This window comes from Oryx dammah, unplaced genomic scaffold (genome assembly GCF_014754425.2).
Source record: "Oryx dammah isolate SB20612 unplaced genomic scaffold, SCBI_Odam_1.1 HiC_scaffold_11, whole genome shotgun sequence".
Taxonomy (NCBI): Eukaryota; Metazoa; Chordata; class Mammalia; order Artiodactyla; family Bovidae; genus Oryx; species Oryx dammah.
In genome coordinates this window covers 24,716,864-24,778,363 of record NW_024070195.1, presented here as the reverse complement: position 1 = coordinate 24,778,363, position 61,500 = coordinate 24,716,864, and the positions used below count along the sequence as shown (strand labels likewise).

The 61,500-nt window shown below is 37.2% G+C and overlaps 1 protein-coding gene and 2 long non-coding RNA genes across 3 annotated transcripts; all 3 read left to right on the top strand.

Moving 5' to 3' along the window:
- The first annotated feature begins 19,302 nt into the window (after window positions 1-19,302).
- Window positions 19,303-21,865, top strand: LOC120870606. Its single transcript, XR_005722824.1, has 3 exons — window positions 19,303-19,327; window positions 20,707-20,727; window positions 21,724-21,865. It is a non-coding gene; the product is annotated as an uncharacterized LOC120870606 (long non-coding RNA).
- Window positions 21,866-27,687: 5,822 nt separating this feature from the next.
- LOC120869763 (butyrophilin subfamily 1 member A1-like) lies at window positions 27,688-37,960 on the top strand. The gene is made up of 5 exons (XM_040249039.1): window positions 27,688-27,815; window positions 33,286-33,350; window positions 33,850-33,876; window positions 36,694-36,720; window positions 36,893-37,960. Exons 1-5 carry the CDS (start codon window positions 27,688-27,690, stop codon window positions 37,414-37,416), a joined length of 771 nt encoding a protein of 256 aa, XP_040104973.1. The 3' UTR covers window positions 37,417-37,960.
- A 9,985-nt stretch (window positions 37,961-47,945) lies between these two features.
- Window positions 47,946-56,302, top strand: LOC120870605. The gene is made up of 3 exons (XR_005722823.1): window positions 47,946-48,087; window positions 48,886-49,009; window positions 56,259-56,302. It is a non-coding gene; the product is annotated as an uncharacterized LOC120870605 (long non-coding RNA).
- Window positions 56,303-61,500: the final 5,198 nt, after the last annotated feature.

Below are 61,500 nucleotides of genomic sequence, written 5' to 3'. Positions count from 1 at the left end.
CTCACCTGAAGGTGGTAATGTATCCACTGCTTGATGAAAATGTAAACGCAGGCTCCTAAGAACCAAGCCCAGTATTTTCTCTAGAAGTGGTGGGTCAGTATCCTCCAGGTCACTGTTTGTGTGCACGTCATACCACAGAGCGACAAAAATGAGGGAACTGATCACTTCTTTTCAGTACTAGCTAAAGAACTGATTAATCAAGACCAACAGAATAATAGTAGCCCCTGCCATAGCCAAAGAGATTAAGAGCATTTTAAAAACAATACCACAGATACAAATATTCCTGAAATGTTTGCTCACATCAATAAGCTCATTCCTTTTTCTTCTTTAATATTTGACCGACATTTTTAGATTGAAATGAAGCTTGCAGCCACTGTTGGTACACATCTGTGTGCTTGCATATATGTGTTTGTGTGTTTACACCCTGATATTTTTAATGTTGTTCAGTCACTATGTCCTGTCTGACTCTTTGTGACCCCTTGAACTGCAGCATCCCCAGCCTCCCTGTCCTTCACTATCTCCTGGATTGCTCAAACTCATGTCCATTGAGTCTGTGATGCCACCCAACCATCTCATCCTCTGTCGTCTCCTTCTCCTGCCTTCAGTCTTTCCCAGCATCAGGGTCTTTTCCAATGAGTTGGCTCTTCACATCTGGTGGCCAAAGTATTGGAGGTTCAGCTTCAGCACCAGTGCTTCCATGGAATATTCAGGGTTGATTTCCTTTAGGAATGACTGGTTTGATCTCCTTGCTGTCCAAGGGAGTCTCAAAATTCCTCTCCATCACCACAGGTTGAAAGCATAAGTTCTTTGGTGCTCAGCCTTCTTTATGATCCAATTCTGACATCTGTATATTACTACTGAAAAAACAGTTTTGACTATATGGACCTTTGTCGACAAAGAGATATCTCTGCTTTTTAGTACACTGTCTAGATTTGTCATAACTTTTCTTCCAAGGAGCAATCGTTTTTTAGTTTTGTGCAGCCACAATCCGCAGTGATTTAGGAGCCCAAGAAAATAAAATCTGTCACTGTTTCCTCATTCCGCATCATGTACTCTGCATATAAGTTAAACAAGCAAGGTGTCGATATGCAGCCTTGGCGTACACCTTTCCCAATTTTTGACCAGTCTCTTGTTCCATGTCTAGTTCACTGTTGCTTCTTGACCTGCATACAGGTTCCTCAGGAGACAGGTAAGGTGGTCTGATAGTCCCATCTCTTTAAGAATTTTCCAGTTTGTTGTGATCCACACAAAATCTTTAGCATAATCAATGAAGCAGAAGTACATGCTTTTCTGGAACTCTCTTGCTTTTTCAATGATCCAACAGATGTTAGCAATTTGATCTCTGGTTCCTCTGCCTCTTCTAAACCTGGCTTGTTCATATGGAAGATCTCAGTTCATGTACTGCTATAGCCTAGCTTGAAGGATTTTGAGCATTACCTTGCTAGCAGCAAATGAAATGAGCACAATTGTATGGTAGTTTGAACATTCTTTGGCATTGCCTGTTTGCCCTGTTTTTCTGTACCATGACAGTGACAGGGATCTTTCCATCTTATTTTTCAGATGATATTTTGAAGAAATGAGGTAGATTTCTCTGAAAAATTTTATACTCCAAACCCTTTAAGTAACCCCCTTTTTTTTGTGCTTTTAATATTCCGTCTTTTTATCTGCATGTCAGCTATTGGTTCAACTCTTCTCTTAGATATTGACACTTTCCTTCCCAATGCTTTGTTCATAAACTTCACTCATAGGAAGTTTTCTCCTCTTTTGTTTTCCTACATTGAAATCTTTCTAGTCCTACTTTCTTTCATTTCACATATAGCCTCCCTAAAACATTGTTTACTTTGGAATGATATTCCGACTTTTCTAGAGTTTAATTTTGAATTTTTGAGGTGAAGGGGATGAGTCTGTGGGTATCTGCAGTATATATATATATATATTTCTGGAAAATCTCCTTTAAGTTAAAATCTTTGTCAAGTATTTCAAGTTCAAGGGAGCATCATATGCAATTGATGCCTCCCCAAGTCATCTAAGGTGTGCTAAGTCTGCAAAGTTGCTGAGTGAGTCCAATGTTCAAATTGAGTGATATTTTTTGAGAACTAGATTTTGTCCATCCACTGTCCTTTCAAAGACTGTGTAAATTCAGATATAATTCATTGGTTCAAATTTTTCTGGGAATAGCATGAGAGGCTATATACTAGGATATTCATAAAAGATTTTTATAATATATAATTATATTATGGATTATAATATATCCCTTAATATTTTAAATCATTTTCTTATGTTTTTCTGTGATATTTTTGTTTACAATTTTAGTGAAATTAAGGAATATATGTTTTCATAGCAGGCTTTATATAACTACTGCTACAAATACAGATTATCTATATATAAAACACTCTCACTGTAGGCTTCTCCATAGTTCCTTAAGTACATGACTCATGGGTGGGTGCAGGGTTTTATTGTATTCTTAAAAATGAAGAAGACCCAATTAAATATGCATGATTAATGTTGTTTATAACAGAAGAATTCCTATCCTACTTCCTCTAGTTGTGTCATTTCTTAACTTGTTCCCTTTGCACAAGGAGATCAGAGGATTTAATACAACATTACCTCTGATTTACTAAATGTCTCTATAAGTTAGTGCTTCTAGTTCTCAAAAAATATCACTCAATTTGAACATTGGACTAAACTAAGAATGGACTTTCTGTTTCTGAACTCCCCCAACTGGAAAGTAGCCAGAGGTATTTTGGGGTTTTTTAATACCACACTAATCTTTCAGGTTTAACACCCTTCTTCTGTAATGGTATTTTTCAGTTATAGTTTTCTTTCAAAGGGAATGATGGTTAGGAATTTATTTCTTTAATGTGTGTAACCAGCTTCATTTGGCTACTACTGCCCCAATGTTTCTGAACAAATGGGTGCTTTTTTTTCTTTGCTCTGATCTCTTTCTCAAACAGTTCTTTTGTGTATGGGTGCTTGTTTGTATTTTAATCTGAAAAGTGATTAAGATAAGATAAGCTTCATTTTGGCATGAGCTCTTTGGGATTCCCTGGTGGCTCACTGGTAAAAATATCTGCCTGCCAAGGCAGGAGATGTGGATTCAACCCCTGGGTCAGGAAGATCTCCTCAAGGAGAAAATGGCAATCTACTCTTGTATCCTTGCCTGAGAAATCCCATGGATAGAAGAGACTGGTGGATTGCAGTCCATGGGGTCACAAAAAAATTGGACACAACTTAGGGACTAAGGGCTTCTCTGATACCTCAGCTGGTAAAGAATCCACCGGCAATACAGGAGACCCCAGTTCAATTCCTGGATGGGGGAGATCCACTGAAGAGGGGAAAGCCTAGCCACTCCAGTATTTTGGTCTGGAGGATTGCAAAGAGTCGGACACGACTGAGCGACTTTCACATTCACTTCTCACTTTTAGGGACTCAGTTCAGTTCAGTTGCTCAGTCGTTTCAGACTCTTTGCGACCCCATGAATTGCAGCACGCCAGGCCTCCCTGTCCATCACCAACTCCCGGAGTTCACCCAGACTCACGTCCATCGAGGCAGTGTTGCCATCCAGCCATTTGATCTTCTGTCGTCCCCTTCTCCTCCTGCCCTCAATCCCTCCCAGCATCAGAGTCTTTTCCAATGAATCAACTCTTTGCATGACATGGCCAAAGTACTGGAGTTTCAGCTTCAGCATCATTCCCTCCGAAGAAATCCCAGGGCTGATCTCCTTCAGAATGGACTGGTTGGATCTCCTTGCAGTCCAAGGGACTCTCTAGAGTCTTCTCCAACACCACAGTTCAAAAGCATCAATTCTTCTGCACTCAGGTTTCTTCACAGTCCAACTCACATCCATACATGATCACTGGAAAAACCATAGCCTTTGACTAGATGGACCTTTGTTGGCAAACTAATGTCTCTGCTTTTGAATATGCTATCTAGGTTGGTCATAACTTTTCTTCCAAGGAGTAAGCATCTTTCAATTTCATGGCTGCAGTCACAATCTGAAGTGATTTTGGAGCCCCCAAAAATAAAGTCTGACACTGTTTCCACTGTTTCCCCATCTATTTCCCATGAAGTGATGGGACCAGATGCCATGATCTTCGTTTACTGAATGTTGAGCTTTAAGCCAACTTTTTCACCCTCCTCTTTCACTTTCATCAAGAGGCTTTTTCGTTCCTCTTCACTTTCTGCCATAAGGGTGGTGTCATCTGCATATCTGAGGTTATTGATATTTCTTCCAACAATCTTGATTCCAGCTTGTGTTTCTTCCAGTCCAGCATTTCTCATGATGTACTCTGCATATAAGTTAAATAAGCAGGGTGACAATATACAGCCTTGACATACTCCTTTTCCTATTGGGAACCAGACTGTTGTTCCATGTCCAGTTCGAACTTTTGCTTCCTGACCTGCATATAGGTTTCTCAAGGGGCAGGTCAGGTGATCTGGTATTCCCATCTCTTTTAGAATTTTCCACAGTTTATTGTGATCCACACAGTCAAAGGCTTTGGCATAGTCAATAAAGCAGAAATCCGTGTTTTTCTGGAACTCTCTTGCTTTTTCGATGATCCAGCAGATGTTGGAAATTTGATCTCTGGTTCCTCTGCCTTTTCTAAAACCAGCTTGAACATCAGGAAGTTCACGATTCACATATTGCTGAAGCCTGGCTTGGAGAATTTTGAGCATTACTTTACTAGCGTGTGAGATGAGTGCAATTGTGCGGTAGTTTGAGCATTTTTTGGCATTGCCTTTCTATGGAATTGGAATGAAAACTGACCTTTTCCAGTCCTGTGGCCACTGCTGAGTTTTCCAAATTTGTTGGCATATTGAGTGCAGCACTTTCACAGCATGATCTTTCAGGATTTGAAACAGCTCCACTGGAATGCCATCACCTCCACTAGCTTTGTTCATAGTGATGCTTTCTAAGGCCCACTTGACTTCACATTTCAGGAGTCTGGCTCTAGGTGAGTGATCACACCATCGTGATTATCTTGGTCATGAAGATCTTTTTTGTATAGTTCTTCCATGTATTGTTTCCACCTCTTAATATCTTCTGCTTCTGTTAGGTCCATACCATTTCTGTCTTTTATCGAGCCCATCTTTGCATGAAATGTTCCCTTGGTATCTAATTTTCTTGAAGAGATCTCTATTCTTTCCCATTCTGTTCTTTTCCTCTATTTCTTTGCATTGATCACTGAGGAAGGCTTTCTTCTCTCTTCTTGCTATTCTTCGGAACTCTGCATTCAGATGCTTGTATCTTTCTTTTTCTCCTTTCTCTTCTCTTCTTTTCACAGCTATTTGTAAGGCCTCCTCAGACAGCCATTTTGCTTTTTTTGCATTTCTTTTCCATGGGGATGGTCTTGATCCCTGTCTCCTGTACAAGGTCATGAACCTCTGTCCATAGTTCATCAGGCACTCTATCAGATCTAGTCCCTTAAATCTATTTCTCATTTCCACTGTATAATCATAAGGGATTTGATTTAGGTCATACCTGAGTGGTCTAGTGGTTTTCCCTGCTTTCTTCAATTTAAGTCTGAATTTGGCAATAAGGAGTTCATGATCTGAGCCACAGTCAGCTCCTGGTCTTGTTTTTGTTGACTGTATAGAGCTTCTCCATCTTTGGCTGCAAAGATTATAATCAATCTGATTAGGGACTAAACAATAACAAATCACTACTTGATGAAAATGTAAATACAAGTTCCTATGGCAGAAAGCAAAGAGGAACTAAAAGCCTCCTGATGAAAGTGAAAGGGGAGAGTGAAAATGTTTACCTAAAGCTCAAAATTCAGAAAACGAAGATCATGGCATCTGGTCCCATCACTTCATGGGAAATAGGTGGGGAAACAGTGGAAACAGTGTCAGATTTTATTTTGGGGGGGCTCCAGAATCACTGCAGATGGTGATTGCAGCCATGAAATTATAAGACACTTACTCCTTGGAAGAAAAGTTATGACCAACCTAGATAGCATATTCAAAAGCAGAGACATTACTTTGCCGACTAAGGTCCGTCTAGTCAAGGCTATGGTTTTTCCTGTGGTCAAGTATGGATGTGAGATTTGGACTGTGAAGAAGGCAGAGCGCCGAAGAATTGATGCTTTTGAATTGTGGTGTTGGAGAAGACTCTAGAGAGTCCCTTGGACTGCAAGGAGATCCAACCAGTCCATTCTGAAGGAGATCAGCCCTGGGATTTCTTTGGAAGGAATGATGCTGAAGCTGAAGCTCCAGTACTTTGGCCACCTCATGCAAAGAATTGACTCATTGGAAAAGACTCTGATGCTGGGAGGGATTGGGGGCAGGAGGAGAAGGGGACGACAGAGGATGAGATGTCTGGATGGCATCACTGACTCGATGGACATGAGTTGAGTGAACTCTGGGAGTTGGTGATTGACAGGGAGGCCTGGCGTGCTGCAATTCATGGGGTTGCAAAGAGTTGTACATGAGGGAGCAACTGAACTGAACTGAAGAACTAAACCCTGTATTTTATAGTATCCTGTTTATCATAAGTAGTGTTAAATATAGTCATTATTTATTACATTGCATTGTTGATATTTATTTATCTTAAAATAGGAGGTTTGTACCTTCCTCCAATTAACTCATCCTCACCCTGCATCTCATGAGAAATCTGATGTCCTATAAGATATCTTCATGTGTGTTGTGTGTCTTTGTGTGTGTGTTAGTCACTCAGTCCCATCTGACTCTGGGACTGTAGCCTGCCAGACTCCTCTGTCCATGGGATTCTCCAGGCAAGAATAATGGAGTGAGTTGTCATTTCTTTCTCCATATTTTCCATTCCACATGTAATTAAGATCATAGAGTATTTGTATTTCTCTGACTTATTTAGCATAGTATTTTAACATCTATCCATATTGATGGAAATGGTACTAATCCTCATTTTTTATGGCTGCATATTTCATTGTGTATGTATATCACAACTTATTTATCATTTATCTATTCAAGGATACTTAGGTTGCTTACATGGCATGACTATCATAAATGATGCTGCTATAGATATAGTGGAAAACATTTTCAGGTTAACAGGGTTTTGTCCCCCTTGGATGTATTCCCAGAATTGAAATTGCTGGATACTATGTGGAATGAATTCTCAGTTATGTCTGATTCTTTGCAACCCCATGGACTATATAGCCCATGAGGCTCCTCTGTCCACTGGATTTCCTAGGTAAGAATACTGGAGTGTGACCCAGGGATTGAACTCATGCCTCCTGTGTCTCCCACATTGTAGGCAGATTCTTTAACCACTGAGTCATAGGAATTGAGAGCTCTATTTTTAATCTTTTGAGGACCTCCATAGTGTTTTCCATAGGGATAGTACCAATTTACTATTGCACCAACAATGTACGATGCTTCTTTTCTCTCCACAGTTACATCAATATTTGCTATCATTTATCTGTTTGATGATTGTCATTCTAACAGGCATGAGATGAACTCTCATTGTGATTCTAATATGTTTGTGTTTCCCTGATAACTAGTGATATTGAGCGTATTTCCATGTTCTCAATTTTAATTTGGCTATTTTGTATATCTTCTTCAGAGAAACATCTGGTATGTCTTTCGCCCAGTTTTTAATTGTTTGTTTTTTTCTCTTAATTTGTATGAAAACTTCATATATTTAGATATTAAACCCTGCTAAATATATGGTTTGCAAATATTTTTCCCATTTCATAGGTTGTCTTTTCATTTTGTTGATACTTTCTATTTGTAAAAGATTTTTAGTTTGATGTAGTTGCACTTGTTTATTTTATTACTTATGCATTAGGTGTGCTTCCAAAAAATAATTACCAAGACCCATGTTAAGGAATTTTTCATATGTTGTCTTCTAGGAGTTCCATGGCTTTAAGTCTTACATTAAGTTTTTAATCCATTTTGAGTTACTTTTTGTGAGTGATATAAAATAGGATCAAGTTTCTTTCTTTCACTGTGACTATCCTGTTTTTCCAGCACTATTTCTTTTTTTCTTTTTTTTTTTTAATTTTATTTGGAGGCTAATTACAATATTGTGGTGGGTTTTGCCATACATTCACATGAATCAGCCATGGATGTACATGTGTTCTCCATCTTGGCCCTCCCACCACTTCCCTCCCCATACCATCCCTCAGGGTCATCCCAGTGCACCAGCCCTGAGCACCCTGTCTCATGCATCAAACCTGGACTGGCGATCTGTTTCACATATGATAATATACATGTTTCAATGCTACTCTCTCAAATCATCCCACCCTCGCCTTCTCCCACAGAGTCCAAAAGTCTGTTCTTTACATCTGTGTCTCTTTTGCTGTCTCACATATAGAGTCATCGTTACCATCTTTCTAAATTCCATATATATATTAATATACAGTATTGGTGTTATTCTTTCTGACTTACTTCACTCTGTATAATTGGCTCCAGTTTCATCCACCTCATTAGAACTGATTCAAATGCATTCTTCTTAATAGATGAGTAATATTCAGCACTATTTATTGAATAGACTGTCTTTTCCCCACTGATTCTTCCTGACTTCTTTGTCAAATACTAGTTAGCCGTATATACTTGGTTTTATTTCTGGGTTCTCAATTCTTTTCCATTGGTCTATTTGTAAGTTTTTCTCCAGTATGGTACTGTTTCAATTACTATAGGTCTATATTGTTACAAGATAGCTTAAATCAGAATTGAGATACTTGTTATTCCTTGTCAGAATTTCTTTGGCTATATGGAGTCATTTGTGGTTTCGTAAGATTTTTAAGGAAGAGTGTATTTTCTATTTCTGTAAAAAAATTCCTACTAGGAATTGCTTTGAATATATAGATGGCTTTTGGTTGTATCAATATTTTAATAACATTAATTCTTTCAAGCATGTAGATGAGATAAATTTGCATTTTTTGGTGTATGCTTTATTTTTTTTCACCAAAGTATGTAGTTTTCATAGTAGAGATCCTTCACTGCCTTAGCTAAATTTATTCCTAAGTATTTTAATTTTTTGATATTGTCACACAATACGTGGGATCAATTTTTAAATTTCTTTTTCAGAAAGTTTGTGGTCAGTATGTTGAAGTGTTACTGATTTTTATGTGTTGATTTTGTACCCTGCAACTTTATTGAATTCCTTATTTGGTTATGAACAGTTTTAATCAAGTCCTTAGAGTTTACTGTGTATAAAATCATATCATCAGCAAATAAAGATGGCTTTACATCTTCCTTTCTAATTCTGATGCCGTTTATTACGCTTCCTGCCTGACTGCTCTGTTGAAGACTTCCAGTATTATGTTGAGTAAGAATGGTAAGAGTGAGCACCCCTGTCTTATTTCTGATCTTAGAGGAAAACTTTCCAGCTTTCGCCATTGAGTATTTAGCTATGGGCTTCTCATAAATGGTCTTCATTATGTTAAAATATGTCCTTTCTGCACCTAATTTGCTATATGTTTGTATCATAAAAGATGCTGAATTTTTGCCATATTTTGAATTATTGAGATAATATGATTCTTTTCTTTCATTCTATTAATGTGATGTATCACATTGCATTGTATATGTTAAGCCATCTTTGGATCACACAGATAAATATCACTTGATCATGATGAATGTTCCTTTTAATGTGCTGCCTAATCAGATTTAAGAGTATTTTGTTGAGCATTTTTGCATCCATATTCAGCAGGGACATTGGCCTGTAGTTTTCTTTTCTGATAATGTTCTTACCTGGCTTTGTTATCAGGATAATGCTGGCCTTGTAAAATGAGTTTGGGATTATTTGATATTTTGGAAACTTTTGTTCAAGATTGGTGTTAATTCTTCTTTAAGTGATTTGTAAAACTGACCAGTGAAGCCATCAAATCCTGGACTTTGCTTCACTGAGGAATTTTTATTACTGATTCAATCTCCTTACTAGATTTCTATTTCTCCCAGTCTTGGGTAGGTTGTATATTTCTAAGAGTGTTTGTTTTCCTTCTAAGTTGTCCAGTTTGTTGGCATATAGATGTTCATATAACCTCTTACTGCCTTTTGCATTTCTGTAATAATAATTGTAATGTCTACTTTTTTCATCTATAATTTTATTGATTTGCAGTCTTGCTTTTCTCACTGATTATTCTAGATAAAAGTTTGTCAAATTTAATTTCCAAAACACTAACTCAATTTGGTTTATCCTTTCAATTGTTTTTCTATTCTTTATTGCTTTGGCTTTAATTATTATTATTTCCTTCCTTCTTTTAACTTTTAGCTCAATTTGCTTTTTCTCGTTGCATAAGACATAGAGTTTGGTTTTTATTTTGGGATTTTTTTTCATTTTTTTAATATATAATGGGTTATTACTGCAATGAACTTCCCTCTTAAATCTGCTTTTGTTGCATTCCATGAGTTCTGATATGTTGTGTTTTCATGTACTTTGTCTCAAGAAAATGTATACCCCCTTAAATTCTTCTTTGATCTATTAGATTTTAATGAGTGTTGTTTAATTTCATGCATTTGTAAATTTTCCAGTTCTCCATTTCTTATTGATTTTTCGACTCATCTTATTGATAGTTCCCATGCCATTGTGAGCAGACAAAATATTTATTAGGATTTCAGTCTTCTTGAATTTGCTAAGACTTTGTTTTGTGGCCCAATATATGATCTAAATATAAAATATCCTATGTGTGCTTCTGAAGAATATGTATTCTTCTGTTGTTGGATATGTGTTCTTGATATATTTGCTAGGTATATTTGGCTTATAGTGTTGTTCAGATCCACTGTTTCCTTAATGTTTGCCTACATGATCTATTCATTGTTGGGAGTGAGGTATTCAAGTACCCCACTACTATTGAATTGCTATTTATTTCTCATTTTATCTCTGTGAATATGTGTCTTGTATATTTAGGTGCTCCAAATTTAGACACATAGACATTTATAATTGTTATATCTTCAGAATTAACCCCCTTTTCACTATGTAATGAAATATATATGTCTCATTTTCCTCTTTTTGGCTTGAAATGTCTTTTTCCATCCCTTCACCCTCAATCTATGTGTGTCTTTAAGATGAAAGTGAGTCTCTTGTAGGTAACATAAAATTGAATCTGTCTTTTTTTAAATTATTTTTTCCATTCAGCCACTCTATGTCTTTTGATTGGAGTATTTGTTTATATTTAACATAACTATTGATAGGTAAAAACTTACTAGTGCCATTTTGTTAATTGTTTTTCAGTTATTCTGTGGGTCTGTCGTTCCCTATTTCTTACTTTGTTTTGTGTGTGTATATGTGTGTTGATGTTTTTATCAGTATGTTTTAATTTCTTTATCATATTCTTTTGCATAATTATTACAGATTTTTCCCCCTTTGGGTTACTATGAAGTTTACATAAAACACCTTAAATTATAACACCCTATTTCAAGCTGATAATAACATAACTTCAGAAGAATTCCTAAACCTTACATTTTTTGCTTCTCCTCCACCTCACATTTTAGGTTATTGCTATTACAAGTTACATATTTTTTTAATATTTGTAACTAGTAACAATTTGTTGTAGTTATGGCTATTTTACTACATTCATTATTTTAACTTTGAGCTCTGAGTGAATTATGCATCACAATTATATTATCAAATTTAACTTTGACTATTTAGCAATAATGATCAGTGAGCGTTCTGCTACCTTTTTATGCTATTGTCCCAAGATATTCCTAAAATGTTTTCAGTAACACTAATACAATTACTAGTTTTAGTATTTTTCTTTTCTCAGTGATATTTTTCCATTACATTTTCGTTTTCAGGAGTGGAATTTAGGAACATATATCTTTAATGAATGGAGCAGACTTCTTATGGGCTTCCCAAGTGGTTCAGTAGTAAAGAGCCAGCTTGCAAATTCAAGAGACGCAGGGCACTCAGGTTCAATCCCTGGATTGGGACATTCCCCTGGAGAAGGAAATGGCAACCCACTCCAATATTCCTGCCTGGAAAATTTTCAGAGACAGAGGAGCCTGACAAGCTATAGTCCAGGGGTCACAAAAGAATCAGACACGACTGAGTGACTGAGCACACACAGGCTTCTTGTGACTACATGTACTAGTACAGTTATGGACACAAAGGTGTTTTAGTGTATATTTTCTCATCACTTTTTATGTACCTATCTTATGTATGTGTACTTGTTTGCATTTTATTCTGAAAAAAAAGGAAAAGTTCTAATGAAAAACAAAATATTTATACTAGTTCCAGAAGAATCCCTAGTCAATCTCCTCTCATTATGTAATTTTCTATCTTATTTCCTTTTGCATAAGAGGTAGGGGAATATAACACAGTACTGCCTCTGATTGATCATCCATAAGGTTCCTATTCTCATAAATAAGAGTCAATTTGAACCATAAACTATTAAACTTTAAGAGATTTTTATCCTTTTCCTTCCTGACATTGAGCCCTCACTTTGAACAAACTGGTTGTCTTTCTTTTATTTTTCAGATAAGAGTAAGCAAGAAAAAGGCAAGTCCAATTAAACTATTTCATTGTATAGCTAGTCACGTTTCATCTGTTTCTACCTAGTTATATTTCATCTGTTTCTTCTACCTTTGTCTTAAGTGTTCAATGATTATACTCCTCAGTTCCAACAAACATATTTTTCATGACTTAGTCTTGTTATCTTTCCAACTACAGTTTGCCATCATCATTTGTTATTAAATTTCCCCAATATTATCTCTTTCATTTGTCTTAACCATTGAAATCAATATAAACAGGTTCATTCTGTTGTACAAATTTTGTGAATAATATATCTGAAAAGTTTTGTACTTTTAAAGTTTATGGTGCAAAAATTTTCTCTAAAAAAGGTTCAAGCTGTTGACTGAGGACCACTTCTACCAACGTTTAGTATCTTATTCCACTTCCTATCAAATAATTTATTTGTTAGCTCATTCAGGTATGAATTAAAATAGAAGTTTGGTTCATGTTTGGGAACGCATGTACACCTGTGGTGGATTCATGTCAATCTATGCCAAAACCAATACAGAATTGTAAAGTAAAAATTAAAAATAAATAAATAAATAAATAAATAAAAGAAGTTAAACTACAGCCAGATTTCATTAAATAGGTGAACAGAAAGTGAATAGAGGTGCCCAGGAACATAACCCTGCATTTTTCTCTAGGACCAGTGATTCAGTATTATCTACTTCAGTGTTTTAAGCCACTTTATACAACATGTGTGTGTTTAGTCAGTCAGTCATGTCCTACATGTTCTTCGTGACCCCGTGGGCTATAGCCCACAAGGCTCCTCTGTCCATGGGATTCTCCAGGCAAGAATACTGGAGTGGGTTGCCATTTCCTTCCCAGGGGATCTTCCCGACCCAGAGATAGAATCCACATCTCCTGCATTGGCAGGCAGATTCTTTACCACTAGCGCCACCTGGTTATACAACATAGATCTCACAAAAACAAGAATTGACTATATCATTATTGATAGCAGCCACAGATCTTATTAAAGCTAACATATCAAATAATAAAAGTCTAAACAATGTCAAAAGGGATTAAGAATAGTTTTTAAAGGTAGTTATTTTATCAAATAGGAATTTCCAGGTGACTCAGTGGTAAAGAATTTGCCTGCCAGTGCAAAGACTCCAGTATGATCGTTGGGTAGGGAAGATCCCCTGGAGGAGGAAATGTTAGCCTGCTCCAGTATTCTTGCCTACATAGTCCCATGGATAGAGGGGCCTGGCAGGCTACAGTTCATGTGGTTGCAAAGAGTCAGACATGACTGAGCAACTGAGCACAGCATACATATTTTATCTAACGTTTCTAAATTTTTCTCAGTTCAGTAAATTCTCTCTTCCACTCCTGTTTTCATTTTTGTAGACAATTCTCTGATAAATATGAACTCTTAGACAGTGTTTGTGTGTATATGTGCATCTTTGCATGGAAAATATTTGTGTGTGTGTGTTTATCTGCAAACTAATGGGTTTACTTTTAAATTTAAAAATTGTAATATTTGATTTTTTGTGTTTCTTTCCAAAAATATTTTCACTAATCTTTTCATTTCATTTTTCAGAAAGACCACAGAAAATATTCGGTAAATTTTCTGACAACTCATTACTCCCAAATCCTTTTATAATTATTCCTTTCTTGGTGTCTTTGAGATTATCTATCTTTTATCTCTAGGTCATCCATTGGCTGACTCTTCTCCTGGGTGTCTACACTTCCCTCCCCAAGCTTTTGGTTACCTCTCCTCTATTAACTTGTCTCCATTTCTTGTCCCTTCCTTCCATTTGTGCTCACTTCTTTCATTCCACACTGTTTCTTCTCTGTAAATACTGCCCTTTTTTTTGGTATACAGAGACCTTCCACAGTTTCACTGAGAAGTTATGAGACAAATGGCATATGATTTTTATTCTATGTATTTTTCTGGAAAACATTCAAACTTTGGACCTCTGTCACATGCTCCAAATATTAGGGCTCATTTCTTTGCAATAGACACTTTTGAAAGTTTATTACTTATGAGACAATAAACATGTGATTAAATATCTCCACCGATTGTTCTATCAAAAGTCTGTAAATTCTGATTTTATTTAATGGTCAGTTGTAAGCATGAAGCTGTCTTCCACTGCAATCAATCTTTTTACCCAAGTGTTCACAAGTATACAGATATTTTACACAATTTTTACTCATATTTTTTCTACCAGCTATAGTCATTCTCCTTATATTTTTGTATTTTGTTGGCATAGAAGTTAACTATACAAAATAAAATTCTTTTATGGATGTAGAAGCAATTTATATCTTTAATACAGTTCTTGATAATATAGACCTCAAATCTGAAGTTTTTGTATAAATTACTCAAAAAGCTATTATCCTAGAATACTTCTGTAAGGTTATTACCCTCCTTAATTTTAAAATTGCTTTTATGTTTCCAGGTTGAATGGAATTTAGGAATATACTTCTTTCATGTATGTGGCAGGCTTCGTATAACTACTGCTACAGATACAGTTTTGGTCAGATGAATGTTTATATTATATGCTTCCTCATCACTTTTTAAGTATCTGTCTTGTATGTAAACATGCTTGCAATTTATTCTGAAAAAGAAGGTCTATTGAAAGAATAATGATGCATTATATGTGTGTGTGTGTGTATATATATATATATATATATATATATATATATATATATATATATCTCCCAGAGGAAGTCATATCTACTTTCTCTCAAGGTGTCCTCTCCTATCTTAACTGCTTTGCACAGTGGGTGAAAGTTGTACAACAACACTGCCTTTGACTGGTTTGATGGCTTTAGGAAACTTGTGGTTCCAATTCCCAGAAATATTAGTGAGCTTAAACTACAGAGTAAACTCAATACTTCTAAAAATTTTATACTCATCTCTTCCTGACACTGTACTTTCATTTTGAATGTTAATTCTTTCTTATTTTTATTTTTCAGACAAGAAAGAACAGGGGAAAGGCAAGTTCCAATGATGCATTATTATTTCATGTGTACATATATATCTGTTTCACTGAATAAGTCTGGATACTATGATCAGCTTCCCAGAAATTCCTGTTCCCATTTCCAAGATTGTGATTTCTATAAACAATTTCTCCCTAAGAGAATATAAAGTGTCTTGAAAAAAAAAATAGCCATTTCCAGATCAGTTAGAAAATGTCAAAATTACTTTGGAATATCTTGTTAAATGAACAGCAAGGAAGCTGCATTAGGCTTCTGGGGTCCTTTGAAGAGGACACAGGTTTCAACTTAATAAGATCCCACTTCACAATGATTTTAGAGATTGAGCATCAAAGAAATACTGACTGGAAAATCTTAAACTCATCAAATATGTTAAATATCTACATGTTGCTAATAATACACAGCTACATTGGTTAAGGTAGCAGGATATTAGTGAATTTATTCGTTATTCTGTGTGTATGTGTTATTCGCTCAGTCATGTCTGACTCTTTGCAACCCCATGGACTGTAGCCCACCAGGCTCCTCTGTCCATGGAATTCTCCAGGCAAGAATACTGGAGTGGGTTGCCATTTCCTTTACTAGGGGATCTTCCTGACCCAGGGACTGAACCTGGGCCTCCTACATTAAAATATATGTCTGTATTTTTAAACTTTCTGATATTAAACTTTATTCAAGATAACTTGAGGCCATCTGATTTGGAACTGCCATTACTACCACTTGATATTTCAATTTCCTTCCTTTCATGTAACAAGGCTATATATCCATGGGTTGTGGCTTTTCAGGTGGCACTACTGGTAAAGAATTCACCTGCCAGTGCAGGAGACACAAGAGACTCTGGTTTGATCCCTGGGCCAGGAAGATCCCCTGGAGAAGGAAATGGCAAAACCACTCCAGTATTCTTGCCTGGGAAATTCTATGAACAAAGGAGCCTGGGAGTCCCTGGGGTTGCAAAGGGTGGAATGAAACTGAGTACAGCACAATACAAGAACTTACCAAAGCTAACAAATCAAATAATAAAAGCCTCAGTTCAGTTCAGTTCAGTTCAGTCGCTCAGTCGTGTCCGACTCTTTGCGACCCCGTGAATTGCAGCATGCCAGGCCTCCCTGTCCATCAATAAAAGCCTAAATAATGCCAAAAGAAGTCAATAGCATATTTTAAGAGGTAACCACCACAACTAATATTTCTAAAAAGTTTTCTCTTTCAGTAATTTCATTCCATCTTTACTTTGATTTTTTTTGTAAAATATTCTGTGGACAGAAGTGGGATTTCCTCCTCTGTTGGTACTATGTGTTAGGGAGTGTGTATGTGAGTTACTGTGTGTGTGTGAGCTTTTGCATGTTAATAGGTTTAATTTTGGGCTTACATTTAGAATTTTCAATACATTTAATTTTCTTCACATCTACTTCCCATGATATTTACGTTGACCTTTGCATTTTATTTTTCAGAAGATCTTCCCCAAAAAATAGGTAAATTTTCTCTGACATTTCCCATAACCATTTAAATGACTGTTTTTTTTGGTGTCTTTAGAGTTCCATTTCACCTGTATGGCTTCCAGTGGCTCATCCTTCTGGATGTCTACATGCCCCATTCACTGATTTCTGCTCATGATCTTCTCTCACATTATGTTCTCTTCATTTCAGTTTCTATACTTTTCATTCATTCTCAGTCCCTCTTTTTCATTCAGTATCTGTACCTCCCTGTAAACATTGATCTTGTGTTCTTCCAGAGACTTGTCACACTTATTACATTATTAAGTTGGAGAGATGAAAGAAAGTAGGCTGATATGCACATGGTTTCTACTCTCTATATATTTTATGGACACTGCCCACTAATTTAAGACTTCTGTTTTATATAAGAAATATGAGAGCCCATTAAGATGCAATTAATTATTCACCAAACTTTTACAAGAACCCTTATTAGCTAAATATAGTTTTATTCCCATTCGTTGGTCAAATGTGAACTGGAGGCTTACTCTTACACAGCCTGTGAATGTTACTCAAATGTTCTCAGGTATACAAATATTTTACATAATCTTCCCTATCTTTTTTCTTTTAAATCAAAATGAATTTTGCTTATACTTTTATTAACACAATTATGAATTCTGAAAATTTCAATTTCTTTTAAATGTTAAGAGAAAGACTTTCATATATTAAGGAAAGTTCTTTGATTAATCTCTCAATTGAGAATGGTGTAGGTCAATGACACAAAGACACTGGAATTTTTCCAAAAATTTTTATAATATAATACAAATATAATCATTTAAAGTTTAACATTCTCCATTTCTAATGGTATTTTTCAATTTTTTTTGTCAGACTGAATAGATTTGAAATACATCTACTAGATAAACAGATTTGGTCAGATGGATGCTTTTACTATTTTCTTCCTCATCTCTCTTAACAACCTATCTTTGTGTTTTGTGTATTTGTACTCTGTTTTAAAATGGAAGAAGTGCCTCTAAAAGACCACAGATTGGTACTGTTTATCCAACAAAGTTTTATCAACTTCCTCTCATGATCAGTTTTCTGTTTAGCTCTTGTGCACCAAGCTCCATATGGAAGTAAAAGAATATTGCCTCTGATTGGTGAGGAGGCTTTGGAATCTTCTGATTCCAGTTCTTTAGATTTATTGGTCAGCTTGAACTATAGAGAAAATTATGGAAGTGTTTCAAATTTTTATCCTCCTCACTTACTGATATGTACCCTCATTCTGAATGCAGATTGATTGTTTTTCTTTTTATATCAGTATAAGTGCAAACAGGAAAAAGACAAGTCCTATTCATGTGTGCCTACTCACGCTTTCATGTGTCTCTTGCACCTCTCTTTATCAATGATCATCACCTTCTATTCCTGTATCTGTATATTTTGACATGATTTTGTGTCATTATTTTGAGTATGCCATTTCTGTTTTTAATTTACTTTCCTGTATTATTATTGCTCTGAATTGTCCTGCATTTCAACACGTGTAGACAAATACTTTTGTCAAGTAAATTTTTTTAATATGTCTCTGATGTTTTGTCATTTTTAGAATGGCTAATGTATAGGTGTATCCCAATTTAATTCAAGAACCCCTTTCACTGTCATCTAACAAACACAGTATTCACCTTCTATTAATGTGATTTAGCTAAGATAAGCTTCATTCAAGTACATGTTAAACTAGAAACTCGCACAAAACAAATTCAGTACTAATGGGTTCATGAAAATGCTATGAATAGAGACTCCTAGAAACTTAACCTAGGTTTCCTTCTGGAATAGTGTTTCACTATACTGGAACAGTGGCTTTTGGTGACTATGCACGACAAAGCTACTGCAATAACCAGAATTGACTTATATATGTATTTCATGGAAGTCAAAGAATGTATAAAGTTAACAATTGAATAATAAAAGCCTCAGTTCAGTTCAGTTCAGTCGCTCAGTCGTGTCCGACTCTTTGCGACCCCATGAACTGCAGCACACCAGGCCTCCCTGTCCATAACCATCTCCCGGAGTTCACTCAAACTCGCATCCATCGAGTCGGTGATGCCATCCAGCCATCTCATCCTCTGTCGTCCCCTTCTCCTCCTGCCCCCAATCCCTCCCAGCATCAGAGTCTTTTCCAATGAGTCAACTCCGCATGAGGTGGCCAAAGTACTGGAGTTTCAGCTTTAGCATCAGTCCTTCCAAAGAACACCAAGGACTGATCTCCTTTAGGATGGACTGGTTGGATCTCCTTGCAGTCCAAGGGACTCTCAAGAGTCTTCTCTAACACCACAGTTCAAAAGCATCAATTCTTCAGCACTCAGCTTTCTTTATAGTCCAACTCTCACATCGTTATAGTCCAACTCCACATTTAGTCCAACTCTCACGTTTAACTTTACATGGATATTTTTCAATAAATTTGAATTTTATTTGATTTTGTTTCCTATGATATTTACATTGTTCTTTCCATTCTATTTTTCAGAAGAACTTCAGAAACAATTGGGTAAGTTATCTCTGATAACTTTTTATTCCATTGTCCTTTTTAAATAACTTCTTTCTTGACATTTTTAACATTCCATGACTTTTTACCTATTTATGATCGATTTGTTCATTCTTCTTTTGTATGTCTACTCTTCCTTCTTCAGGGTTTTTGTTTGTTTATGGACTTCTCCTACATTAAATACTGTCCCTTTCCATTTTCCTTATTATTTCCTCATTCTCTTTTTTACCTCATTCCATACTGTCCCTTTCTAGAAACATTGGCTTCTCTTATCTTCCACTGACTTGCCATTGATCCTTTATTAGTTTTGTGAGATGAGGGGGATTGATTAGGCCAACAGATACATGAGTTCCAGTCTGTACATACTGTGTTGAAAACATCCATTAACTTAGGGTCACTGCACATATTCCAAGTTCAAGAGGCCATTACTGTACAACTGATACTTTCCCAAGCTTTAAGAGATAAAAGAAGATTCCAGATTTCATGAGTGGAGTTTCTTCCTGCATTATCCTGTCAAAGACTGTATAAATTCCACTGTCATTCAGAAGTCACCTATGACCTTCGATCTCACTCTTTCACTGCCCTTGATCGTATTACTCAAGTGTTCTCAGTTATACAAATATTTTACACAATTTTTTCTGGCTATTTTCCCAACTATAATAAATGTTCTTATTCTTTTGCATGTTCAGTCACACAGTTATTAATTCTGTGAACTACAATACCTATTAAATGTTTGTAGAAGGATATTATATCTAGAAAATTTCATGTGTATCTTCAATTCAAAATTTTTTTGTGAATAACACAAAAAGATATTTTCCTAACATGACTCTGAAAGATTTTTCCTAAAACATCAATATAATCACTAAAAGTTTAACATTTTTCTTTTCCAAATTTTAAATTATATTTCTGTTTACAGGTTGAATATAATTTGGAAACTTATATCTTTAATGCATGTAGCAGGTTTCATGTAATTACTACAACAGATGCAGTTTTGACTAATGGCTACTTTTTCTATAGGCTTTTCATTACATTTTAAGTTCCTATGTCATATTTGTGTATGTTAGTATGACATTTTATTCTGAAAAAGAGGAGATAGCCCAATGAAGGATGATTGACATTATTTATCCTAGAGGAAGTCCCATTTTGTTTCAGTCATGGTTTCATTTCTTAATTCTTTTTGCACTAGGAGGTTGTATGGAAAACAGCATTGCCTTTCACTGATTAGATGGTCTTTGAAAACTTTTAGTTCCAATATTTTAGAAATAACAATCAATTTTTTTAAAGAAGTAAAGCTCATAGGATTTCAAATTATTCTACTCTTTTCTTCCTGATACTGTGTTTTCATTTTTAATGAATTGGTTTTTCTTTCTTCTATTTTTCAGATAAATATAAACAGGAAAAAGGTAAATGCCATTAATATATTTCACTTCATGCCTAGGCATTGTTTTTCTGTTTATTTTACCTTTCTTCAACTTCAATAATTATCTTCCTCAATACCAACCTACATATAGTTTTACATGTTCATGCTTTTTTATTATTTTATTTTTTCAAATAAAATTAACTCTCTTCACCTCTAATTCAGATACAGTATTTGAAAGGTAATGCTTCTTCATCATTTCTTATGTATCTGTTTCATTATTACTGATTTTTCCTGTTACTGCAAACTCTGCATGTATTTTCTTTCTGCTGAGTAAATTTTAGTAAAATATATCTGTAGTATTTTGGTATTTTTTAAAGTTTCTGATCTGAACTTTATGTCTTTTGATTTATAATCCCTTTCACTGTTATTTAATACCTTATTTTCATTTCTTTCATCTGACTATTTTTAAGATAAGTTGCATTTAGGTATGAGTTAAAATCAAAAGCATAAAATAAGATGAAGCTTTAATTGGTTGAAAAAAATGTGAATAGAGGCATCCATGAACTTAACCCTGCAATTATGATAACTGAAATATAATTAAGAGCAAAGAACTTATAAGCACTAAGAACTTGTGTAAACATCCATATAATTTCAAAAAGGATCAAGAAAAATTGTATACAGGGTTATCGTTACCATCTTTCTAAAAAAAAAGAAAGAAAAATTGTATAAGATAATGATCAGAACAAAAATTCCAGCTTGTTTTCAATTCAGAAAATTCATTCATTTTCTCCTTCTTCATCTTTTGAAGAGTATTCTTGGCAGAAAAGGGAGCTTTCAGCCAAGTGTGTGTGTGTGTGTGTGTGTGTGTGCATGTGTGTTCACATGTGTGTGTGCATGCATGCATGTATTCATGCATAGGTATGTGTTTACATGAGTCATTATAGGTTTAATATTAAACACATGTTTTCAATAAATGTGCATTTTATTCATATTTCTTTCTCTTAAAATTTACAGTGATCTTTCCTTTTTTTTTTTTCAGAAGAACTTCAGAAAAAATTAGGTAAATTTTCTCTGACATCCATGTCTTCCTAAAACATTTAAACAACTGCTTTCTTGAAATCTTTCTATTCCATGCCTTTTTATAAATATGTCATCTTTTGGCTCACCCTGGATGTCTCCTGTTCCCACATGAATTTTGCATTATAAACTTTGTTCATATTAAGTGCTACTCATTTTGTTTCCCTACCTTCATTCTTCCTACTCCTTCTTATTTAATTTCATACCTGATCTTCCCCCATACGCACTGGCCTCTTCTGTTTCTAGAAACTTGCAAAAGTTTCTCTATGAAATTTATGAAATTTAGGAGCTTAGGCTGATAGGCACATGGTTTCTACACTATATATGTATTTCTTGAAAATACCCCAAATTTGGGACATCTGTATTCTAAATCTGAAGGCCTATTACTATGAAATTGATACTTTCTCATACTTTAAGAGATGAGAGGAAGTCTCCAAACTTGCTGATTAAAGTTTCTTTCTATGTTCTTTCAACTACTGTGTGAATTCAGATATAATTCATTGGTCAAAATTCATTCTTCCACTACTATTGAACATATTAGCCCAGAGTTTCCAGGTATATATTATTTTACTTAAGTTTTCTTGTATTTTTAAACTTTTCAACCATAAAAATTTTTCTTCAGCTTTTTCATTTTTATTATCAGGTCGACAAACTGCAAATACTTGTAGGAGGATTTTAATTTTAAGGAAAGTTCAAGTATAATATATCTCTCAATTTTTAATTTTGTGTGTGAATCACATATGAAGCTTGTTTCCTGAGATATTTCCAAAAGATTTTTTAGTGAAACACTAATGTAATTATCATAAGTTTTATAACCTCTTTTTCTAATGACATTCAAATATATTTTTGTTTTTAGAGGGAATTGAATTTAAGAATGTGTCTCTTTAATGCATACAGTAGTTTTCATACATTAAAAGATAAACTGAGGCACAGTATCATTTTCAAGGGTTTACCTGAGTAAACATTGATTCAAATTGGGCAGCACCAAACTGATTGTGGTTAAGTGTGCTCTACCAAAAGAAACTAGGGGCAAGCTCTTTATAGAGAAAATTATGCAGAAGCAAAGCAATTATTTTATTGGTCATAGCTTAAACTGTTGTCTTATTTATGAAAGCTTATTTGACTGTGATTGGCTGTTGTTAAGTTCTATTTTCTTGGATTGAAGGGCATTGACTCTGGCTTCGGCTTGGTTTAGTCACTTGGTCGTGTCCAACTCTTTGTAACCCCATAAACTGCAGCACACAAGGCTTCCCTGTCCATCACCAACTCCCAGAGCTTGCTCAAACTCATGTCCATTGAGTCAGTGATGCCATCCAACCATCTCATTCTCTGTCATCCCCTTCTCCTCCTGTCTTCAATCTTGCCCAGCATCAGGGTCTTTTCGAATGAGTCAGCTCTTCTCATCAGGTGGCCAAAGTATTTGGGCTTCAGCTTCAGCATCAGTCCTTCCAATGAATATTCAGGACTGATTTCCTTTAGGTTTGACTGGTTGGATCTCCTTGCAGTCCAAGGGACTCTCAAGAGTCTTCTCCAACACCACAGTTCAAAAACATCAGTTCTTCGGTGCTCAGCTTTCTTTATGGTCCAACTCTCAAATCCACACATGGCTACTGGAAAAACCATAACTTTGACTAGACGGACTTTTGTAGGCAAAGTAATGTCTCTGCTTTTTAAGATGCTGTCTAGGTTGGTCATAGCTTTTCTTCCAAGAAGCATATGTCCTTTAATTTCTTGGCTGCAGTTGCCATCTGCAGTGATTTGGGAGCCCAAGAAAATAAAGTCACTGTTTCCCCATCTATTTGCCATGAAGTGATGGGACTGAATGCCATGATCTTCTTTTTTTGAAAGCTGAGTTTTAAGCCAGTTTTTTCACTCTCCTCTTTCACTTTCATCAAGAAGCTCTTTAGTTCCTCTTCAATTTGTGCCATAAGAGTAGTGTCATCTGCATATCTGCTGCTGCTGCTGCTGCTAAGTCACTTCAGTCGTGTCCGACTCTGTGCGACCCCAGAGACAGCAGCCTACAAGGCTCTTCTGTCCCTGGGATTCTCCAGGCAAGAACACTGGAGTGGGTTGCCATTTCCTTCTCCAATGCATGAGAGTGAAAAGTGAAAGTGAAGTTGCTCAGTTGTGTCTGACTTCTCGATCCCATGGACTGCAGCCCACCAGGCTCCTCCATCCATGGGATTTTCCAAGCAAGAGTACTGAAGTGGGGTGCCATTGCCTTCTCTGTCTGCATATCTGAGGTTATTGATATTTCTCCAAGCAATCTTGATCCCAGCTTGTGCTTTATCCAGCCCAGCATTTTGCATGATGTACTCTGTATGTAAGTTAAAGAGGCAGAGTGACAATATACAGGCCTGATGAACTCCTTTCCCCATTTGGAACCAGTCCATTGTTCCATTCCAGTTCTAACTGTTGCTTCTTGACTTGCATACAGATTTCTCAGGAGATAGATAACTCGGTCTGGTATTCCAGTCTCTTGAAGAATTTTCCACAGTTTATTGTTATCCACATAGTCAAAATCTTTGGCATAGTCAATGAAGCAGAAGTAGATGTTTTCTGGAATTCTCTTGCTTTTTCTATGATCCAGCAGATGATGGCAATTTGATCTCTGGTTCCTCTGCCTTTTCTAAAACCAGCTTCTGCCGGGGCCCAGCCCCGGTGGATCCAGGGAATTTGAAGGTGGGGATGGCGTTGGCATCCTTGGAAAAATACATATTTAATTACAGATATAGAGAGAGATTAGAAACGGATAGTGTAGTAGGAAAATTAGTGGAGAAAAGGAGGCTGAATCCAGATGGGAATTCAGCCAGAGAAATGGGGAGCAAGAAAGAAGCGACATGGGAGAATCAGTCTTTCTGGAAACTGATCCGATTTCTTTATTTTTGGGTTTGCTTATATACCTTTTGTTACATATAGGGATGAATATAGAGTCACGTGGGGGTCAGCAGTCCTGACCTTTATCAAAATCAGATGCTTCACATAAAAAAAGGTCTTAGGGATTTTACATCATCTTTTGGCCATGAGACCGGCTGACATTTTATGATCCTTTCTTTCTGATAACCAAAAAACTTATTTTTTCCAAGGGTGTTTTTTCTTAAGCCAGGCACCACCCTCCAAATAAAGTTGCATTCCTATAAGGTGAGGGTGTAGTGAGTTACAATCAAGAAAGGAATTTATTTAACCCAAGGTTAACATGATTAATCTTAAAAGTTAATACTTATTTCTCCTATGTGCTTAAAGGTTAATACTTTAAGGGCAGGGAACATGGAGATTTAGCAGCAAACATCAGCCCAACAAATGAAAATCTTTTCACCAATGTTCCCCTTAAGATCTATTTAGTCTTAAGATAGTGATAAAGTTACATTTTTACATAGCAAGGACACAGTGATTTATAACAAAGTACAGTGATCTATTACAAAAGAGAAAATTCATTAACTCAAAAAGGCTAGTATTGCTAACATCAAAAACTACTATATTTCCTTTTCTATATTCCAAATACATTAATTAATATATTCCCAGGTGCCTAAGTATGTGGAGGCCTGGCGGCAATCATTGACTCAACAAGAAGAAAAAGCCCTATGCTAATTAAGACTTTCAAAATACTCCAAAACTCTCTGTGCTGTTTATGGTTGAGAGGTAGTAAACAATCATGTGGCAGGAGTATAGATAATCCTGTCACACAAGCTAGTCTGTCAGCAGAGAGGTTTGACCTGAGACATCCTTGTCCCACCCAGGGGAAGGAATTAGCAGCAATTATTGACACAACAAATGAAAAAACCCTTCACCAATATAATTCCTAACCAACCCACTATACTAATAATTTCTAACTCCCCAAAAGAATTTGCCTTTAGTAAGTCTAAAACATCTCGTGCCTCTCAGGTTGGGAGGCTGTAAACAATCACATGTGGCCAGACGAACCTATACAGGCAGGCTAGATAACCTTCAGAGGAGTCCGTAAGCTGAAACACTCTCGTCATGCCCAGGAATTTTTATTGCCTTGGAGCTGCACGTTTACTCCTTCTCTGAGAGAAACGGTTGCTGGGGAGAGCCCCCGTAAAGTCAGAGGTGTAGGTGAGAGCAAAAAACAGACTCTGGTTTTGGGGTAGATGCTCGGAAACAGGGGGTTTCCTGAGGCTTGATCATGCCTTTGCGTATGCCAAGCCTCCTTCCTCATGACCTTTGCCATGGGCGGAGTTCCTCACGCTGGCCCCTGGCAACTTCAACATCTGGATGTTCTTAGTTCACATATTGGTAAAGCCTCGCTTGGAGAATTTTGAGAATTACTTTGCAAGTGTGTGAGATGAGTGCAATTGTGTGGTAGTGTGAACATTGTTTGCTATTGCCTTTCTTTGGGATTGGAATGAAAACTAACCTTTTCCAGTCCTGTGGCCCCTGTTGAGTTTTCAAATTTGCTGGCATATTGAGTGCAGCACTTTAACAACACCGTCTTTTAGGATTGAAATAGTTCAGCTGCAATTCCATCACCTCCACTATCTTTGTTCATAATGATGCTTCCTAAGGCCCACTTGACTTCACACTCCAGAATGTCTGGCTCTAGGTGACGGATCACATCATTGTGGTTATCTGGGTCATTAAGATCTTTTTTTTTTATAATTCTGTATATTCTTGCCACCTCTCCTTAATCTCCTCTGCTTCCATTATTTCCATACCATTTCTAGCTTAGGTTTTGCTTATATAAGATACCGAAACAGTAAAGCCATTTCACTCTAATGGTCTGTGTTTAAATATGTAACACATATGACTATTGCTGCAGATACAGTTTTGGGTAAATGAGTGCTTTTACCATGCAATTCCCTATCATTTTTTGAGCACCTGTCTAGTGTGTATGTGCATATTTGCATTTCTTTCTTATTTCTACATCTGGAATATATACCTCTGCTGCTTCATCTTATCTGAAGTTCTGTTTGTGTTTTTATGTATGTTAGAGTTGGACACAACTGAGCAACTAACACACACACACACAGATTAGCTACATTCCTCGACCTTGGAAAAGTGACCCTCTGTAGGGAATGTCTTAGGTGTCTCAGTAGTGCACTCCCCTCACACCACTCAAGGGTCAAGGATCAGCTGGTCCCAGGGTAGAGTCTGATCTGTTTTGTTTTGTTTTGTTTTGTTTTTTTTAATTTATTATTTAATGGGAGAAAATTGCTTTACAAGGTTTTGTTGGTTTCTGCCATACAGCAATGCTAATAAGCCATAACTATATATAGATCACCTACCTGTTGAGCCTCCCTCCACTCCCCCCATCTCATTCCTCTAGGTCATCACAGAGTGCCAGACTGGGCTTCCTGTGTTGCACAGCAACTTCTCACCAGCTATTTATTTCATACATTTGTTGTTCAGTCTCTCAGTTGTGTCCAACTCTTTGCAACTCCATGAATGGCAGACTCGTCAGGCTTCCCTGTCCTTCACTAACTCCCAGAGTTTGTTCAAACTTATGTCCATTGAGTCGGTGATGCCATCCAATCACCTCATCTTCTGTCTCCCCCTTCTCCTCTGCCCTCAAACTTTCCCAGCATCAGCCTCCTTTCCCAGAGTCGGCTCTTCACATGGTAGTGTATATTGCAGGCTCAGTTCCTCTGACTGCAGGATTGTGGTTTTCTTGCTTCTGGCATCTGCTCCCTGGTAGATGAGTCTGGTCTAGAGGTTTGTGCTTTCTGGCAGGAGGGGCCAATGCCTGACCACTGATGAATGGAGCTAGGTCCTGGCCCTCTAGAGGGCAGGGCCATGTCAAGGGGTATGTCTAGAGGTGGCTGTGGGCTTAAGAAATCTTTGGACAGCCTGTCTGCTGATTGGTGGAGCTGTATTTCCCCCAGTTGGTTGTTTGGCCTGAAGCATCCCAGCACTGGCTCCTTCCATCTGTTGGATGGGGCCAGAACTTGGTGTTAATGACCTATGCAAGATGTCAGCCTCCAGTGAGAGTTCATGCACACGAATACTCCCCAGTATATCCACCGCTGTGTCTATTCCCCAGAGTAAGCTACAGCTGTGCCTCGCTTATGTTCCCAGGAGAACGTCCAAGACCAGCAGGTAAGTCTGGCCCAGGCTACTATGAAGTTACTGTGCCCTCAGTACTAGTACATTTGAGATTTTGTGTGTACCCTTTAAGAATGAAGCCTCTTTGCCCCCAGGCCTGTGGAGCCCCTGCAATTTAACCCCCACTGCCCTTCAAAGTCAAATAATTTGGGGGCTCCTCTTCCTGATACCAAACCCCCAGGTTGCAGAGACATGAGATTCAGAACTCTCACACTTGTGGGAAAACCTGTGCAATACAACCATTCTCTAGTTTTTGGGTCACCCACTCAGGGGATTTTGGACTTGATTATATCACAAGTGTGCCCCTCCTACCATCTCATTGTGATTTCTTCTTTGTGTCTTTAGTTATAGAAAATCTGTTTGATAAGTCCTAGTCCCTTTTATTGATGGTTGTTTAGCAGATAGCTGTGGTTTTGATGTGCTCATGAGAGGAGAGGAGTTCAAGATTTTTCTACTCCACCATCTTGTAAGCAGTCTTTCTGCATTTTTTCTTAAAAAGGTGACAGTTCAATTGAAGATGAATGATTGATATCATTTATCCCAGACAAATCTTATGATATCTCCTCTCAGGTTTTGTTTCCTGTCTTAGTACCTTCTTTTGTGTAAGGGGTGGGGGTCATGTAAAACACTATTGCCTTTCATTGGCCTTTGAGATGGCCTTTGAACCCTGTAGTTTCAACTTGTCAGGATGTGAGTCATTTTGAAAACTATGGATGTGTTTCAAATTTTTGTCCTTTTCCTTCCTGACATAGTGACTTGCTTTTAAATGAATTGGTTCTTTCTTTTTTTATTTTCTGCTAAGTGTGAAAAATGAAAAAGTTAATCCCATTTTCTGTTATCTAGTCACTATGTCACCTCTTGTTGTTGTTCAGATGCTGAGTCATGTCTGATTCCTTGTGACTTCATGGATTACAGCACGCCAGTCTCCCCTATCTTCCACTATCACCTTGAGTTTGCTCAAATCGTGTGCATTGAGTTAATGATGCTATCTAATCATCTCATCCTCTGTCATCCCCTTCTCCTTTTGCCTTCAACCTTTCCCAGCATCAGGGTCTTTTCCAATGAGTCAGCTCTTTGCATCAGGTGACCGAAGTACTGGAGCTTCAGCTTCAGCATCAGTCCTTCCAATGAATATTCAGGATTGATTTCCTTTAGGATTGACTGGTTTGATCTCCTTGTACTTATTTCTTCAACTATCAAAAAACATTTTCTGCAATTCCAATCTACATATGCTTTAAATGATTTTTTCTAATGATCCTATGATCCTAACTGAAGTTTCGCATCTTCATTTGTTATTCAATTTTCACCATTATCGTTGGCATAATTTATCCTGCCATTCCAATCTATGTACACAGATCTTTTCTGTAAAATAAATTTTTATTAATAATATACTTTAGAAGTTTATGGTATTTTTAAGAAAACTGTTGTGCTACCTTTATCCAAGATAAGCTCAGGTAATCTTATTAGAGCCCACTTCTGCTGCTAAGCTGCTAAGTCACTTCAGTCGTGTCTGACTCTGTGCGACCCCATAGATGGCAGCCCACCAGGCTCCCCCATCCCTGGGATTCTCCAGGCAAGAACATTGGAGTGGGTTGCCATTTCCTTCTCCAACGCATGACAGTGAAAAGTGAAAGTGAAGTCGAACCCATGGACTGCAGCCTACCAGGCTCATCCATCCATGGGATTTTCCAGGCAAGAGTACTGGATTGGGGTGCCATTGCCTTCTCCAAGCCCACTTCAGCTGCCTTTTAATATTTTATTTCCCTTCCTTTCATTTCATTGTATAGAAATTATAAGATTTTCTTCACTGGAATTGCATAACAATATTCTCATTCTTCCCATGAGGAAAATTGGGTTAGAAGGCATACAAATTCAAGAAGGTTATAACTTGAGAAACATGAATGAGTATTAATAGATGTTTAAGTCTAGAGAATACAGGAATGATGGGAAAAAGAGGAAGCAGTAAAATTAACACCACCAAAGAGGTTTCTTCAAAGAATGTAGGAAAAGCACATATGTACTTTTATGTCATCATTGTTGTTTAGTCTCTAAGTTGTGTCCAGCTCTTTTGCAACCCCATGGACTGTAGCCCACCAGGCTCTTCTGTCCATAGAATTCTCCAGGGAAGAATACTGGATAGGGTTGCTATTTTCTTCTTCAGGGAGAGAATCTCCTGCAGCAGATCCTTTACTACTGAGCCACCAGGGAAACCCTGTACTTTTATGTAAATATTATATAAAAGTTTAAAATTTATAACATGCAAGAATGCCCAAGATACTTTTTACAACACATGAATTCTAGACAAGAGCTTATCTCTTGAAATGTATATGTAAGTTTTTTAAAGACTTTAATAAAACCTGAAAGTGAAGTGAAAGTGTTATTCACTCAGTCATGTCTCACTGTTTACGACCCCATGGACTGTAGCCCACCAGGCTTCTCTGTCCATGGAATTCTCCAGGCAACAATACTGGAATGGGTATCCATTCCCATCTCCAGGGAATCTTCCCCACCCAGGGATCAAACCTCAGTCTCCCTCATTGCATGCAATTGTTTATCATCTGAGCCACTAGGGAAATCCCATAAAGCCTAGAGTTGCATTATAGGAATAAGATTAAAAAGAAACTGCTTAAAGAATGATCTTCTAACATTTTTCTCATGTAATATTTGTATTACTTTATCTCCATTAACTTATATTTTATTATAAGTCCCTTCAAATACATGAATCTAAAATAAACATTGATTTATTTCATTAATTTTCTGCTTTCTTATAAAATATTTATGTGCTGATAGTTCAGTTCAGTTCAGTCACTCAGTCGTGTCCGACTCTTTGCGACCCCATGAATCACAGCACACCAGGCCTCCCTGTCCATCACCATCTCCCGGAGTTCACTCAGACTCACATCCATCGAGTCCGTGATGCCATCCAGCCATCTCATCCTCGATCGTCCCCTTCTCCTCCTGCCCCCAATCCCTCCCAGCATCAGAGTCTTTTCCAATGAGTCAACTCTTCACATGAGGTGGCCAAAGTACTGGAGCTTCAGCTTTAGCATCATTCCTTCCAAAGAAATCCCAGGGTTGATCTCCTTCAGAATGGACTGGTTGGATCTCCTTGCAGTAAATGGTGTACTTATATGTAAGTCAATAGAAATGGAAGTTTCATTACAGTCATAACTTCAATTCTTTGAACTTCTTCTGAGGTACATGATAAAATTGAGAGTGTGAGTTTATCAAATCTAATTTTAAAAGTTCTCTCAACTGACAACTCTATTAAATTTCATTACACTATTATTCAATGTAAATAGAAACCATCAGACTTCAGAAAAGATTGTCAGTTCAGTTCAGTGGCTCAGTTGTATCAGACTTTGTGACTGCATGGACTGCAGCACACCAGGCTTCCCTGTCCATCACCAACTCCCACAGCTTGCTCAAACTCATGTCCATCGAGGCAGTGATACCATCCAACCATCTCATCCTCTGTCATCTCCTTCTCCTCCCACTTTCAATCTTACCCAGCATCAGGGTCTTTTCCAAAGAGTCAGTTCTTCCCATCAGGTGGCCAAAGTATTGAAGTTTCAGCCGCAGCATCAGTCCTTCCAATGAATATTCAGGACTGATTTCCTTTAGGATGGACTGATTTGATCTCCTTGCAATCCAAGGGGCTCTCAAGAGTCTTCTCCAACACCACAGTTCAAAAGCATCAATTCTTCGGCGCTCAGCCTTCTTCACAGTCCAACTCTCACATCCATACATGACTATTGGAAAAACCATGGCTCTGACTAGTTGTACCTTTGTTGACAAATTAATGTCTCTGCTTTTTAACATGCTATCTGGGTTGGTCATAGCTTTTCTTCCAAGGAGCAAGCAAGCAGCTTTTAATTTCATGGCTGCAGTCACCAAAGATTGTACTTAGACGTTGTAGTCATTTGCTTTCTTAATGGCTATGACATCTAAAAAGATATTCTCAGGACTTAGTATTTGTTGACTACAATTCACAAACTGTTTTGCTTAAAGACAACTGGTTTAATCTGACATAGAAAGACTTGCAAAATTCAAAATCAGTTTCAACATACTACTATGAAGATAACATTTGTTATGGAATTATTTTATTCCTTTATTAAATATGGATTTTGTCCAAATCTTCAATTATGAATGTCCTTAATACTGTTCATAAAATATGTACTTATGGGGTAAAATCCTAGTTAGTTTCTCTGCCCTAATCATCATCATTCTTCTTTATTTATTCAACAGGGGAAATTCACTTCCTTTTCTGTTTTTGAAGATAGAACTGTGCTTTCTTGGCTTTTTTTTTCCCCAGGAGTTTTTGTTTATTTGTTTGTTTCTAATCACATTCATCCTTCCAGTTTACTATGCAATGGAAATTTTCTACTCATTTTCATTTTCTATATTGGTTTCTCTTGATATTTACATGAGATTTCCATTTTATTTTTCAGAAGATCTTCAGAAAGAAATTGGTAACTTTTTTCTGACATTCTTTTTTACTGATATATTTCTTTGAAAAAAAAATTTCCTGTCTCATTACCTCTTACTCACTCCTGTCTTGCCTTTTTCTTCTTGTGGGTTTCAAATTACCCTATCTGTTTTCTTTTTAGCTCCCTGAACTGATTCCATGTTAAGTTCCCTTTTCATTCTCTCAACTTTTGTTCACTTCCTTTCCTTTCTATGCTTTATTTTTATGCTTCTTCTATTAATATATTCCAGGTGATTACTGGAATTTTATAGTAATTCATTTTACAGTAGTTAGTTTTACAGTTGGTGAGATAAAGGAGATTAAGCTAAGAATGATGACAGAAAGTTTCTTTTAATTTGGGTTCTTCAACATGTGCTCTGATATGGAGTGCCCGTTGTTTTATGCATGATACTGTACTTGTTTTTATAGGAAAGTTAAAACTCCAAAGTTACTGAGTGAGATAAATTCTTTTCTTTTGTTTGACCTGTATGTTATGCTATATATATATTGTCAAGTTAATCTTGAGACTTGCTAGTCCATTTCTCTTGACTATAACTCAAGTGATTTAAGGTGTATAAATATTTTTTGCATGACTTTGCCCGATTTTTTTCCAACCACAATTATTGTTGTTCTTTTATTTTTATTTTCACCTTTTCAATCATTAATACTTCAAAGTCTTTAAACATACATTTTTTTCACTCAAATAAACTTCATTTTTTGTAAACCTAAAATTTAAAATTATTTTCCAAGTTATTTGTACACTATTTTGGTACTATATCATAAGAATTATTAAACTCTCATATCCCTACATATCAAATTATATTCTTCAAATTGTAGGAAGGTTTTCAGATGTAGTAAGCTTCAGAGATTTCTTTAGTTGCTTTTAAAATGGATGTTACTTGGTCAACTTTCAGACACTAACATTGGCACATGTATGTGCAGATGTATGACTTTACTTGAATCTTTTCTATGGTGTTAAGAAAACATTAGTTAACATTATATATGTGTATATATACTTGTTTGTTTTCTCTCAGATAGGAGGAAAGCTCAGTTCAAATTAGGTGAGTAAAGCTTATTTCCCAAAAACTTCTATTCTTCTAAATATCAGATTCTTCCACTGTAGAAATTGAATAGGATTTAGAAGTGCAAAGAAATGCTTATAGTAGGCAAAAAGCATTTGAAGTGTTATCCTCCTAAATTCTAGTAATTTCAATAAATTATTTTCAAAAGACAAACCACCAGTGATTCAGCATGTTCTTCCTTCTCTCCCCTTCCTTCCAAATCTATTTCATGTCCTCTCACTCCCACTTCTCCTTCATCCCTCCCACTTCTCCTTAATCCCTTCCACTTTTTATTGCTTCTATGTTTCCATCTACCTTCCACCTGATCATTTTTATCATTGTGTTTTCTAAATATGGATTATGAGAATATAGGATAAAAAGAAGAAGTCCAAAGAATTCAGAAGAAAATATATGACAAAGACAAGGAGAAATGAAAAAGATAATGAGAAAAAAAAATGGAAGAAAAAAAAAGTAAAGTTTCCTATTTTGTTTTTTGCAGGCTGGAGGGAGTCAACATTATACCCTGGTGAGTGACATGGATTCTGAAGACTGTCCTATTGCAAAATATATTTTAAATGAATACCTACTGAGTGCCAAACAGTACAATAAAAATAAATGAAACTCCAAAATATGCATTCTATGAACTCAATAGTTTACTCAGTATTTTAAAACACAATAATGTATTTAAAATATTAAATTTTAGCAATTTGACCATTATTATTTTCTATTTGATTTTTTTTTTTTTTGAGTACATCATGCAAAATGGTGGGCTGGATGATCTATTTGATTTTTTAATAATTGAGGCATAGTTCAGTTCAGTTCAGTCACTCAGTCGTGTCCGACTCTTTGTGATCCCATGAACCACAGCACGCCAGGCCTCCCTGTCCATCACCAACTCCTGGAGTCCACTCAAACCCATGTCCATCGAGTCGATGATGCCATCCAATGATCTCATCCTCTATCGACCCCTTCTCCTCTTGCCCCTAATCTTTCCCAACATCAGGGTCTTTTCCAGTGAGTCAATTCTTTGCATCAGGTGGCCAAAGTACTGGAGTTTCAGCTTCAACATCAGTCCTTCCAATGAACACCCAGGACCGACCTCCTTCAGGATGGACTGGTTGGATCTCCTTGCAGTCCAAGGGACTCTCAAGAGTCTTCTCCAACACCACAATTCAAAAGCATCAATTTTTCTGCACTCAGCTTTTTTTACAGTCCAATTCTCACATTCATACATGACCACTGGAAAAACCATAGCCTTGACTAGACAGACCTTTGTAGGCAAAGTCCTTGCTTTTGAATATACTGTCTAGGTTGGTTATAACTTTCCTTCCAAGGAGTAAGCATGTTTTAATTTCATGGCTGCAATAACCATCTGCAGTGATTTTGGAGCCCAGAAAAATAAAGTCAGCCACTGTTTCCACTGTTTCCCCATCTATCTGCCATGAAGTGATGGGACCGGGTGCCATGATCTTAGTTTTCTGAATGTTGAGCTTTAAGCCAACTTTTTCACTCTCCTCTTTCACTTTCATCAAGAGGCTCTTTAGTTCTTCTTCACTTTCTACCAGGCATAGTTGGCTTACAATATTACATTAGTTTCAGGTGTACAACATAGTGGCTTCAAAATTTTGTAGGCTATACTCCATTGAAGTTCTTATAAAAATTGGCTATATTCCCCATGAAAGAAAGAAAGGGAAGTCACTCAGTCATGTCTGGCTCCTTGTGACCCAGTGGACTGTAGCCTAGCAGGCTCCTCCGTCCATGGGATTCTCCAGGCAAGAGTACTGGAGTGGGTTGCCATTTCCTTCCCCAGGAGATCTTCCGGACCCAGAGAAGCATATTTCTCATGCTGTACAGTATATCCTTTAGGTTTCTTTATTTTATACATAGTAGTTTGTACGTCTGAAACCCTAATATTATTCCTCACCCTTTCCTCTCTCCATTGATAATTATGTTTGCTCTCTATATCTGTAAGTCTGTTTCTGTTTTGTTACATTCACTGTTTTATTTTTTAGATTCCACATATAAGTGATAACTTACTCTATCTTCCTCTGTCTGACTTAATTTATTAATAGTAATACCCTCCAGGTCCATCCATATTGTTGCAAATGTCAAAATTTCATGTATGTGTCTATACACACACACACACACACACAAAGGAACAGTATTCAGTATGTGTATATATATATATATACACACACACACACACAAAGAAACAATATTTAGTCATTTTTAGGATATATATATATATACTAAATTCAGGTGTAGTATGAACAATGGGGTGCATGTACCTTTTCAAATTTTTGTTTTCATTTTCTTTGGTTATACACCCAGGTTTGGAATTGCTGGATCATATTGCAGTTCTATTTTTAGTGTTTTGAGGAACCTTTATACTATAGCATATTCAAAAACAGAGATATTACTTTGCCGACTAAGGTCCGTCTAGTCAAGGCAATGGTTTTTCCAGTGGTCATGTATGGATGTGAGAGTTGGACTATGAAGAAGGCTGAGCACCAAAGAATTGATGCTTTTGAACTGTGGTGTTGGAGAAGACTCTTGAGAGGCCCTTGGACTGCAAAGAGATCCAACCAGTCCATTCTGAAGGAGACCAACCCTGGGATTTCTTTGGAAGTAATTATGCTGAAGCTGAATCTCCAGTACTTTGGCCACCTCATGAGAAGAGTTGACTCATTGGAAAAGACTCTGATGCTGGGAGGGATTGGGGGCAGGAGGAGAAGGGGACGACAGAGGATGAGATGGCTGGATGGCATCACTGACTCGATGGACATGAATCTGAGTGAACTCCGGGAGATGGTGATGGACAGGGAGGCCTGGCATGCTGCGATTCATGGGGTCGCAAAGAGTCAGACACGACTGAGCAACTGAATTGAACTGAACTGAACTATACTATTTTCCACCAGTTTACATCCATCAACCATTTACAGGTTTTCCTTTTCTCCACATCCTAGAAAACACTTATTGTTTTATTATTTTTTAATTGACATCTCTAATCATGCTCTGAGGATAAGTAAAAGATTATCTCCTATAAAGTCTGAGGAAACCACAAGAAAAAGAATTTATTTGGTCAGACATATCATAATCTCTATTTCTTTTCCAACATCTTAAATAAATTATGGACACTTATCCTATGGGAATGTTGGTTGAAGAAATCAGTTCTTCAAGCCAGACATAATTTAACAGACTGTGAAAAGAGGTGCAAGTATATCAAAGAATATTTTCTTTGGTTATTATCATTCATAAATTAATCCTTGAGAATTTATACTCATAATCTGAGCAGATGGATATCTATCAGATGGGGCTTCTCACACTCATATGTTCCTTGCAGATTGGAGGAAAGAAGAGTTCCAAACTGGTGAGTATGATGCTCCAGGAGGGACCCTGCTCCTTGTGGGGTAAGAAAGGAAGACAGGTGAAGATGACTTGGATCTTCCCAGGGCCAGAGAAGTTCTCACAGAATGGGGACCCTCTGGCCCAGGCCTACTGAGACTCTTTCTATAAACATGATGGTCTAATTGTTTTTGCAGTAAATGTGACTCTTGATGAAGCCACTGCTCATCCCAGACTCCTCCTAACTGAAGACGGGAGAGGAGTAACCTTGCAGGAAATACAGCAAGATCTACCCAGCTCCACACAGAGATTTGTCTCCATTCCCTGTGTGCTGGGTCAGCCACAAATCTGTTCGGGGAGATCCTACTGGGAGGTGGAAGTTGGGGACCTGCATTCCTGGGACCTGGGAGTTTGTAGGGATAATGTATCAAGGAAGGAGACTTTCCAAATGTCCCCACAGAATGGTTTCTGGGCCATTAGGCTCTACCAGGAGGATTACTGGGCCCTTACCATCTCAGAAACTCTTCTTACTCTAAGAGAAAAACCCCTTAGTGTGGGGATATTCCTGGATTATGAGGCTGGAGATGTATCTTTCTATAATATGACAGATGAATCCCACATTTTCACATTTTCCAAACAGACATTTTATGGTGTCCTAAGACCACTTTTCAGACTTTGGTCCCCTGACTCTCGCCCCTTGACCATTGTCCAGGTGGAGTAGAGCACATTGATGCTGTAATTCATGTGCCTACGCCTCCATGAGAAAGTATAACATTGGGCCCAAGTGATCATTATAATTCTCCCCACTGGCCACAAAATGATTTTTTTCCCCTCCTGCATACTGCTTCACTCTCAAGGTGAAGTTCTGTGAGACTGACTGATTGTTGCCTCTCATATCACTTCTTACTTCTTCTTTAATTATAAACTCCTATTATTACTATATCTGTGACAACCTAGCATAAAGATTAAATTTTCTAGACTACCAGCTGATTATCACTAAATGATGACCAGTGCATTGTAAGATTAATTATTCTGTGTAATTTCTGGGATGTTTCTTTAAAGGAAAACTATGTGCTTTTCTCATTCTGTTTACTTTTTATGATGCCTGAAATCTATCATTAATGAAACATCTGTGACCATGTAAAAGTCATGGATGGCAGATAAGATACAATGGCTTAGGTTTTTGATAACTTGTGGAACTACTCTATTACTCAGTTCCTAAATTATCTTCAGTGAGAAATAAACTGTTATCTCTCTAAGCTTTTTATACTTTGGATTTTTGTCATTTATAATTGAATTTAATCCTAGCTAGTATACCCTCCCTTTAAGGATGGCAACAGATGACACCCACAGTTGAATATTTAAGTGAAATAGTAGGCATAAAGTACTGTACTTGATTTCTTAGCAACTCCTACTCCTCTAGTGTCTGAGTCAAGTTAGGGTCTCCCAATTTCTCCTGACTCATCAGACCCTCCTGACTTCACTTCCTTCTCTTTCATATTTAGATGCCAGGTAGGGTTAATAATTTTAGGTATTCTTTTACTAATAAGTGAAAATTCCTGATCTCATTGTCCTTTCACATCTGCTTGGAAAGAAATCCCAAAATGAATGAATCTATTATTCATTTCTCATACTGGAAGTTGAACATGCTATAAAACTCCATACAGATGAGTAGAGTGGTTACTCTATACATGTGTAGTAACCTATCACAACTTGGGCACTAGCATTGTTGAAGGCACTCTTCTATCTGGCAATCTTCCCATGTGTCTCTAAGACTGCATTCCATTTTGAAAGAACAGTAAAGATAATAACAAATAGAATCAATCAGAGGGGAATTGTCTCATCGTTGTAATGACAAATTTAACAAAATTATCAAAATCTCCCAACTCTACATTACTCCTCCCTCACTGTTACATTAAGAGAAATATCCCTCTTGCTTTACAGGGAACACCAACCTATCTCTTCTCTCTACCCATCTTTCCATCTTGTACTATCTTACATAGTACTAAGGTCCATCAATTATTCCTCTGTGTTCCGACAAGTTTTTCTACCATAAACTTAAAAATTTTAAATCTTGTCCATCTTAAAATCAAAACAATGCAATTTTCCATCAACTCTACATCATATTAGCGCTTTTGACTCTCTTTCATAATCAAACTTCTCAAAACATTTATCTAAAGTCTCTATTTATATTTCCCTCTTTTTTTTTTTCTTCTTAGTATACTTTATGATATGCAAATCCTCACCACCAATACCTTACTGTGTGACCTTATTTGGAAATAGGGTCATTGTAGATATAGTTAGTTAAGATGGCATAGAACGGGTGCCTAAATCAACATAACTGGAGTCCTTATGAAAATGAAAAATTTGGACATAAACAAACACAGAAAGAACAGCTTGCAAAGGTTGGAGTTTTGCTGCCACAAGGCAAGGAAGGTCCAAGACTGCTGGCAAACCACCTGAAATTGAAAAAAAAGGCTGGGAACTAATCTTTTTCTAGCACCTTCAGATGAAGCATCACCATGTCAACATCTTGAACTCAGACTTCTGGCCTCCACAACTATATTAAAATAACTTCCAACATTTAAGCTACTCAGCTTGTGGTATTTTGTTGTGGTATAGTAGAAGGTGTAGCAAACAAATACATTTCTCTTGTTGAATACAATCTGCTCATTTGTTTTCTTTAATAAAAATAATCCAAAAATAAACACTTTGTTATGGAAATTACCAGGGATTTCTACATTAACACAAATTTCATGCCATGGTTGAAAATCAACATAAAATAAAGTAAGAATTCTGAAACTCTGATAAATCCATACAGGGTACTTAATTCTGTGATAATTCTGAGCAAAAGGTTTGTTGAGATGTTGTTTGCATACCATACATTCATTCAAGTGTTCATTCATTCTAAAAAATCAACTCAATAATTTTTAACATATTTACATAGTTGGGCAATCATTACTGATCCAATCGTAAAGGATTCCATCTCCCCAAAAGAGCTCTTGCTTTCGTTTTCAAATAATCTTTGTTCCCAGTCCCAGGGATCACTAATCTATTCTCTCTATATATAGATTTGCCTTTTCTGGATATATACAGTTGCAGTCATATAATATATGGTCTTTTATGTCTAGCCTCTTTCACTTAGCATAATACCTTAGAGACACATACTTTTGCATATTTCAGTGGTTTGTTCCTTTTTTGATAGAATTTATCTTGGAGAAGGAAGTGGCAACCCACTCCAGTATTCTTGCCTGAAGAATCCTGTGGACAGAGGAGCCTGGTGGGCTGCTGTTTCAGCTTCGCACAGAGTCAGACATGACTGAAGCGACTTAGCATGCGTGCATGCATTGGAGAAGGAAATGGCACCCCACTCCAGTATTCTTGCCTGGAGAATCCCAGGAACGGAGGAGCCTGGTTGGCTGCCTTCTATGGGGTCACAGAGTCGGACACGACTGAAGCGACTTAGCAGCAGCAGCAGTAGCAGCACTGTATGGATATACCACATTGTGTTTATTCATTCTTCAATTATAAGGCATTAGAATGCTAACATTGTGAAATTTATAAACAATGGATATTAGATGAGTGAGGAGGCTGACTGGACCACTCTTTCAAAGAAACATTAACTTGTAAAATGTAAAAAGAAATCAGTTCGGATCAGCTCAGCAGCTCAGTCATGTCCAACTCTTTGTGATCCTGTGGACTGCAGCACACCAGGCTTCTCTGTCCATCATCAATTCCTGGAGTTTGCTCAAACTCATGTCCATCAAGTCGGTGATGCCATCCAACCATCTCATCCTCTGTTGTCCCTTTCTCCTCCTACCTTCAATCTTTCCCAGCATCAGAGTCTTTTCCACATCAAGAAGAGTCAGTTCTTCACATCAGGTGGCCAAAGTATTGGAGTTTCAGCTTCAGCATCACTCTTTCTAATGAATATTCAGGACTGATTTCCTTTAGGATTGATTGGTTTGATATCCTTGCAGTCCAAAGGACTCTCAAGAGTCTTCTCCACTGTCACAGTTCAAAAACATCAATTCTTTGGCACTCAGCTTTCTTTGTGGTCCAACTCTCACATTGATACATGATTACTGGAAAAACCACAGCTTTGACTAAACAGACCTTTGTCAGCAAAGTACTGTCTCTGCTTTTTAATTACTGTCTAGGTTGGTCATAGCTCTTCTTCCAAGGAGCAAGCATCTTTTAATTATATGGTTGCAGTCACCCTCTGCAGTGAATTTGGAGCCCAAGAAAATAAAGTCTGTCACTTCTTCCATTGTTTCAACATTTAGTTGCGATGAAGTGATGGGACCAGATACCATGATCTTAGTATTATGAATGCTGAGTTTTAAGCCAGCTTCTTCACTTTCCTCTTTTATTTTCATCAGGAGGCTCTTTGGTTCCTCTTTGATTTCTGCCATAATGATGGTGTCATCTGCATATATGAGTTATTGCTATTTCTCCCTGCAATCTTGATTCCAGCTTGTGCTTCATCCAGCCCCGCATTTTGCATGATGTACTCTGCATAGGAGTTAAATAAGCAAGGCAACAATATACAGCCTTGATGAACTCCTCTCAATTTAACCAGTCCGTTGTTCCATGTCTGGTCCTAATTGTTGCTTCTTGAGCTACATACAGATTTCTCAGGAGGCAGATAACATGGTCTGGTATTCCAATCTCTTGAAGAATTTTACACAGTTTGTTATTGACTACTGGCATAGTCAATAAAGCAGAATTAGATGTTTTCTGGAACTCTCTTGCTTTTTCTATGATCCAATGGATGTTGGCAATTGGATCTATGGTTCCTCTGCCTTTTTTAAAACCAGCTTAAATATCTGGAAGTTCTCGGTTCACATACTGTTGAAGCCTCACTTGGAGAATTTGAGCATTACTTTGCTAGTGTGTGAGGTAAGCACAATTGTATGGTAGTTTGAGCATTCTTTGGCATTTCCTTTCTTTGAGATTGGAATGAAAAAACTGCTGAGTTTTCCAGATTTGCTGGCATATTGAGTGCAGCACTTTCACAGCATCATCTTTCAGGATTTGAAATAACTCCACTGGAATTCCATCACCTCCACTAGCTTTGTTTGTAGTGATGCTTCCTAAGGCCCACTTGACTTCACACTGGTGAGTGATCACACCATCGTGGTTATCTGGGTCATGAAGATCTTCTTTTGTATAGTTCTTCAGTGTACTCTTGCCACCTCTTCTTAATATCTTCTGCTTCTATTAGGTCCTTACTATTTCTGTCCTTTATTGTGCTCATTTTTGCATGAAATGTTCCCTTGGTATCTCTAATTTTCTTGAAGAGATCTCTTGTCTTTCCCATTCTATTGTTTTCCTCTATTTCTTTGCATTGATCTCTTAGGAAGACTTTCTTATTTCTCTCCTTGGTATTCTTTGGAACTCTGCATTCAGATGGGTATATATCTTTCCTTTTCTCCTTTACCTTTAGCTTCTCTTCTTTTCTTAGCTATTTGGAAAGACTTCACAGACAATCATTTTGCCTTTTTACATTTCTTTTTCTTGGGGATGTTCTTGATCTCTGTCTCCTGTACAATGTCATGAAACTCCATTCATAATTCTTCAGGCACTCTAACAGATCTAATCCCTTGAATCTATTTGTCACTTACACTGCTTAATCATAAGGGATTGATTTAGGTCATACCTGAATGGTCTAGTGGTTTTCCCTACTTTCTTCAATTTAAGTCTGAATTTTGCAATAAGGAGTTCATGATCTGTGCCACAGTCAGCTCCCAGTCTTGTTTTTACTAACTGTATACAGCTTCTCCATCTTTGGCTGAAAAGAATATAATCAATCTGATTTTGGTATTGACCATCTGGTGATGTCCATGTGCAGAGTTGTCTCTTGTGTTGTTGGAAGAGGGTGTTTGCTATGACCAGTGTGTTCTCTTGGCAAAATTCTGTTAGCCTTTGCCCTGCTTCATTTTGTACTCCAAGGACAAACTTGCCTGTTACTCCAGGTATCTCTTGACTTCCTACTTTTGCATTCTAGTCCTCTATGATTAAAATGACATCTTATTATGGTGTTAGCTCTAGAAGGTGTTAGTTCCAAAATTCTGGTGTTAGTTCCAAAATTGCAACTCGCTGTTGAACAACCATCAGATGGAGAATGTTGGATCCCACCAAAAAAAAAAGATACCCCACATCCACGGGCAAAAGAAAACTCCCATTAAGATGGTAGGAGGGGAGAAATCACATTTAGAATCAAACCCTATACCCACCAGAGACACTGAGAGGGCTCAAAAGAAATCCTTGTGCACATCAGGATCCAGAGATCCCACAGAGATTGAGCCAAACCTGCCTTTGAGTGTTGAGTGTCTCCTGCAGAGGCGTGGGTCAGCAGTGGCCTGCCACAGGGTCAGGGGCTCTGGCTCCAGCAGACCTGGGACACACAGCATGTGGCATAAGCCCTCTTGGAGGAGATCACCATTAGCCCCACCATAGAACCACTGAGCAGATGACCCATAAACTGAAGAACACTGATAAGAAAGTCCTAGGACCCACAACAGATTTTCCAACCTGGGGATCTGGGAAAAGGACTGAGAACTCCCAAGGAATTTTACTTTGGAGGCCAGTGGGATTTGATTACAGAACTTCCACAGTACTGGGGGAACAGATTCTTGGAAGACACAAGCCAAATATTATACACACTAGGACCCAGGAGAAAGGAGCAGGGTCCCAAGAGACTGAGCCAGACTTGCCTGTGAGTGTCCAGGAGTCTCTGGTGGAGGCGTGGGTTGACTGTGGCCTGCTGGGGCGTCAAGGGCACTGAATAAGTCCTTTTGAAGGAGGTCATCATTACCACCATTAACCTTACTATAGTTTGGCCTCAGGCCAAACAACAGGGAGGGAACACAGCCCCATCAACAGAAAATTGGATTAAAGACTTACTAAGCACTGCCCCACCCACCAGAACAAGATCCAGATTCCCCCACAGTCAGTCTCTCCCACCAGGAAGCTTCCAAGAGCCATTCTACGTAGGGGCACCTAAGACGGACAGGTCATGGTGGAGAGTTCTGACAAAAATGATACACTAGAGAAGGGAATGGCAAACTACTTCAGTATTCTTGCCTTGAGAACCCATGAACAGTATGGAAAGACAAAAAGATATGACACTGAAAGATGAGTCCAAATGCAGTTCAGTTCAGTCGCTCAGTTGTGTCCGACTCTGCGACCCCATGAATCACAGCACACCTGGCCTCCCTGTCCATCAACAACTCCCCGAGTTCACTCAGACTCACGTCCATCGAGTCAGTGATGCCATCCAGCCGTCTCATCCTCTGTTGTCCCCTTCTCCTCCTGCCCCCAATCCCTCCCAGCATCAGAGTCTTTTCCAATGAGTCAACTCTTCACATGAGATGGCCAAAGTACTGGAGTTTCAGCTTTAGCATCATTCCTTTCAAAGAACACCCAGGGCTGATCTCCTTTAGAATGGACTTGTTGGATCTCCTTGCAGTCCAAGAGACTCTCAAGAGTCTTCTCCAACACCACACTTCAAAAGCATCAATTCTTCAGCGCTCAGCCTTCTTCACAGTCTAACTCTCACATCCATACATGACTACTGGTAAACCATTTGCCCCTACCACTAATGGTGAAGAAGCTGAAGTTGAACAGTTCTATGATGACCTACAAGACCTTCTAGAACTAATACCAAAAAGAAAAAGAGAAATGTCAGAATCTTTAACAGAAGGCAGGTTAGAAGGAAGGAATTTTGTTTGAGCTTGTTTTGAATAGCTTTGCTTAATTTTATTCTGTTTTTAAATGGGAAATATAAGAACATATATTTATATAGGAAGGAGAACAGAGATGGAGAAAGAGATGGACGAGACAGGGGAATGGTGTTATTTGAATTGATTCGCCTGGGAGAGAATATAGGAGGGGATATTTCACCCTCTAGTGAGGGCTGCATAAGAAAACGAGTGTGTGTGTGTGTGTGTGTGTGTGTTCATACTCAGTTCTGTCCAGTTCTTTGCAACCCAGTAGACTGTAGCCCACCAGGCTCCTCTGTCCATGGGACTATCCTGGTGAGAATACTGGAGTATGCTGCCATTTCCTGCTCCAGGGGACCTTCCCGGCCGGGGGATCCAGCCCATAGCTCCTGTGGCTCCTGCATTAGCAGGCAGGTTCTTACCACTGAGCCACTTAAGAAGCCCCCAAAAGAGAACACATGGTGGAAAATATCATCAAGGCAGAAGAACATTACCACCAAATGATGAGTAAAGTAGTCATTTCAGCTACAGTTATGAGTTGACTAAACTAATCTATGCAAGGTTACATCCTGTGGAGAGTGAATGCTTTTGGAGGACAAGACTCTCAAAAACTGGTAGAAACATCACGAGAACAGAAGGAACAACACGTTCTGGGGAGAGGGGCATAGCTGAGTGTCTATGACAATAAATGAGTATGAGAAACTGTGGAATTGTTTGTGCACATAAATTATAAAAATGGTTCCAGTTGCATTTTTGCTTCTTCTTGTTTGCCGCCACTTGGCCTTTTTAAGAGTGGAGCTCAAACACTTCCAAGTCACATGAAGTTTGTATCTAATTATAACAACCCTAGATTGAGCCCAGATTTGTGATCCTATAGAAAAGTGTTGGTTGCTCAGTTGTGTCCAACTCTTTGTGACCCCATGGATTATAGCCCTCTAGCTCCTCTGTCCATTCTCCAGGCAAGAATACTGGAGTGGGTTGCTATTCCCTACTCTAGGAGATCTTCCCTACCTAGGGATTGAACCTGGGCCTCCTGCATTGCTGGCAGATTCTTTACCAGATGAGCAAAAGACCCTAGAGGATGCCTCTCTTTACATGTAGTACTGATGACATCCATAATCAACATTATATCTTGATGCAGAAATGGCCTTCCAACATTCTGTCAGCTCCTCCCAGATATTTACTCTTCAGAGTTTCTCAAAGCTTCCTCTAACCTGTATTATATTTAACTGTTAAATTATTTTCAGATTTCCTTTTCTCTCATTGCACTTGTGCACCATTTCTGTCATGATTTTGCCTCTGAAATGTCCTAATATGTTTATAAACCTGGAAAATTCTCTCTGTTTTTAACAATGAAACACATAAAAAGTTTCTCATCAAATTACTTTCCCAGCAATAAAAACTATATCTTTCCTTACCCCTCCATCATGGACAAAGGTCAACCAATTTACAACCTAGATATCTTCACTAAGTCCTAAGTTGTGGCTGATTTATTGATGCAATTATTAGCATGTACGCAATAAAATCTTACATAGCTTTTTCTCATTATCTAAAGTAAGGTGTTTAAAGATAAACAGAAGGAAAATTATACAGAATATTGATATATGGGAATAAGACATAGTCTCAAATCAGGGAAACCTAAACAGTTGTCTTTACCTAGGGAATTCAGGATTTAAAGCAAAAAACTTGCAGAAATGTCCTTATAATTTCTTTTCTTTTTGGAGCTCTTCATAAAGGTAAGTGGTAGAGAAACCAATTCCCATTCTTCTATCAGCAGTAGCCAAATCTCCCACCTGAGCAGCTTAGAATAATGGTGGGTTTACATGTGTCTGTGCTAAGTCATTTCTGTCATGTCCAACTGAGTGTGACCCTATGGGCTGCAGCCTGCCAGGCTTCTCTGTCCATGGGATTCTCCATGGAAGAACACTGGAGTGGGTTGCCATGGCCTCCTCTAGGTGATCCTCCCCATCCAGGGATCAAACCTACATCTCTTACATCAACCTGCATTGGTAGCTGGGTTCTTTACCACTAGCACCACCTGGGAATCCCAAGAGTGGTAGAAATTCCCAATATTTTTAATGGAATTTTTATAGTAGGAGTTGGCTATTACTTTTTGCCTTAGATTTTTCCTATTTAACATTTTTTGTTTGACATTGGCCATGGAGCTAACAATTTGTCCAGTAAAAAGAGAATTATTAGCAATCACTAGATAGGCTCAAAGAGATGAGGTAGCCACAGGTGCTGCACAGGTGCAGGCCATAACATCCTTCAAGTCCATGAAATTCTCCAAAGCAGGGGAGAGGTTTTGGGACATGTTTGTCTTTCTGGTGTCCCTTGTGCTTTCAAGACCATTGAAATCTGTTCTTGATCTTGTCCATCTAAAAGAAAGAAAGTGAAGTTGCTCAGTCATGTCAGACTCTTTGCAACCCCATGGACTATAACCTACCAGGCTCCTCCATCCATGAGATTCTCCAGGCAAGAATACTGGAGTGGGTTGTCATTTCCTTCTCCAGGGGATCTTCCCGACCCAGGGATGAAACCAAGTTCTCCTGCCTTGCAAGCAGATGCTTTGCCCTCTGAGCCACCAGGGAGCATCCTCCAAATAGCCTAGTTAAGCAGTTTTCATCTGCAAAGATTCCTATGTGGATATTTTCTCTAATATGAAAGCAGGAGGGGATACATTTGGGAATTTGCTGCTAAGTCACCCAAATTACCATGTGAGAGGCAGGACCATGTAGAACCTTCTTAGACCAGGAGGAAACAGCTCCAAGGCCTAAGAAGTGCATGATGTTGACATAAGTATGGAGCCTGGGAGACTTGCAGGTCAATTACAGTGGTTAGCAGCAGCAGCAGCAGCAGGGATCAAATGCAAGGAACCAGGAGATACATTCAGTTCATGATCCCAAGAATTTAGTTTTTGCCCTAATGGATTAAACTGAATGCAGATGTTCCAACAACACATGAAGGGTTGATGGTTCCTGTGTTCTTGCCTAGAGCAATCATTAGAGTTCTAATTTAATTTTATGGTCTGAAAATATGTAATTCATGGGAATATCCTGGAGAAAATAAACTCTTGATGATTGTCAATATCTGCATCAGCTTTTTGAATGAAAGGGCTAGAAATATTTATGGGGCTGGAGATGTGGAAATCAGCTATTTTCAATGTCCTGGGTAGATTTTCTGTAAACCATGGTGTTAATAAGGCTAAGACTGCAAAAACTTGTAGAGGTATACACACATTCCTTCCTCTGATTAAGGTAAATACATAAATCTCAGAAGCTGGTGTGAGAATATATTGTTTAAATCTCTACTGTATGCTATGAACTTTAAAATAATAACAAAAGCAATTAAAGCAGGGGGAAAAGGCAGTCTGTGTGTGTGTTCATATGAAGACATACCTATTTGGATTAAATACTTGGCTTTATGGTCATGTGAGGGTTTTATTATAGTCTCATGAATGGAGAAGAGCAAAGTGCAATCTAAAGTCCACTACCAGCTACCTTGTGTCTTTGTGCTATGCTTCTGTTCCTATTGGTTGGAGTGCATAGAGGGAAGGCAACTGAGTGGTCTGACTGATGCTTCTAGGGCTTCAGAAGAGGCTTAAGAGAAGAGAGATGTTCAGTGTGTGCTAATAAACTGATATTTTCTGTTGGTGATTAAGCCAGGTAAGTATAAAAAGAAACTTTTATCATGTAGAAGGGCACTGGTGGCATATGTGTGTATGTGTGTGTGTGTGTGTATGTGAAGGATCTGAGAAAGGTCAATAGAAACAGCAGAGACTCTAAGAAAAAGGACCTAAATTTAGCATCTTTGACTCTTCTGATTTGTCTATCTTTGTTCTGATATCTTTCTTTCCCTAGTTAGAAAACATTAAAGTTTCTTCTAGAAAAGCTGTAATCCTCTCCAGTCTCAGATATTAGGCTTTTATCTTTCTCTGGTCCTCAGAACTTATTTATCTCTAGTTGGTTCTGGATACATTTCATGTCCCTTACATTATCTCTACATCTGTCGGTTTTCTTTCCATCCCTGCCTATCCAGGAGAGGCATTTATTCTGTGTCAGATGAGAGCACTGAATCTTTCATCTGCATTTCCTCCCCTGCACTCAATCACTCATCCAAAAACAATGCGAGAATTCATTCAGGCAAGCCTTCTTCTAAAGGTCTAGGATCTTTCCTAGACCTCTTCCAGCTTCTCATCCCTCCTTTGGGAAGGAAGATGGGATGAGAGCAGGTCTGTGGTCAGGTGGAGCTTCCCTCACTCCCGTGTGCTGGTGCTGTCGGATGAGGTTACCTCACTCACAGCACAGGACCCAGGAGAGAAGCTCCTCCTCATCCCAACCCCTCCTTGAATTCCCACCGTGGGCCAACCCAGATCCAGCAATCTTCCCTTGACTCCCCAGGGAATGAGGAGGGTCAGCATTCCTGAGGAAAATGGACCTGAGCTGTGATTTTTCTGTTTACAGGAAAGAAGGGAAGAAAATACTGTTTTGTATATAGGAGCCAACTAAGAGATCTCTGGAGTTCCATATTTCACATCTGACATTATGATTAAATTACCCACTGTCACTTTGGCTGCTATAAGATATGGTAAGTTTTAAAAAATGAGTGAAGTGATAGATCTGAATATTTATAGTATTAGACTTCTGCATGGTGCCAGAAAAGATCTGAACAGTGTTTTAGCATATCTGAAGAAAGTAATTTATATGGACCGTATCTGATAAACTCACTTTATCATTTCATCATTCAGTGGTCATATAAAATCTGTATTAACGCTGGGAATCAACATTGCCAAAGACATCAGATTATATTTTCCAGAATCTGCAGGGTTCGCAAACTCTAATGGAGAGAGAATGATCAAATAAATAAAAGACTTAGGGAAAGGAAAGCTTGGTGAAATGTAGCAATTATTTTACTTTCAAATATATAATGGACTATCTAGTTTGATGAACAGTCAACTGAGGGGATTATTGCTGCTAAGTCGCCTCAGTCGTGTCCGACTCTGTGCGACCCTATAGACGGCAGCCCACCAGGCTCCCCCGTCCCTGGGATTCTCCAGGCAAGAACACTGGAGTGGGTTGCGATTTCCTTCTCCAATGCATGAAAGTGAAAAGTGAAAGTGAAGACGCTCAGTCGTGCCCAACTCTTAGCGACCCCATGGACTGCAGCTCACCAGGCTCCTCCGTCCATGGGATTTTCCAGGCAAGAGTACTGGAAGAGTGGGGTGCCATTGCTTTCTGCAAATTGAGGGGATTACTCAAGCAGAATTAGGACTAATCTGTATGAATTATTTTTTTAGCCATAGTAAATTTTTACTTTTTTTCAATTTTTTCTTCCAGGTTTATTAAAAGTTAATAGGCAACAGTGTATAAGTTTAAGGCATACAGCATCTTTTGCCTTTCATTTATCATGAAATGATTATCACAATAATTTTAATGAACATCCTCATCTCATATAAATACATATTTATAAAATAGGAAAAATTTTCTTGTGACGAGACCTCTTAAGATTTATTCTCTTAACAATGTTCACCTATAATGTAGAGCATTGTTAATTACCTACCCCTATTATGTTGTAAATTATATCCTTAGTAGTTGTGCTGGGAAAACTGGACAGCTACCTGTAAAAGAATGAAATTAGAACATTCTCTCACACTGTGTACAAAAATAAATTCAAATTGGATTAAAGACCTTAATGTAAGACCAGAAACCATAAAACTCCAGAAGAATACATAGGCAGTACACTCTTTGACATGTTTTAGCAATATTTTTTTAGAACTTTCTCTTCAAGCAAGGGAAACAAAAGCAAAAATAAACAAATGGAACCTAATTAAGCTTAGAAGTTTTCGTACAAAAGAAAAGACAACCTACTGAATGGAAGAAAATATTTGCAAATGATATGACCAAATGGGTTAATATCCAAAATATATAAACAATTCATACAACCAAATATTAAAAAGAGCTAATTTATAAAAGGGCAAAAGAACTAAATAGATGTTTTTCCAAAGAAAATATACAGATGAGCAACAGGCCTTAGGATCCTTTTTAAAAAAATCTCTCAGAGATCTTTCATAATGTCTTATTCATTTTTTTATTTTACTTATTGGAGTCTTCTTTTTTCTTAATTAATCATGTCTAGCTAAGTGCTTGCAAATTTTATCTTTTTTGAAAAACCTCACTTATTGTTTTGTTAATTGTTTTCGTTGTTTCTGTTTTCTGCATTGAACCTTATTATTTCCATCCTTTTGCTAACTTTGAGTTTAGTTTATTCTTTTTATAGTTCCTTGAGATATAACATCATTTATTTGAGATCTTTTTTTCAAACTTTGGAGATATTTTTAATGTAATCTTTTATAACTAGAAACTTCCCTTTTAGTACTGCTTAGACATAGAAGTAATAATCCTCAGTCAAAAGCTAGCAAACTGAATTCAACAACACATCAAAAAACTATACACTATGCCCAAACGCTATTTTACCAGTGGGATACAAGGTTGGTTCCACGTACCCAGATCAGTCAGTGTGATACAACATCAGTCAGTCAGTTCAGTCGTTCAGTCGTGTCCGACTCTTTGTGACCCCATGAATCGTAGCACTGCCAGGCTTCCCTGTGCATCACCAACTCTCAGAGTTTACCCAGACTCATGTCCATTGAGTCGGTAATGCCATCCAACCATCTCATCCTATATCATCCCCTTCTCATCTTGCCCCCAATCTTTCCCAGCATCAGAGTTTTTTCCAGTGAGTCAGCTCTTCACATCAGGTGGCCAAAGTATTGAAGTTTCAGCTTCAATATCAGTCCTTCCAATGAACATCCAAAACTGATCTCCTTTAGGATGGACTGGTTGGATCTCCTTGCAGTCCAAGGGACATCACAGACTATAATATTTAAAACAACATGATCACCTCCGTAGATGCAGGAAAAGCATTTGACCAAATTCAAGATCCATTCATGCTTCAGAGAAAGAAAGATTCCAAACAATAAAAGGAACTTAACACAATAAAGGCCATATGTGAACAGCCCACAGATAGAATTATAATTAATAAGAAAAAGCTTTTTCTTTAAGATACTGTACAAGGCAAGCATGCCCATTCTGTCCCTTCTATTCAACCTAGTAATGGAAGTACTAGCAAAAGCAATTACACATGAAAAAAATTAAAGTTATCCAAATCACAAAGGAAAAATAAAATTGTCTCTATCCCCAGATTGCATGCTTCTATATGTAGAAAACCATAAAGATGTCACCAAAAAACTTCTAGAACTCATTAAAAAATCATATAAATTTTCAAGATAAAGAAACACACACACACAAAAAAAAAAGAAACACAAAATTCAGTACCATATCTTTACATTAAAAACAAAATATCCAAAAAAGAAATCAAGAAAACAGTCCCATTTACAGAAAACAATCCCATTTACAGAATCATCAAAAAGAACAAAATACATTTAACCAAATACAAATACAAGGAAAGTAAAAGATCTATATACTCAAAACTACAAAATATTGACAAAAGAAATTTGAAAAGACACAAATAAGTGGACAAATATCTTATATTCATGGATTGGAAGAATTAATAGTGTTAAAATGGCCATACTACCCAGAGTAATCCACAGATTCAATGAAATTCCCATTAAAATCTCAATGGTATTTTACATAGAAATAGAAAAATCAATGCTAAAATGTATATGAAACTACGAAAGACACAAAAGATCCAAAGCAATCTAGAACAAGAATAAAATGGAGATATTACACTTCCTTGATTTCAAATTACACTAATCCAAATGATATGGAACTTTGGAACTGTCATGCAAACAAACATATAGACCAATGAAACAGAATAGAGCCCAGAAATGAGCACATACATAGAAGGTCCACTAATTTTTCAGCAATGGGGAAATGATAGTCTTTTCAAAAGTGCTTTTACATTAAGTTGAAAATAATGTAATCTATATGTAAATGGAAATGGCAAGAGTGTGACGGTTGTTTGTCCATATAAGTCATTCAGGATGATAATAATATATATACTAAAGATAAGAGGCAGAAATAAAATTTGCAAAATTGTCTATGAGAAACAAATTGAAAATTAGCCTACTCACCTCTCTAGAACACGAACACAAATTTTCTTAATTATTCTGAGGTTTACATAAATGCTGAATATTTCTTTTGTTTTTTAGTGATCAATACAGAGAGAACATGAGTAATATTTTTTCTTAAGTGTTATCCTAGTGCTTATCTTATTTGTGGGTTTTTCAGGACATTTTTGTATTCTTTGTCTTCACTGGCATTTACATATTTATTTTTAAATTTCCTCTTTTCTATCCATGCCTTCAAGAAAATGGCAATTTTATATAATTTTGTTGATGACCAGATTGTTCTATCTTAATCTTTTCTAACTTTTATTCTTCAACTTTAATCTATCCAATTGCTCTTTTTCTTTCACTTTTACTTTGCTCACTAGCCACAATTTTTCTTTTGTTTTTTAGTGATCAATACAGAGAGAGGTGAGTAATATTTTTGTTTAATGAACTCCAATGATTACCATATTCTTTGAGATGTTGAGATGAGAGTTATCAAGGTATAAAGATGTTGAGATGAGAAGTACTGATGTATAGAGCCTGAAGTCACTAGTTGTAGAATAGCTTCTACAAAGCTTTTTAGATTTTGGTTACTTATTGCAATATCTGATATAACATTTCCTTGAAGCACTCATTTTAATTTTTCCAAATCTTCAAGGAGCCTAACTGTATCCAAAGTGGCTAATAAATTTCTTTTTGGTGACTATTACTTTAGAGAAGTTCTTTTTAACTGACATTCTCAAGAAATCTTTACTAACCTCTTAAAAGATCAAAGTCATAATTTCTCCTTTGTCATTCTGTCATTGTTGAATGCTCCTACTTATATTTGTCAGGCGATGTTGCTTTGGGAACCTGTATCACCAAATCGAATGATTTATCTGCTTCCTAATTTTATTGATTGAATTCGATATTTTCTGCACAGCTTTGTCAAGAAACTGCTCAGAAGCAAAAGAAGATGAGTTTCATTGCCCTATTTACATCTACTTATTCACTACTGCTATTTTTTTAGCTTTTCAGTTTTTCTCTTGGGCTTTCACCTTCCATTGTATTTCTTTATGTTCCTAGGCATATTGTTAAGTTGTTTCAGTCGCGTCTGACTTTTTGAGACCCCATGGACTATAGCCTGCCAGGCTCCCCCGTCCATAGGATTCTCCAGGCAAGAATATTGGAGTGGGTTACCATCTCCTCCTTCAGGGGATCTTCCTGACCCACGGATCAAACCCATGTCTCTTACGTCTCCTTCTTTGACAGGCAGGTTCTTTACCACAAGCGTCACCTGGAAAAATGCATCTCTCAGATTGAAGAGATGCTCAGGTGAATATGCTCAGTCACTTCCAACTCTCTGCAACCCCATGACTGACTGATCCCCTCCAGGTTCCTCCGTCCCTGGAATTTTCCAGGGAAGAATACTGGAGTGGGTTGCCATTTCCTACTCCCGGGAATTTTCCTAACCCAAGGATCTAACTTGCATCTCGTGCATTGGCAGGTGGATTCTTTACCACTGCATCACCTGAGAAGCCATATAAATAACATTTAAATTTGTCTCTCAGGCTGCAGGTTACATGATTTTTAAATGTACCCTTTCTTCCACACATTGCCTTCTTTTTTCTTCACACCTCCTCTGATTCTGACATTCTGCCTCCCCTCTTCACTTATCCTTGTGATTGCATTTGACCCACCCAGAAAATCAAAGATAGTTTCCCCATCTGGATGTCAGCTTAATCACATTTGCAGAGTCCCTTTTGCTATATAAGATAACATACTCACAGAATCCAAAGGTTAGTATGTGGGCATTTTTAAAAGACCATTATTCCTTCTATCACAAAATATGCTTCTGCATCATTCTCAACTGTTTTTTGTGCTTTAGAGATTTGTTTGTAAAATATTGTATATGCATACAGTGCCACAAGATTATTTTGATAAGAGAAATCCTCAATATATCACTATGGATTGAAGAAACCAGACCATTTTAATCTCTTTTTATAAGTTTTATATAAAAATTATTCTTTTATATTGGAGGAGGGCATGGCAACCCACTCCAGCATTCTTTCCTGGAGAATCCCCGTGGACAGCAGACTATAGTCTATGGGGTGGCAAAGAGCCAGACACACTGTGTGACTAAGCACACAGCACACATTCTTTTATACAGATTTTTGTGAATATGGAATGACACACTACATCCTTATTTTATCTTCTGGCTTCTTCCAATCAGTAATTATTTTGATATTCATCCATGTTATTTATTACTGAGTAGTATCCTATTATACGGATATATCACAATTGATTCATCTATTAATCTGTTTACAAGTATTTGGTTTGTTTCCATCTTTTTGGATAGTAAATAAAACTGCTATGCACTTTCTGGGAAAGTATTTGTATAGATGTACGATTTCATTTATCTTGAAAGTAGAATAGCTATATCATATATTTTCTAGTTAATTTATGTCTACTCTAATCTCTATTATTTTATTCCTTCTACTTTTCATGGATTTAATTTGCTTCTATTTTCATCAGATATTGGGTTGGAAGTTTAGATTTTTTTTAATTTTTATACAATTTTTAAAGGTTACTCTCCATTTACAGTTATTAACAAAATACTGTTTATATTTTCAGTGTTAAACAACACAACCTTGAGCCTTTCTTACACCCAATAATTTGTATCTCCCTGGCCCTAATCCCTATATTGCCCTTCTCCCCTCCCACTGGTAACCACTAGTTTCTTCTTTGTATCTCTGTCTGCTTCTTTTTTGTTACATTCACTAGTTTATTGTATTATTTAGATTCCACATATAAATGAAATTATACAATACCCCTTTCTCTGTCTGACTTATTTAGCAAAGTCATGCCCAACTCTTTGCAACCCCATGGACTGTAACCCGTCAGGCTCCTCTGTCCATGGAATTCTCCAGTCAGGAATGCATGAGTGGATTGCCATTCCCTTCTCCAAGGTCTCTTCCTAATCCAGGGATCGAACCAGGTCTCCCAAATTGCAGGCAGATTCTTTACCATCTGATCCACCAAGGAAGACCTGATATTTAGCAAGTAGGAAAACTAAATGCAAAGAATTTTTTATGGCAAAGACCTCTCTCCTTTCCTTTAATATTCTCCATCTTTATCATTTGCGCTTGGTGTAAATCTCTTTGAAATCACCTCACTTATGACTCTGTGCTTCCTGGGCCTCGATACCTATTTCCTTCCCAGGGTAGAGAAGTTTTGAGCCATTATGTCTTCAAATGTGTTTTCTGTTCCTTTCTTTCTTCTCCTCCTGGGATCTCTATAATGTGAAAGTGAGTATGCTTGATATGGTCACAGATTCCCCTTAAACTCTTTGCATATTTTAAATTCTATTTCCTTTTGCTATTTTGATTGGGATCCATAAAAAGTCTCCATAAATTTTCTTTCCTAGTTTAGTCTTCTATGGCTAAATTAAGTTAACCAACCATTCTTTGGCCATTTTTCTAAGGTGTACCTAACCTTTTAAGGATAAGAACTCCTGGAGATAAAACTAATGCATCATATCACTGCAAGGAACCTTCCTGAGCAAAGAAAGTGTAAATTCTGTTTCGATGCATTCCCCATCACAACTAGCATAATATCACAGGCATAGCTGATGTTTAAAAACATGTTTTTTTGAACAAAAAGACAACCTTTAAATTCCTCCAGATGGGAGAAGAAAAATGAAAGTGGGTTCTTTTGGGGTGAAAGGGGAGTAAGAATGAATATTGAATCTAATTGTACATGTCTATATTTTGTTTTGCTTTTCAGAAAAGTTTTCATGGAAATATATAATGGGACTGTTTGGAACTGGCACGCTCATAATAACGGTATTTTTCTGTTGCAGAAAAATATACAAGAAACTGGGTAAGATTTAAAAATGTATTATAATAAATTATAACAAAGCCAATAAAATGAGTGGGAAAATGAAAATAAGGAAAGAGTAATATCAATTTTGTCCTGCACCATTTAGGAAAAAGCAAGATTCTCAGAGAAGGAAAAAAAATTATCCCATCTCTGTTTGTTCTTTTGTTGATCTAATAATGAAATTGACACAGGTATATTAACAGGAGAAAATAATTAATTTTGTCCATACAGAGGTCTCATAGATGTGAAAACTAAGAAGTAATCAAAGTAGGATATTTATACTTTTTAAACAAAGAAACAATAAATTTGTGAAGAAGTGACATAGCAAAGAAATTTAGGCCATGTTACTAATTAATGAAGAAGAAATTATTTTAGAAATACACATTATCATGTACCCCAGTGTTCATGGCAGCACTATTTACAATATCCAAGACATGGAAGCAATGCTAATGTGCATTAAAACAAAAGACAGATATTATATAATATTCACTTTTATATGGAATATTAAAAATAATACCAAAATCCTATTTACAAACAGAAACAGACTCACAGACATTGAAAACAAACCTCTGGTTATCAAAGGAAGAGTGGGTAGGATAAACAGAAGTAAGGAATTAACAAATACTACGGGATTGGGGGCAGGAGGAGAAGGGGACTACAGAGGATGAGATGGCTGGATGGCATCACTGACTCAATGGACGTGAATCTGAGTGAACTCCAGGAGTGGGTGATGGACAGGGAGGACAGGCGTGCTGCGATTCATGAGGTCACAAAGAGTCGGACACGACTGAGCAACTGAACTGAACTGAACCACATATAAAACAGATGAAAAACAAGGACCCACTGTATAGCACAGAGAACTATATCCTATACATTATAATAACCTATAATGGAAATGAATTTGAAAATATATGTGTGTGCATATATATATGAATTACTGTGCTGTAAGGCTGAAACTTTAACATAATGTTGTAAATCATTTATACTTCAACTTAATAAATGCCTAACTAATGTCAGAAGTTATTAAAAACCTTTTAAAAAGGTAACTTCTAGGACTAGCATTCCTAAAATTCTCTCTCAGTATAGTAAATTGACTTAATTTTTGCCCCTCTGAATTTCTGGAGATACAGTGAGCAAATGGAGGGTTTCTCACTATGACTGTGTTTAAGTTGTGGGTATCGATATGAGTGTTTTGTGTGCATATGTGTGTTTCTGAACAGTAATAAATTGAACTGTAAATGCAAATTTTACAGTAGAATAGAGTTATTATGTGTTTGTATCATTTGATATTTACATAGATCTCTTAATTTTATTTTTTGGATATCTTAGGGGAAAATAATTGGTAAATATTTCGAACACTTCTCCCATAACCATTTAAATGATTATTATCATTCCCTCCCTTTCTGTCTCTTTGGCATCCATTCACTCATTCTTCTCTTCATCCCTCTCCAATTGTTTGTATATAGACTACTTTCATATCAACTTCTTCTATCTATTTTTCCCGAGTTCCAACTCCCTATTCCTTGCTTTTCGTTATATACCTAGTCTTTTCTATAAACTTCATTGGTTTTCTTTCTTCCTTTTTATGTCTCCTGAGAGTTGTCTTGATTTGATTCTAATTTTTGTAGGGATGAGGGATATCAGGCTGATCACCACATCACCCCCATGCAATAGATGTTTTCATGCAAATGACCACTGATGTTGAGTCATTGTGACCTTTCAAGTTCAAGGGACAATAACTATGTGATCGATATTGACCCAAAACTTAAGTGAAGAGAAGATTTCAAATTTGTTGAGTAAATTATTCTGCCTTCTGCTCTTTCAGAGACTTTTAATTCAGATGACATTCCTTGATTACATGTGACCTCTAAACCTACTCTCCCATTCCCCTGATCTTATTACCCAGTTGTTTCCAGGTATACAAATGCTTTATCCAATAAGGAAGCCCCACAGTATTGTGCAGCCTTGGAACTCAAAATTTCTATTGGTGCAAAATGCATATTTAAAAGATTTATTCAGAACACACTAATTCAAACACTAAATGTTTATCTCCTTTATTCTCTTGATGTCTTTCATTTATATTTTTGTTTCAGAGGAAATCGAATTTAGAAGTATAGTAGGAGGCTAAAAGTGGTTACTGATCCATGTGTACTAAAGGTCCCTTTATATTTCCTCATCACTATTAAAATATGTTGCTCATACATCAATTCATGCTAATTTCCTATTCTGAGATAGGTAGAAGTGCTCACACAAAACCAAGGATCTGATACTGTTGAACTCAGAACTCCTAATTTAACTCTTCTGATGGGGCCATTTCCAATCTTGGGTCATTTCGCACAATGGAATGTACAGAATGAAATGGTTATTTCTCATTACTATGATGGACTTTGAAAATTCTAGTTTTGATTTTAATAAATGGTGGTCCATTTGAACCAAAAGAAAACTAAGAAAGTTTTTCAATTTTTGACCTAGTCCCTTCCTGACATTGTTCTCTCTTTTGAATGTATTGAATTTCTTTTCTTTTGTTGATCAATTAGAGTGAAGAAGGAAAACATATGATTCATAATGTATTTCACTGTGAATGTTTTCATCTGTGTTTTTATACCTTTTTCCTCAATAATCTATTTCCATGTTTCTAAACACTATCATACAAATAGCTTGCATGATTTGTCTTTTTATTCAATCTTCCCAGATTTATTTTGCCTTCTGGATTTGGCATTCCATTTTCCCCATTAGTACTTCTGTGGTTTTCTCTTCTTGATACAATCTAGGCAGACATTTCTTTTTTGTCAACAAAATGTTAATATTTGTACCATACAAAGATTTACCAGTTTCAAGCTTCCGAAGTATGAGTTTTCTCCAATATATGCTCAGTCTTTTGATGTACAAACCCTTTCACTATCATTTAGTACTTACACATTTCCTTCAGGTGTTTTCATACATGAAAGACCTCCCTCACTTAGACTTTAGCTAAAAGAGAAATTTGCATAACACTAGTTTATATATGGAGAAGGCAATGGCACCCCACTCCAGTACTCTTGCCTGGGAAATCCCATAGATGGAGGAGCCTGGTGGGCTGCAGTCCATGGGGTCGCTAAGAGTCGGACACGACTGAGCAACTTCACTTTCACTTTTCACTTTCATGCACTGGAAAAGGAAATGGCAACCCACTCCAGTGTTCTTGCCTGGAGAATCCCAGGAACGGTCTATTCTTGATATCTGTGTCTCTTTTGCTGTCTCGCATATAAGGTCGTCATTACCATCTTTCTAAATTCCATATATATGTGTTAATACACTGTATTGTGGTTTTTCTTTCTGACTTACTTCTCTCTATATAATAGGCTCCAGTTTCATCCACCTCATTAGAACTGATTCAAATACATCTTTTTTAAATGTTGAGTAATATTCCATCGTGTATATGTACCACAGCTTTCTTATCCATTCATCTGCCAATGGACATCTAGGTTGCTTCCATGTCCTAGCTATTGTAAACAGTACTGTGAAAAACACTGGGGTACACGTGTCTCTTTTAATTCCTGTTTCCTCAGTGTGTATGCCCAGCAGTGAGATTGCTGGGTCACATGGCAGTTCCATTTCCAGTTTTTTAAGGAATCTCCACACTGTTCTCCATAGTGGTGGTTGTACTAGCTTGCATTCCCACCAACAGTGTAAGAAGTTTCCTTTTCTCCGCACTCTCTCCAGCATTTATTGTTTGTAGACTTTTTGTTAGCAGCCATTCTGACAGGCGTGAGATGGTACCTCATTGTGGTTTTGATTTGCATTTCTCTGATAATGAGTGATGTTGAGCATTTTTTTGATGGTTTATTATACATTTAATTAGAGTCTCATAAAAAATTTGGGATAGAAAAGATTTTTTTTTCCTTTTTTCTTTTATTTTACTTTATTTTACTTTACAATACTGTGTTGGTTTTGCCATACATCAACATGAATCCGGGAACTCATGTACACCCGTGGCAGATTCATGTTGATGTATGTCTTCTTTGGAGACATGTCTGTTTCATTTTTTGGCCCATTTTTTGATTGGGTCGTTTATTTTTCTGGTATTGAGCTGCAGGAGCTGCTTGTATATGTTTTAGATTAATTCTTTGTCAGTTGCTTCATTTGCTATTATTTTCTTCCATTCTGAAGGCTGTCTTTTCACCTTGTTTATAGTTTCCTTCATTGTACAAAAGCTTCTAAGTTTAGGTCCTATTTGTTTATTTTTGCTTTTTTTCCATTACTCTGGGAGGTGGGTCATAGAGGATCCTGCAGTGATTTATGTCAGAGAGTGTTTTGCCTATGTTTTCCTTTAGGAGTTTTATAGTTTCTGGTCTTACATTTAGATCTTTAATCCATTTTGAGTTGATTTTTGTGTATAGTGTTAGAAAGTGTTCTAGTTTCATTCTTTTACAGATGGTTGACCAGTTTTCCCAGAATCACTTGTTTTCTGTGTGTTTCTGTTGTGTCTGTGTGTTAGTTATCATTTTAAACATGATACATGTATGATACATTATATCATATGTATCAATATTTTCCATAAATTTTGTCTCTTGAATTTCCATGATTGACCTTAACTTTCCATTTTATTTTTCTAAAGAACCTCAGGAAAGGACTGGCAAGTAAAACTTATTACTCATAAATGAATTTTACATGACTAATTTCTTGACACCTAACAATTCCCACTCTCTTAATCCGTAGGTTTCCCTGTCTTGCCCTTCCCCTAGATGTCTGTCTTATATCTCCAAATTTGTTATAGACTTATTCAGAGGATGTTCTTTCCATTTAGTTTCTCCTCCTAGAAGCCATTTCAATTTCCACTTCTCCCATTCCACATCATTTCTTTCCTACACTTGTCAGCTTTTTCTGTTTTCCAGAGACTTGTTACAGGCCTACTGAAAACTTGATGAGATAAAGGACATTAAATTGAAAGCACAGGGTTCCATCCTACTTATCTTCTGGGCACATCCCTAGTCAGAAACTTCATCATTTTTTATTTTAAAGGGCATACATTTAGGTCAATGAGACTTTCCCAAATCTGCAGAGATGAAAGAAGACATCTAACAGGCTGAGTGAAGTTTGCTTATTTATTGTCCTTTCAGAGCCTGTGTAAATTCTGCTTTCTTTTCTTGGTCCATAAACTTGACAC

Bases quoted from the DNA above. Each gene is read 5' to 3' on its own strand.
- LOC120869763 (XM_040249039.1), top strand. From the start codon at position 27,688: ATGTCAGCCTCCAGTGAGAGTTCATGCACACGAATACTCCCCAGTATA. The intron at 33,351-33,849 runs GTGAGTAAAGCT...TGTTTTTTGCAG, and splicing joins GAAAGCTCAGTTCAAATTAG to GCTGGAGGGAGTCAACATTA. The intron at 33,877-36,693 runs GTGAGTGACATG...TGTTCCTTGCAG, and splicing joins GGAGTCAACATTATACCCTG to ATTGGAGGAAAGAAGAGTTC.